The 72089-nt window shown below is 45.8% G+C and overlaps 2 long non-coding RNA genes and 1 pseudogene across 4 annotated transcripts; all 3 read left to right on the top strand.

Annotated features, from left to right (window-relative positions):
• The first annotated feature begins 37042 nt into the window (after positions 1–37042).
• On the top strand, positions 37043–43710 carry LOC119341867. Of its 3 annotated transcripts, XR_005165304.1 has the most exons (7): positions 37043–37245; positions 37341–37498; positions 37589–37832; positions 38925–38968; positions 39096–39234; positions 40914–41000; positions 43469–43710. It is a non-coding gene; the product is annotated as an uncharacterized LOC119341867 (long non-coding RNA). The 3 variants fall into 3 exon arrangements; XR_005165303.1 differs by having other exon boundaries at positions 37607–37832; positions 40914–43710; XR_005165302.1 differs by having other exon boundaries at positions 40914–43710.
• An 842-nt stretch (positions 43711–44552) lies between these two features.
• On the top strand, positions 44553–68952 carry LOC119341628. The gene is made up of 4 exons (XR_005165200.1): positions 44553–44993; positions 45153–45237; positions 67484–67572; positions 68905–68952. It is a non-coding gene; the product is annotated as an uncharacterized LOC119341628 (long non-coding RNA).
• A 1688-nt stretch (positions 68953–70640) lies between these two features.
• LOC119341951 overlaps positions 70641–72089 on the top strand; it is a 2471-nt pseudogene continuing 1022 nt past the window's right edge.

Here is a 72089-nt window from a genome sequence, read left to right as displayed (position 1 = left end):
AAATCCTCCTAGCATTTCCCATCTATGTAAGTTCGGATGTGCTGCATACATCCCGATCTCACCACCACAACAGACATCTATGGGCACATAGGAAACTGGGGATCTATGTGGGGTACAAATCACCATCGATTATCAAGTACCTACAACCCCTTACCGGGGATCTGTTCATAGCTCATCATGCTGATTGCATATTTTATGAGGAGCATTTTCTGACATTAGGGGGATATTTCAAGTACCGGAAAAAATGCCTGGAACTCGATATGCTCAAGCCATTTCATCCTCTGATCCACATACCCAAGAGACTGAACTCCAAGTTTGGAAAATCATAAATTTGCAACATCTTGCAAATAATCTACCAGATTCATTTACTATATTTGAAAGGTGTTACTAATTCCATAAATTTGGCCAGAAATGTGCCCTAAAGAATGGAGGTACCAATAAAAACAACTCAACTCCCTATTTGTAAAAGGACGGGGGGTAGTACGGCCTCTGATTTGGAGCAAGCTTCTAGCAAGTAGCAACGGAAATCAAGGAGAAACACCCCAGAGTCAGAAAATGCAAGTTAACTCAATGTTGACAAACACCTCATGGTTTGTATACACCTAGTGGAAGGGCAACCTCCACAACCCGTTTCAGTCTGCGCACACTGGCTGGGACATTGGAACACTCAGACTCAAATGTATTGGCAATCACGAAGAGTCACCAGGGGTGCAGGAAATCTCCATCAACTATGTTGATTCTGGAGAATCACTTGACCAAAAGACTACGATGTTGATATTTTTTTTGCTAAAAGATTGCAGATACCTTTCTCACTGATCATGATCCAAGGACTATTGTTGAGTGCCAAAAGCGCTCTGATTGGCCTAAATGGAAGGATGCAATCCAAGCAGAAATTGCCTCGCTTAAGGAAAGAAAGGTATTCATTGAAGCAATGCCGACACCTCCCAGTGTTTTCCATGTGGGATTCAAATGGGGTTTTCTCCGGAAATGGAATGAGAACAATGAGGTGGTGAGATATAAAGCGAGCCTTGTAGCACAAGGTTTCACGTAGAAACCCGACATTGATTTCAATGAGCCATATTCTCCAGTAATGAGTGGAACCACTTTCCAAAATCTTATATCTTTGGCAGTGCAAAATGGTCTATCTATGCAGTCGATGGACGTTGTGATCGCATATCTTTATGGGTCACTAGATTCGGACATATATATATGAAGGTTCCTGATGGAATCTTTGTCCTGAATAAACATGCAAAATGCAGCATGTATTGTGTAAAGATGAATAAGTCATTATATGGCTTAAGGTAGTCGGGACGGATGTGGTACAACCGACTCAATGAGTTCCTTCTTCAGAAAGGTTACTCCAACCGTAGTGATTGCCCATGTGTCTTCATCAAGAAGTCCTCTACATTATTTTGCATCATTTCTGTGTACGTTGATGATCTCAACATCATTGGCAACAAGATATTGATGAAGCACGCAATCACCTAAAGATGGAATTTGAGATGAAGGATTTGGGTAAAACCAAATTTTCTTTAGGTATTCGACTTGAGCACCTTCCCTCATGTATCATTGTACACCAAGCTGCCTATATCCAGAAAATATTGGAGAAATCCAATGTGGACAAATCCTACCCATCTAAACCTCTCATGGTGGTTCGTTCTCTAGACGTAGAGAAACATCCATTCAGGCCAAGGGATGATGGAGAAGAGGTGTTGGGACCCGAAGTTCCATACCTCAGTGCCATTGGAGCGCTTATGTATCTTGCAAATTGCGCGAGATCTGACCTCGCATTTGCAGTGAATCTACTTGCTAGACACAACACAGCTCCCACCAAACACCATTGGTCTAGACTGAAGAATATTTTTCAACATCTCCAAGACACAAAGGATCTTGACCTATTTTCCAGTGGAGAAATCAGGACTCTGATATGACTGGATACGCAGATGCTGGCTATTTATCTGATACCCATTATGCCAGATCGCAGACCGACTTTGTGTTCCTACATGGTGGTACTGCTATATCATGAAACTCTTCGAAATAGACTCGGGTGGCAACATCTATCGATCATTCTGAAATAATTGCATTATTTGAAGCATCACGTGAATGTGTATGGCTTCGCAGAATGCCAAACCACATACAACAGACATGTGAAATTGATCCAATAGAATCACCTACCATTATCGATGAAGATAATATGGCATGTGTTGCACAGACGCAAACAAGATATATCAAGCGTAATATCACTAAGCATATTTCTCCTAAGTGGGTTTTCCCCATAATCTTCAGAAAAACAGAGAAATAAGCATCTTGCAAGTTAAATCATGTGAAAATCTTGCTGATTTATTTACCAAGTCTCTACCAAATTTTACATTCCAGAAATATGTGCATGGAATTGGTATGCGGCGATTTCGGGACTTGCAGGTGTCACGGGGAGTCTCTTCTTGATATATCCTTGTTCAAGACATCACATTAAACTATTTCTCTTTGTGAGTTTATGTTTGAGATTCTCATAAAAAAAGATGGAAAACTTTTGGAGGAGAATCCTTTTGAGATGATAGTGTCGTGGTTCTAAGTCTGACAGTAGAATGGGGGGTAGGTATGGAGAGGCAAGATCCTAGCTATGGAGCAGTTGTGAATACAAAGGATGTACGAGTTCAGGCCCTTCTTGGAGCAAGTAACAGCCCTACGTCTCGGAGCCCGGAGGCGGTCAACTGGATTATGTGTGTATGGATTACTGGGGTGCGAACCCTTTACATTGAGGAGGGGGGTGGCTTATATAGTGTATGCCAGACCCCTCCGGCCCTCAGTTATGCAAGGTTTAAAGTACATTAAGGCTGGGCGTTACTGGTAACGCCTTACATAAAGTGTCCTAAATGCCATAAAGACTACTTAATTACAGACCGTTTGGATGCAGAGTGGCTCTTGATCTCCTGGTGGTCGAGTGAGTCTTCATGGTCGAGTCCGTCGAGTCCGTCGAGTGAAGTCTCTCTTGGTCGACTGGAAGGCAGTTTCTTCTGAGGATGTCCTTGGGAAGGGTACTTAAGACAGGTCTGTGACCCTACCCTAGGTACATGACTTCATCATTAGCCCCCGAATGGATCGAGGTTCGAGTGAGGAAGGAGTTGTTAATATTTCCGACCTGTTTTTGTGTTCTGAACATGCCTCAACTTGGAAAAATAATCTTTTTGTTGATGCAGCAACTTTTCTTTCAGTCGCCTTGATCCATTCCTTTCTTATGTCGAGTGAACTTTTGAACTTAGTAAACTTCCGAGCGACGGATCGCAGGAAATCTTCCGTCTGACAGGTTGATCTGTTGCTAGCAGATTTTGTGGGATCCGAATTTTGGGAAGCGCGCGAAGCGGGGCGGACCGCGGCGCTCGGATGGGATAGGGCATAGACGCCTCGATTTCCGTGCCGCCTTTTTCGCCACGTATCAAGCGTGCGCGACTGTTTCGGGATGTGATAGGATCGTCTGGGCCCACATGTCATCCACTCGGAAGCGTCCTTATAAAATGCGTCGGGCGAGGGTTTTCAGAACAGTACATCCCCATCCCTCCTTCTCTCCTCTCCATCTCTGCTCGCAGTGCTTGCTCTCGCTCTTGCCCATCCGCTCCTCGCGCGCTTCGTCGGCAACAATGGTGAAGGAGAAGACGGCGGCCTTGGAGCGTGCGAAGAAGGCGACGGCGACGGGGAAGGCGAAAGGGAGAGCGACCAGTCGGGGCGGATCCTCGTCAAGGTCCCGCCTGCCGCACGGCTGGGTTCAAGGGGATTGGATCAGGTCGACCATCACCGAGAAGGATCTCAACGAGATGGCCAACGAGGGTTTGATCCCTCACGGGGCAGCGAGGCTCCCGGGGAACGAGTGGCAACCGCAGCCGCAGGAGGGTGAGTGTGTTCTTCTAGCCACTCACGTAGACCGTGGGTTCTCCCTGCCTCCAAGTGTTTTCTTCTGTGGTTTCTTGAATTCCTTTAGGGCGCAACTCCACCATTTCAATCCAAATTCCATCGCCTACCTTGCTGCCTTCGTGTCCATGTGCGAGAACTTCCTGGGTTGTCGACCGCACTGGGGTCTCTTCAAGCACATATTCACTTGTCGCTCACAGACAGTGAAAAAGGCGAGTCCAGATGACGATAGGACTAAGGTTATTCAGATGTGCGGGGGTCTTGGGATTCAGATGAGGAGCAAGAGCACTTTTCCGGCCATGACCCTCCCTGAGTCGGTCAGAGGATGGCAGTCGACTTGGTTCTACTGCCAAGACGAGTCGACGCCGGGGCAGTCGAGTGGTCTCCCTCCGTTTTCCATGGACCGAGTGAACAAACCCTCTTCTCTGAAAGTGCTCCCTGAGGAGAAAGCCCAAGTAAAAATGCTGATGGAGCGTGTAGTCTAGCTAGTTCAGGAAGGAGTGACGGGCATGGACCTTCTGGAGGTCTTCCTTAGGCGGCACATCCAGCCACTTCAGTACCAAGGCCACCCAATGTGGCAGTACTGTGGAACCGAGGATGAAACTCGGGTCCATCCAGAAGCAGTCGACGATGCCACACTGGAGAGGTGGATGGCTGCGGTCACAGGGAATAAGAACAACCCTCGAGGAGCCAGGAGGATTCCACCACTCAACCATTCCTACACTTCCGACACGGTACGCCCACTTTACCTTCAATTGTAATCTTGCTGTACTCATTCTGCTTTTGCTGCAAATTGGTCGATTGATCTTTGTTTTGTTGTCTGTCAGGCCACCACTGAATTATACTTGATGCCCAATGGAGCACAGACGCCGACTGAGGAGGAGGAAGGAAGTGGGGGCGAAAGCCAAGAGGATTGGGATTCGGATGCTGCTGATGACGATGACGGTGATGACTCTGAGGAGGAGGAAGAAGAGGAGGAGGAGGAAGTGGCACCACCTCGCTCGGAAAGACGCTCGAAGCTCGTTCACGACCCTGCGACCGAGCGTGGTAAGGGGGTCGCAACTGTCGCTCAGTCGACCAAGCACCCTCAAGCCACTTCTCCGGTGCCGACCGAGAAAGCTTCGAAGCAATCCAGGATGGCACCGTCGAAGCCGGCCAAGGCCTTGCCGAAGATGAAGATGGTGATCCCCACTATCTCAGGGTAATGATGCTACTTGAGTTTTTCTATTCCCCATGAACTTATTCTTGGTCGGCTCATGAATCAACCGACTGACTTTTGGAATTGCAGCGCTGCTACTTCTGATACCTCGGCCAGGGCTGACGATCATGAGATGGAAGACGCCGCCACCTCAAAACCTGGTATGACTCTCATAGTTCCGTCTTTAGTCGATTGGCTCTTGGTCTCTTACTTTGATTCTTTTCTGTAGCTCCGTCTAATGTCGTTATCACCCTTCCTGACGACGATGATGAGGAACCGTTGAAGCAAAGGAGGAGCAGGAAAGCGTCTGCTGCCAAGGTGACTCAGGACGTGCCAGCACCCGAGACACTGGTCGCGGAGGGAGGAAACATCACTCGACCTACCATATCTTTTGCGGTGCCGTTGGCGAGTGCTCACCCCGCGTCGTCGAGTGCTGCACAGCCTTCACTTTTCTCGACCCACTACGTCCCAGTGGACCAAGCCAGCGCTGCTAAAGAGGCAATACGCTAGGCAGGAGTCATGATGGAGTAGGTGAAGGCCATCCGAGAAGCTAGCCAGGCAGCCTATGGCGCCAGTTCCGCTCTTCAGAGTAAAGTTCAGGTCAGTCGGTCACCGCCTGTTCTGTTAGGATATGATGTCTGAAGATTCTTCTTTCTGAAATTCCTAGTGATTGTCCTACACCCACTGGGTGTGTCGATTGAAATTCCGAGTTAGTGGGGGCACGCTGAGTGCACCCACTGGGTGTAGTCCCCAAGGCTATGGTGGACTGCTGGCAGTCGACCATAGTCTTTATGTCTTGAACTTTTTCCTTCATTCGATTAGGTCGAACGGATTTACAGACCGGTGGGGGCACGCTGAGTGCACCCACTGGGTGTAGTCCCCGAGACTATGGTCGACTACTGGCAGTTGACTACAGTCTGAAGAACACGTCTTGTTTATTTTTTTTCGTTTTTTTTGTTGGTCGACTAGTCGACTCTATCTTGATAGAACTAGTGGGGGCACGCTGAGTGCACCCACTGGGTGTAGTCCCCGAGACTACGGTCGAATGTTTGTATTCGGCTGTAGTCTTAGAAACGTATGATTTTTCCTTAGTCACTCGGAAGTGAATTATCTTTGACATTTTGTCGATTAGTTCTTTGTAGAAACCCTGCGACCTTGCTGCTCGTTACACCGAGCTGGAGAACAAACATATCCAGCTTGAGCTTGATCTGAAGTTGGTCCAGGAGAATTTGACGAAAGCGAAGGAGGAGACTAAAGGTATGTTTGGTGAGGCTTTCGACGACTGCCTTTGCTCCTCATTTGTTTCAAAGTCTGACCTTACCGTAACTTTGCAGGCAAAGTGAAGGATGCCCAGAAGAAGAAAGACCTTGAGTTGGCTGAAATGTAGAAAACAGCTTTAGAGAAGACCAAGCTCGCAAACGAGAAGTTGGCTTCCGTCACCAAGCTTGAAGAAGAAAACACCAATCTAAAAGCTGCTCTTGATGATGCCAACAAAGAGGTCAGTCGACTAAAAAGTGACAAGATTGCCCTGAGTGACAAGGCCAGTGAGTTGGTGGGGAAGAAGAACGATCTGGAGGCTTATCTGGGCGGACTCGCCAAGGAGTTATTCCTCATGCTCGAAGGTAATCTTTTGCACCAAACAGGTATTTTAACTGTGATCTTTCCATTCGACTGTTACCTTGACTCGGTGGTTGTGTTTGCAGAATTTTGCCAGAATTTTGAAGAGGAGACTGGTCGACTGGAGCCAAACCTGGACCCCATCAACTCTCCGGTGAATGAAGAAGTCGCCATGAACGTGCTCCGGCTCGAATCTCGTGTTGTTGCCGTCGTTGATTATCTCGCAAGGCTGAAGGTCGCCACTTCCCGCATCGACGCTACGCTCTGGCCTAGAGAGGCGCTCCAGAATGACCTCGAGTCCCTGATGACTCAACTGAACACAGTCCCAAGTCGAGTGCAGGAGTGGAAAAAGTCCTCTGCCAGGTGTGGCGCAGATGTTGCTCTATCTCTGGCCCGATTCCATTGCAAGGATGCACGAGAAGACAAGTTGGCGGCCCTTCGGGTGGCTAACACCAAGAAGCATGATTTCCGGTCTTTCATGGTGACCTTCATCGCCGCTGCCACTCGGATTGCTGATGGAATCGACCTTGACGAGTTTGTTGCACCTTCCAGCCCTCCACAGGAGGGGTAAAAAACTTCTTGAGCTCGACACTTTAAATTTGCCTCGGTATGCCGAGTGATTTTTGTAACCAATAAACCTTAACAGGCTTAGCGCCTGAGCACTTTCGGTTCCGTTAGGTGTTATCCAAATTTGGATTCGACATTTTAAATACTCTTGCATTTGGTTTGAGGTATCTTTTGCAGGTTAAAGCGAGGTGCTTATTGCAATCGACTTGTTCCCCAATTCACTAGGCAGGCACTGGGCTGCAGCTAAGCCTCGGAGTGGGAGGTCTGCTCTCCACTCGGTAGGATTTTCAAAACTTAGGCGAGCACTGGGCTACAGCTAAGCCCCCGAGTGGGAGGTTTGCTCTCCACTTGGTAGGATTCTCAAAACTTAGGCGAGCACTGGGCTGCAGCTAAGCCCCTGAGTGGGAGGTTTGCTCTCCACTCGGTAGGATTTTCAAAACTTAGGCGAGCACGAGGCTGCAGCTAAGCCCCCGAGTGGGAGGTTTGCTCTCCACTCGGTAGGATTTTCAAAACTTAGGCGAGCACGGGGCTGCAGCTAAGCTCCCGAGTGGGGAGGTTTGCTCTCCACTCGGTAGGATTTTTAAGACGTCTTTCTTATGGAAGACACATTGTTCTTGTGGCATAGCTCGGAGGAGAGGGTAGCAGTCGACCCGCACCTCGTCCTCCTTGCAGAGCGCACGTTGTACTTGTGGCGTAGCTCGGAGGAGAGAGTTGCAGTCGACCCGCACCTCGTCCTCCTTGCGAGCGCATGTTGTACTTGTGGCGTAGCTCGGAGGAGAGAGTAGCAGTCGATCTGCACCTCGTCCTCCTTGCAGAGCGCACGTTGTACTTGTGGCGTTGCTCGGAGGAAAGGGTAGCAGTCGACCTGCACCTTGTCCTCCTTGCAGAGCGCATGTTGTACTTGTGGCGTAGCTCGGAGGAGAGAGTAGCAGTCGACCTGCACCTCGTCCTCCTTGCAGAGCGCATGTTGTACTTGTACTTAGGCGAGTACTTTGACTGCAGCTAAGCCTCCGAGTGGGAGGCTGGCTCACCACTCGGTAGGATTTTATTGAAACTTAGGCGAGTACTTGGACTGCAGCTAAGCCCCCAAGTGGGAGACTAGCTCGCCACTCTGTAGGATTTTATAACAACTTAGGCGAGTACTTGGACTGCAGCTAAGCCTCCGAGTGGGAGACTGGCTCGCCACTCGGTAGGATTTTATAAAAACTTAGGCGAGTACTTGGACTGCAGCTAAGCCTCCGAGTGGGAGACTGGCTCGCCACTCGGTAGGATTTTATTGGAACTTAGGCGAAACGGATTCGCAGCTAAGCCCCCGAGTGGGAGGCCGGCTCACCACTCGGTAAGGATTTTTTTTACAAACTTAGGCGAAACGGATTCACAGCTAAGCCACCCACTGGGGGAATTTTACTGAACAAATAAAAGTGAAAAAATCATCGGGGAAATTATGACACTATTATCTTTCGAAATATGAACTACAGAAGTACTTTTATTACAACTCATCCGAGTGAATACTTAAGTGTAAAAGGGGCGGAGTAACTCCGCGTTCCAAGCTCGGGGCTCGTCGATGTTGTGCTCGACGTTGTAGAGATGGTACGCTCCATTGTGGAGAACCTTGGTGACGATGAAGGGTCCTTCCCAAGAAGGAGCAAGCTTGTGTGGTTTCTGCTAATCCACTCAGAGAACCAAATCCCCTTCCTCGAAGGCTCGACTCTTCATGTTTTTGGCGTGGAAGCGACGCAAGTCCTGTTGGTAGATGGTCGATCGGATCAGAGCCATCTCTCTTTCTTCCTCTAAAAGGTCGACTGCATCCTGCCGCGCTTGTTCCGCTTCAACTTCGTTGTAGAGCTCGACTCGAGGAGCATTGTGGAGCAGATCGCTCGGCAAGACCGCTTCAGCTCCATAGACCAAGAAGAATGGAGTTCTTCCAGTCGATCGATTAGGCGTGGTCCTTAGACCCCAAAGCACCGAGGGAAGTTCGTCGACCCATGCTCCAGCCGCATGCTTGAGGTCACGCATCAGTCGGGGTTTCAACCCTTTGAGGATCAAGCCATTGGCTCGCTCCGCTTGTGTCATATCCCTAGCTTCTGGTATTGCTCTAGGCTAGCTTCAGGTGTGCATCATGTCTATATTTTTGAAACTTGAATTGAGGAATATTGGAAGCCTCAAAACCCTAAATAAAAGAGGGGCAAAAACCCTAGAAATCTCATCCATTGCTCCAAAAGGCTCTTCTTAAATGTTTGATAATTTTTGGTAAGGGTTCTGGTCCCAACCAAAATATTGAACATTTTTAAGGATTTATTTTTGGGACTTTGAATTTAAATCATTAGCTATTTGAATTTGAATTATATTCATATAATTAGAATATAATTTCAAATACCCCCTGAAATATTTTATAAGCTTTTGGAAAAGTCCATCTAGCAATATAAAAATATTCAGAGGAGCTTTGGCATTGTTTGAATTATTATTTTTAATTCAAACAGTGGCAAAAGAATTAATTAAAAGAAAAACAGAACAGAAATAAAAAGAACAGAGCCTACCTGGCCTCACCCGTGCAGCCACCAGCTGGCCCAGCTCCCCCACCAGCGCGGCCCAGCCCACCTTCCCCCCCTTGTCCTCTTCTTCCTCTGCCAGAAGGCAGAGGCGAGGCGTGGCGCGCGCCCGAAGAGCGCCGGCCACCTCCTGCTTCGCGCTGGAGGCCTCCCCCTTCGAGCCTATCCATGCGTGGAGACGCCACGCAGCCGCCCGGAGCCGTCCAGCCCTTCCTCTCTTCCCCTGGACCCCGTTCCCTCCTCTGCTTCCCTCCCGCGCACACCACCGAGCGGAGCTCGCCGCCATCGTCGCCGTACCCATGGCCACCGGCCACCCCTAGCCTCACCGACGCCCCAGGAAGCTCCGCCGGTCCTCCCTCTACCTCCTCAACGAGCCACGAGGCCCCGGATGTGCCGCATCGCCGCCATCGACGTCGTCTTCTACCTCGGACCCGCCGGCCGTCTTCGTCAAATTCGTCGGCTCCGGTGCCTCCCCGAGCTCGCCGAGGCCACCACTGCACCCGCTGTGAGCTCATGTGCTGATTCCCCCTCTTCCCGTGCCCCACCTCCCTCTCTAGCTAGCCCCACCACTTTGCCCGAGAATCTCTCGCCGTCGGCCATGGCATGGCCGTGGCCACAGCCACCCCAGCTCGTATCCGAGGCCACTGTCGTGCTCACCGTGATCTCAGGAGTCCGTAGAGGCCCTCAGCTGACCTCGCCGTGCCGTGTAACGTCGAACCCGAGCACGCCCGAGCTCCGGCCGCTGCTGCCGAGCTCGGGGCCGTCGTCTCCGGCCGCCCTAGCTGCTGCTGCTTGCTGAAACGGGCGCGGGTGAGCTCCAGCTCTCCGTAGCCGCTCTCCTCCGTCCATTTGGACGCCGGAGGAGTGAGCCCGAGCCCTCCGCCGCGCCTGTTGCCACCGGCGACGAGCCGCCGGCGGGTTAGGCCCCGCTGACCAGGGGTTTGACCCCCCCTGGGTCGATGACAGGTGGGGCCAGCCCCCCTGCTAATTAGTTTAGTCTATTTTAACTAATTACCCCCTCTGCTGACACTGACATGCGGGCCCAAGCTCTAATTAAATTAGGTTAGTTAGTTAGTCACTGACGTGTGGACCCCACACGTCAGGTTTGACTCTGGGCGACCCAGTTGACCTGCTGACGTCATGATGATGTCAGGCTGACGCAATAAGTATTTCTGGATTTAAAAAATAATCAGGAAATTTCAGAAAATGCCTAAAACTTCAATAAATCATAGAAAATTAACCGTAACTCCAAATTAAATAATTTATATATGAAAAATTATCAGAAAAATTCAAGGAATCCATCTGTACCATTTCCATGCATGTTAGAACAACTTATAGCTGCTGTTTAGCACAAATCAATTAAATGGCATTTGAATAATCACATATGGGGTTTAAATTTGAATCTTATATTCAAACCAACTTCATTTAATCTGTTGCTAGTTGCATTAGCTCAAAACACATTCATATTGCCATGTCATGAGCATGCATCATATTGTGCATTGCATTGATTGTGTTCCTTTCTGTGTTGCCGGTATTTGTCCCCTCTCGATAGACGTGATACCGATGATGTGATCGTTGACACTGATGAAGACTCAATGTTATCTTCAGAAGTGCCAGGCAAGCAAAACCCCCTTGTTCATTCCGATACAATCCCACTCTCTCGCTCCTGCTCTCTTTTACTGCATTAGGACTACAATGATTCATCTGTTACTTGCTGCGGTAGCTGAACCCCTTTATCCTTTGCATGACCTGTCATTCCACAGTAAATAGATGAAACCCACTAGTATGAGTAGGAATTGTTTGAGCCCTGTTGTGCCTACTCATTCATGCTTGTTTGTCATGCCTGCTACTGCTTAGAGTTGAGTCAGGTCTGATTCATCGGGGATGAATCAGAGGCGTGTGAACATGTCCTACTGTGTGTGAGCTAAGTGTGTGAACACGATTTGGTAAAGGTAGCGGTGAGAGGCCATGTAGGAGTACATGGTGGGTTGTCTCATTGCAGCCGTCCTCAGGAACTGAGTTCTGTGTTTGTGATCCATGATTCAGCTACTACCATACATTGGGCCCTGAAATATGACCCCGCTCGACTTCTTATTCACCCTTGTCCTCTGTCCAGGAGTTGCAAGTAGTTTCTGGTGTTTGTAGTATGCTGGAGGCCGTGAACAGCGCTGACCGTAGGGGTGGGCTGTGATGCGGTAGGCACGTGGCCGGGTATACCGGGCGCCCGTTTGGTGTCACGGAACCCTGTTCACATCGTTTGGGGCTGTGAGCGAAACTCCGGCCGGATCTCCTCATGGATGGAACCCGAATAGGCGATAAACCTGGACTAGAGACTTGAGTGTTTAGGTAGGTCGTGGTCTACACCCACGTCGGCTTTCGCTTGAAGTCTGCCGAGCACATGTCGTGTGCAGACGCTAAGTGGTGGAAACATGTATGAAGAAGTACACCCCTACAGGGTTAACATCATCTATTCGAATAGCCGTGTCCGCGGAAAAGGACTTCTGGGTTGCTTATATCAGTTCATAGACAAGTGAAAGTGGATACTCTAAAATACGCAAGATAAGCGTGAGTGCTATGGATGGCGTTCTCGTAGGGAGACGGGAGCGGATCCATAGTGGTGTATTGATATGGTGAATATGTGGACTCGTGTGCGCCACCTCAAAAGAGTTACTTGCAGTCGTAGTTCAGGATAGCCACCGAGTCAAGCTGGCTTGCTGCAGTTAAACCCCACCATCCCCTTTGTTGATAATGATGCATATGTAGATAGTTCTGATGTAAGTCTTGCTGGGTACATTTGTACTCACGTTTGCCTATTTTATGTTTTTGCAGAGAGACTTCAGTCTCACTAGTATTTCCGCGTGGTCTTCGACGTTTAGCTTGATACCTCAGCTACGATCTTGTGCCCCGGCAGGATTTGGTAGATAGTCAGGCTTCTCAGCCTTTTTCATTTATAGATGTCTGTACTCAGACATGATAGCTTCCGTTTGTGCTTGATTTGTATGCTCTGAATGTTGGGTCATGAGACCCATGTTTGTAATATCTCGCTCCTCGGAGCCTATTGATAAATTACTTGAGTCGTAGAGTCATGTTGTGATGCCATGTTGTATTTGCACATATCAAGCATTGAAATGCTTGGTATGTGTGGGATCTGACCATCTAGTTGTTTATCTTTAGTAGCCTCTCTTACGGGGAAATGTCTCCTAGTGTTTCCACCGAGCCATGGTAGCTTGCTACTGCTCCGGAACACTTAGGCTGGCCGGCATGTGTCCTTCTTCGTTCCGGTGTCTGTCCCTTCAGGGAAATGTCACGCGATGAATACCGGAGTCCTGCTAGCCCAGTGCTACAGCCTGGATTCACTCGCTGATGACCGACACGTTCGATGCTGGGTCATGGATGCCTGTCTCTGTAAGTCTGTGCCGCTTTGGGTTTACGACTAGCCATGTCAGCCCGGGCTCCTTATCATATGGATGCTAGCGACACTGTCATATACGTGTGCCAAAAGGCGCAAACGGTCCCGGGCAAAGGTAAGGCGACACCCGTGGGAATACCGTGCGTGAGGCCGCAAAGTGATATGAGGTGTTACATGCTAGATCGATGTGGCATTGAGTCGGGGTCCTGACAGCGTTGGTATCAGAGCTTGACTGCCTGTAGGATTACCAAGCCAAACTGGTCGAAGTTGAGTCTAGAAAATTCTTTAGTTATATAAGGGAATTGATTGTGGGATGGAACGTAAGGCTCTTTTTACTCCTTATACCTCATGCCCTTCTGATCTGAGTTATCTTATCTTTCCTGCGGGGATTAAGAACTAGGCTATCTCTTCTTTCTATTAGGATCACGTGTTACTAATCAGTAGACTTATAAGATTGTTGGCTTTAAGTCTCAGTTCAGTTCCTACTACTTCCGTATGTTAATTGTTGATCTCGGAACCTTGATATTGTGCTTCTGAGTGGTTATGCCACCATTTTGTGAATGTCTCAAATCTTTTCTAAGCATTTACAGCCGTTATGCTATCCGAGTCATCCCAGGTTTCTAAATAGTTTGAAGCAATTTGCAAAATCCTTTCCCTCTGGTTTCGATGTTCCTTTATGCCAGCTCAATCACACTAATTGTTGATTTGAGGTAATTTATTGCCCTGACATATATGTTGGAGCTATTATTATGACCCTAGGTGTCTTAGGGGATCACCTAGTAATTTAGCCATGATTGGTGTCCCAGTGTGATGATTCTGGCCTTTATCCTCGAAAGCATTCCGTGATGCTACTTAGTAGTAGGTATTCTACTCCTGGGTTTTGAACCCGAGATTCACCCTACTTACTTCATGTCGATAGTGTTTGCTAGTTCCTTTAGGATATTAGTAACTTTGCGATAGTCCTCGATGTTCGTGGTATTTCCTTCTTCCAAATACTATGAACTATTTATGGCAAAAGTTCCTCGTTGAACTGAAATATCACAACAGGATTATTCTTGAGGAGTTCTCCATTCATAAATCGTGACTCTGCCAGTTCTACCTTTCTGCATGGGTTATCCGGAAGAAATATGTTGAACTTGGTTCGACATACTAATCTATGCATCCACAACTCAGAAAGTTATATGTTCCTTTGAGTTGTTCTCTTTAGTTGCATTCTGACCCTCGTCTATCAATTGATAGTCAAGAGTATGCGTGCGTTCGTTCATCGATGCCTATGACTCTTGTGGTCTGTCAAGCCATTCTATTCCGGAATGACTAGGAGAAACAAACTCCAGTACCTCCTCCATATCTAGGATTGGGTCAAAGTAGTTGTATTCCGCAGATCAAATGCCAATCCAGCTTTTGGTTCTGCTCTACCTTGGAGTATTACATATTTTATATCGAGATTGTTATAGGAATTGCACACCATCCTATGAACTCTTGGTACAACGATACGTCTTGCCATCATTGTTCATTCCTCGGTTCCGTGTTGTCGCAACCGGAATACCGACAAATGAATTGTGATGTGTGAAATCAATACTGCTAGCAACTCTGTTGCTTGGTAGTTAAAGGATAATAATTTCATTCTTAGTATGTTGGTTCTCGAATCATCCTTCTAAGACTGATCGTGCTACCTAGTCCTTATTTCGGTGCACCCTTCGATTGATGAGTTAGGATCTTGTCAAGTCCTCACTCATTTGATCATATCGTCTTGCCCTCAAAAGCAAGATTGTTCTCGAGCTTAGTAACATACCGGTGGTTCGTGACTTTCCAAATATCTTCTTGGAGGTGTTACCGGGTTGTCACCTGACCGCTATGTTGAGTTCGTGATCAAGTTGGTTTCTTGTGAACCACCTTCTCTCCAAGAATCGGTGTTAGATATCCCTGAGCTAGTTGGTTAAGCTAGACAACAACTTGGAGAGTTGGAAGATAAAAGCTTGCCTGACTTAGTTCGTTCCAAAGGGATATTCTTGTGTAGTGTGTGTTGAAGAAAGATGATATCTTCATCGATTGGTCCTTGTGATCAGTTGCTGGACCTATTGTCTTATCAATCCTTTGATTTGAGTGTGGGCTATCGTCAAATCAAGTCGGAACCAACGATGTTCGTAATGTTGTCTTACTCGAGGTTGATCCCTCGAGCATACACCATTATATCCTTTGGGTCTGACCAATGCTATCACCGTGTTCACTTAACTATGGAATTCCTTTTAAAAGGAAACCTAGATGAATTGTTGTTGAGCCCATTGGCAACATCCTTATCTCCTCCATGATGTTGTTGAACATTAAGCTAGTGCTGGAAACTTTTGAAAGCATTTCTTCATGCTAGCTCATGAAGTATTTGTTTGATGAAAGGAGTGACTTCCTCTTATACACGTGCATTTGGTGAAAGTTGCCGCCGTGAATTTGAGAAAGTTAGTTTTGCTTCCTCTGGAATCATCCCAAGTCAGTCATGCATATGTGCAAAGTATTCTATGGTTTGGAGACTTGCAACCTTCATTCCATATGTATCCCTAGCACACCAAGCCACTGATTGATTTGTTCAAGGAGAAGGAGTATCTTCATAAGAGCTAATCCGGACTTATGAAAGAACTTTGATATCCTCGCTGATGGTTCCCAACCAGAACTCGGTAGTGTTTTATTGTAAGACTACCATGTGGGCATGCTTGTCTGGGACAACGTGTTCACATGTTTGTAGAAGAACCAGCTCATGTTTTGGAGCTTGCTATCGTAGTTCATCTCCCGAGAATCCCGCAACGTCATCTCGTCGATTTGTGTTGCAAACTTTCATTTTTCTTCCTAAGACTCGATGAGCCTGGAATATCCTAACACCAACCAGAGCTGAATCTCAGGCAGATATGATGGTTGGAACATTTCCCAAGAACTATAATATCGGTCCCTCGGAAACCGGTAATGTGGATGTCGTGGTCAACACACCCAGCCGGAAGACCTGTTATTATAATATCTTGATTGGAGAAGTTGGCCACCTCCCCATAGGGATTTCGTAGGATTTACTCCCTAGTTGTTCCTTATGATTTTTTGTCTTTCCGAAGTCCGACCTTTAGTTGATGTTCTAGATACCAGACCATTTCTATGAATGGGTTACACTAGCACATCAAGGAGAACATTAGAAGCGGAGTGCTAAATGTCTCTCGGTCGATCATCCAGATTTTATTTGCTTGGCCTCGCTAAGGTGAAATATGCGAAAGTGTTATCCTCCTTCGCATCTGCATCGTCCATCGCTATTCATCATGGTAGTATGTTGTGTTGTCAGCACCCTTGACGCGGTTGTTGATAAAACCTTGATGATTGTGGAAATGCTCAAGTTCTTGAGAGCACGCACAAGCACTACGTGTTATCATCATCTCTAACTGGGATTCCTCTCAGTTTCCTCGGTAAATGCTATGACCTTTTCAAACAGTGAATTCGCTCTCTTTTGTTGGGTTCTTCCCCAGTTACCAGAATCATTCCCAGCATTTGCATTTTGTTCCTAGCTTGCACCGCCAATGTGCCATTCTACCATGGGTCTCTTCCATTTCCGGTGATAAGCAAATTCATCCATTACGTTGTCTTCAACAAGGTAATCCACATCATCCAAGTCCGAGTATGCCATTCTACCGACCCCCCTCCAAACGATCGGTCGAGAATTGCCTTAGGTTGGTTTAAAGAGTTTCAATGATCTCGGTATCAAAGGTAATTCTTTTTGCCACTTAAGATAATAATCTACGAATCACCCCCCTCCAGGATGTTTCATCGTGGTATCATGACAACTCACCCCGGTGTGGAATCGTTGTCTACCTAGTGAACCTTCGTCATCTGTTCCACTCCATTTCTCTAGAGGTGTGCTTCATCTGTCAGCTCGAGAGATGTTGCTATGTCTCATTCCGTGAGTTAATCCTGAGTTGTTCGATCTTCGAGAAGATCGACCCTTCTAGAGTCTCCTTCTTCCCTCCATGTCATGTTGACAGGATTTCTCAGAGCAAGACTTCAAGACAATAATGGTGTTCAAATCAACGTTCATTTGAAGTGCACCCTGGATCGTGAAGATTATACTAGTTTGCGTTTCCCTTCATCCTAACCTACGCTTGAATCTCGAGACGAGATTCTTGTTTAGTGGGGGTGAGTTGTCATATCCCTAGCTTCTGGTATTGCTCTAGGCTAGCTTCAGGTGTGCATCATGTCTATATTTTTGAAACTTGAATTGAGGAATATTGGAAGCCTCAAAACCCTAAATAAAAGAGGGGCAAAAACCCTAGAAATCTCATCCATTGCTCCAAAAGGCTCTTCTTAAATGTTTGATAATTTTTGGTAAGGGTTCTGGTCCCAACCAAAATATTGAACATTTTTAAGGATTTATTTTTGGGACTTTGAATTTAAATCATTAGCTATTTGAATTTGAATTATATTCATATAATTAGAATATAATTTCAAATACCCCCTGAAATATTTTATAAGCTTTTGGAAAAGTCCATCTAGCAATATAAAAATATTCAGAGGAGCTTTGGCATTGTTTGAATTATTATTTTTAATTCAAACAGTGGCAAAAGAATTAATTAAAAGAAAAACAGAACAGAAATAAAAAGAACAGAGCCTACCTGGCCTCACCCGTGCAGCCACCAGCCGGCCCAGCTCCCCCACCAGCGCGGCCCAGCCCACCTTCCCCCCCTTGTCCTCTTCTTCCTCTGCCAGAAGGCAGAGGCGAGGCGTGGCGCGCGCCCGAAGAGCGCCGGCCACCTCCTGCTTCGCGCTGGAGGCCTCCCCCTTCGAGCCTATCCATGCGTGGAGACGCCACGCAGCCGCCCGGAGCCGTCCAGCCCTTCCTCTCTTCCCCTGGACCCCGTTCCCTCCTCTGCTTCCCTCCCGCGCACACCACCGAGCGGAGCTCGCCGCCATCATCGCCGTACCCATGGCCACCGGCCACCCCTAGCCTCACCGACGCCCCAGGAAGCTCCGCCGGTCCTCCCTCTACCTCCTCAACGAGCCACGAGGCCCCGGACGTGCCGCATCGCCGCCATCGACGTCGTCTTCTACCTCGGACCCGCCGGCCGTCTTCGTCAAATTCGTCGGCTCCGGTGCCTCCCCGAGCTCGCCGAGGCCACCACTGCACCCGCTGTGAGCTCCTGTGCTGATTCCCCCTCTTCCCGTGCCCCACCTCCCTCTCTAGCTAGCCCCACCACTTTGCCCGAGAATCTCTCGCCGTCAGCCATGGCATGGCCGTGGCCACAGCCACCCCAGCTCGTATCCGAGGCCACTGTCGTGCTCACCGTGATCTCAGGAGTCCGTAGAGGCCCTCAGCTGACCTCGCCGTGCCGTGTAACATCGAACCCGAGCACGCCCGAGCTCCGGCCGCCGCTGCCGAGCTCGGGGCCGTCGTCTCCGGCCGCCCTAGCTGCTGCTGCTTGCTGAAACGGGCGCGGGTGAGCTCCAGCTCTCCGTAGCCGCTCTCCTCCGTCCATTTGGACGCCGGAGGAGTGAGCCCGAGCCCTCCGCCGCGCCTGTTGCCACCGGCGACGAGCCGCCGGCGGGTTAGGCCCCGCTGACCAGGGGTTTGACCCCCCCTGGGTCGATGACAGGTGGGGCCAGCCCCCCTGCTAATTAGTTTAGTCTATTTTAACTAATTACCCCCTCTGCTGACACTGACATGCGGGCCCAAGCTCTAATTAAATTAGGTTAGTTAGTTAGTCACTGACGTGTGGACCCCACACGTCAGGTTTGACTCTGGGCGACCCAGTTGACCTGCTGACGTCATGATGATGTCAGGCTGACGCAATAAGTATTTCTAGATTTAAAAAATAATCAGGAAATTTCAGAAAATGCCTAAAACTTCAATAAATCATAGAAAATTAACCGTAACTCCAAATTAAATAATTTATATATGAAAAATTATCAGAAAAATTCAAGGAATCCATCTGTACCATTTTCATGCATGTTAGAACAACTTATAGCTGCTGTTTAGCACAAATAAATTAAATGGCATTTGAATAATCACATATGGGGTTTAAATTTGAATCTTATATTCAAACCAACTTCATTTAATCTGTTGCTAGTTGCATTAGCTCAAAACACATTCATATTGCCATGTCATGAGCATGCATCATATTGTGCATTGCATTGATTGTGTTCCTTTCTGTGTTGCCGGTATTTGTCCCCTCTCGATAGACGTGATACCGATGATGTGATCGTTGACACTGATGAAGACTCAATGTTATCTTCAGAAGTGCCAGGCAAGCAAAACCCCCTTGTTCATTCCGATACAATCCCACTCTCTCGCTCCTGCTCTCTTTTACTGCATTAGGACTACAACGATTCATCTGTTACTTGCTGCGGTAGCTGAACCCCTTTATCCTTTGCATGACCTGTCATTCCACAGTAAATAGATGAAACCCACTAGTATGAGTAGGAATTGTTTGAGCCCTGTTGTGCCTACTCATTCATGCTTGTTTGTCATGCCTGCTACTGCTTAGAGTTGAGTCAGGTCTGATTCATCGGGGATGAATCAGAGGCGTGTGAACATGTCCTACTGTGTGTGAGCTAAGTGTGTGAACACGATTTGGTAAAGGTAGCGGTGAGAGGCCATGTAGGAGTACATGGTGGGTTGTCTCATTGCAGCCGTCCTCAGGAACTGAGTTCTGTGTTTGTGATCCATGATTCAGCTACTACCATACATTGGGCCCTGAAATATGACCCCGCTCGACTTCTTATTCACCCTTGTCCTCTGTCCAGGAGTTGCAAGTAGTTTCTGGTGTTTGTAGTATGCTGGAGGCTGTGGACAGCGCTGACCGTAGGGGTGGGCTGTGATGCGGTAGGCACGTGGCCGGGTATACCGGGCGCCCGTTTGGTGTCACGGAACCCTGTTCACATCGTTTGGGGCTGTGAGCGAAACTCCGGCCGGATCTCCTCATGGATGGAACCCGAATAGGCGATAAACCTGGACTAGAGACTTGAGTGTTTAGGTAGGTCGTGGTCTACACCCACGTCGGCTTTCGCTTGAAGTCTGTCGAGCACATGTCGTGTGCAGACGCTAAGTGGTGGAAACATGTATGAAGAAGTACACCCCTGCAGGGTTAATATCATCTATTCGAATAGCCGTGTCCGCGGTAAAGGACTTCTGGGTTGCTTATATCAGTTCATAGACAAGTGAAAGTGGATACTCTAAAATACGCAAGATAAGCGTGAGTGCTATGGATGGCGTTCTCGTAGGGAGACGGGAGCGGTTCCATAGTGGTGTATTGGTTGGTGAATATGTGGACTCGTGTGCGCCACCTCAAAAGAGTCGCTTGCAGTCGTAGTTTAGGATAGCCACCGAGTCAAAGCTGGCTTGCTGCAGTTAAACCCCACCATCCCCTTGTTGATAATGATGCATATGTAGTTAGTTCTGATGTAAGTCTTGCTGGGTACATTTGTACTCACGTTTGCCTATTTTATGTTTTTGCAGAGAGACTTCGGTCTCACTAGTAGTTCCACGTGGACTTCGACGTTTAGCTTGTTACCTCAGCTACGGTCTTGTGCCTCGGCAGGATTTGGTAGATAGTCAGGCTTCTCAGCCTTTTTCATTTATAGATGTCTGTACTCAGACATGATAGCTTCCGCTTGTGCTTGTGCTTTGATTTGTATGCTCTGAATGTTGGGTCATGAGACCCATGTTTGTAATATCTCGCTCCTCGGAGCCTATTGAATAAAATACTTGAGTTGTAGAGTCATGTTGTGATGTCATGTTGTATTTGCACATATCGAGCATATTGTGTGTATGTTATTGAAATGCTTGGTATGTGTGGGATCTGACTATCTAGTTGTTTATCCTTAGTAGCCTCTCTTACCGGGAAATGTCTCCTAGTGTTTCCACTGAGCCATGGTAGCTTGCTACTGCTCCGGAACACTTAGGCTGGCCGGCATGTGTCCTTCTTCGTTCCTGTGTCTGTCCCTTCGGGGAAATGTCACGCGACGAATACCGGAGTCCTGTTAGCCCGCTACAGCCCGGTTCACCGGAGTCCTGCTAGCCCAGTGCTACAGCCTGGATTCACTCGCTGATGACCGACACGTTCGATGCTGGGTCATGGATGCCTGTCCCTGTAAGTTTGTGCCACTTTGGGTTTACGACTAGCCATGTCAGCCCGGGCTCCTTATCATATGGATGCTAGCGACACTATCATATATGTGTGCCAAAAGGCGCAAACGGTCCCGGGCAAAGGTAAGGCGACACCCGTGGGAATACCGTGCGTGAGGCCGCAAAGTGATATGAGGTGTTACATGCTAGATCGATGTGGCATTGAGTCGGGGTCCTGACAGCGTTGGTATCAGAGCTTGACTGCCTGTAGGATTACCAAGCCAAACTGGTCGAAGTTGAGTCTAGAAAATTCTTTAGTTATATAAGGGAATTGATTGTGGGATGGAACGTAAGGCTCTTTTTACTCCTTATACCTCATGCCCTTCTGATCTGAGTTATCTTATCTTTCCTGCGGGGATTAAGAACTAGGCTATCTCTTCTTTCTATTAGGATCACGTGTTACTAATCAGTAGACTTATAAGATTGTTGGATTTAAGTCTCAGTTCAGTTCCTACTACTTCCGTATGTTAATTGTTGATCTCGGAACCTTGATATTGTGCTTCTGAGTGGTTATGCCACCATTTTGTGAATGTCTCAAATCTTTTCTAAGCATTTACAGCCGTTATGCTGTCTGAGTCATCCCAGGTTTCTAAATAGTTTGAAGCAATTTGCAAAATCCTTTCCCTCTGGTTTCGATGTTCCTTTATGCCAGCTCAATCACACTAATTGTTGAGTTGAGGTAATTTATTGCCCTGACATATATGTTGGAGCTATTATTATGACCCTAGGTGTCTTAGGGGATCACCTAGTAATTTAGCCATGATTGGTGTCCCAGTGTGATGATTCTGGCCTTTATCCTCGAAAGCATTCCGTGATGCTACTTAGTAGTAGGTATTCTACTCCTGGGTTTTGAACCCGAGATTCACCCTACTTACTTCATGTCGATAGTGTTTGCTAGTTCCTTTAGGATATTAGTAACTTTGCGATAGTCCTCGAAGTTCGTGGTATTTCCTTCTTCCAAATACTATGAACTATTTATGGCAGAAGTTCCTCGTTGAACTGAAATATCACAACAGGATTATTCTTGAGGAGTTCTCCATTCATAAATCGTGACTCTGCCAGTTCTACCTTTCTGCATGGGTTATCCGGAAGAAATATGTTGAACTTGGTTCGACATACTAATCTATGCATCCACAACTCAGAAAGTTATATGTTCCTTTGAGTTGTTCTCTTTAGTTGCATTCTGACCCTCGTCTATCAATTGATAGTCAAGAGTATGCGTGCGTTCGTTCATCGATGCCTATGACTCTTGTGGTCTGTCAAGCCATTCTATTCCGGAATGACTAGGAGAAACAAACTCCAGTACCTCCTCCATATCTAGGATTGGGTCAAAGTAGTTGTATTCCGCAGATCAAATGCCAATCCAGCTTTTGGTTCTGCTCTACCTTGGAGTATTACATATTTTATATCGAGATTGTTATAGGAATTGCACACCATCCTATGAACTCTTGGTACAATGATACGTCTTGCCATCATTGTTCATTCCTCGGTTCCGTGTTGTCGCAACCGGAATACCGACAAATGAATTGTGATGTGTGAAATCAATACTGCTAGCAACTCTGTTGCTTGGTAGTTAAAGGATAATAATTTCATTCTTAGTATGTTGGTTCTCGAATCATCCTTCTAAGACTGATCGTGCTACCTAGTCCTTATTTCGGTGCACCCTTCGATTGATGAGTTAGGATCTTGTCAAGTCCTCACTCATTTGATCATATCGTCTTGCCCTCAAAAGCAAGATTGTTCTCGAGCTTAGTAACATACCGGTGGTTCGTGACTTTCCAAATATCTTCTTGGAGGTGTTACCGGGTTGTCACCTGACCGCTATGTTGAGTTCATGATCAAGTTGGTTTCTTGTGAACCACCTTCTCTCCAAGAATCGGTGTTAGATATCCCTGAGCTAGTTGGTTAAGCTAGACAACAACTTGGAGAGTTGGAAGATAAAAGCTTGCCTGACTTAGTTCGTTCCAAAGGGATATTCTTGTGTAGTGTGTGTTGAAGAAAGATGATATCTTCATCGATTGGTCCTTGTGATCAGTTGCTGGACCTATTGTCTTATCAATCCTTTGATTTGAGTGTGGGCTATCGTCAAATCAAGTCGGAACCAACGATGTTCGTAATGTTGTCTTACTCGTGGTTGATCCCTCGAGCATACACCATTATATCCTTTGGGTCTGACCAATGCTATCACCGTGTTCACTTAACTATGGAATTCCTTTTAAAAGGAAACCTAGATGAATTGTTGTTGAGCCCATTGGCAACATCCTTATCTCCTCCATGATGTTGTTGAACATTAAGCTAGTGCTGGAAACTTTTGAAAGCATTTCTTCATGCTAGCTCATGAAGTATTTGTTTGATGAAAGGAGTGACTTCCTCTTATACACGTGCATTTGGTGAAAGTTGCCGCCGTGAATTTGAGAAAGTTAGTTTTGCTTCCTCTGGAATCATCCCAAGTCAGTCATGCATATGTGCAAAGTATTCTATGGTTTGGAGACTTGCAACCTTCATTCCATATGTATCCCTAGCACACCAAGCCACTGATTGATTTGTTCAAGGAGAAGGAGTATCTTCATAAGAGCTAATCCGGACTTATGAAAGAACTTTGATATCCTCGCTGATGGTTCCCAACCAGAACTCGGTAGTGTTTTATTGTAAGACTACCATGTGGGCATGCTTGTCTGGGACAACATGTTCACATGTTTGTAGCAGAACCAGCTCATGTTTTGGAGCTTGCTATCGTAGTTCATCTCCCGAGAATCCCGCAACGTCATCTCGTCGATTTGTGTTGCAAACTTTCATTTTTCTTCCTAAGACTCGATGAGCCTGGAATATCCTAACACCAACCAGAGCTGAATCTCAGGCAGATATGATGGTTGGAACATTTCCCAAGAACTATAATATCGGTCCCTCGGAAACCGGTAATGTGGATGTCGTGGTCAACACACCCAGCCGGAAGACCTGTTATTATAATATCTTGATTGGAGAAGTTGGCCACCTCCCCATAGGGATTTCGTAGGATTTACTCCCTAGTTGTGCCTTATGATTTTTTGTCTTTCCGAAGTCCGACCTTTACTTGATGTTCTAGATACCAGACCATTTCTATGAATGGGTTACACTAGCACATCAAGGAGAACATTAGAAGCGGAGTGCTAAATGTCTCTCGGTCGATCATCCAGATTTTATTTGCTTGGCCTCGCTAAGGTGAAATATGAGAAAGTGTTATCCTCCTTCGCATCTGCATCGTCCATCGCTATTCATCATGGTAGTATGTTGTGTTGTCAGCACCCTTGACGCGGTTGTTGATAAAACCTTGATGATTGTGGAAATGCTCAAGTTCTTGAGAGCATGCACAAGCACTACGTGTTATCATCATCTCTAACTGGGATTCCTCTCAGTTTCCTCGGTAAATGCTATGACCTTTTCAAACAGTGAATTCGCTCTCTTTTGTTGGGTTCTTTCCCAGTTACCAGAATCATTCCCAGCATTTGCATTTTGTTCCTAGCTTGCACCGCCAATGTGCCATTCTACCATGGGTCTCTTCCATTTCCGGTGATAAGCAAATTCATCCATTACGTTGTCTTCAACAAGGTAATCCACATCATCCAAGTCCGAGTATGCCATTCTACCGACCCCCCTCCAAACGATCGGTCGAGAATTGCCTTAGGTTGGTTTAAAGAGTTTCAATGATCTCGGTATCAAAGGTAATTCTTTTTGCCACTTAAGATAATAATCTACGAATCACCCCCCTCCAGGATGTTTCGTCGTGGTATCATGACAACTCACCCCGGTGTGGAATCGTTGTCTACCTAGTGAACCTTCGTCATCTGTTCCACTCCATTTCTCTAGAGGTGTGCTTCATCTCTCAGCTCGAGAGATGTTGCTATGTCTCATTCCGTGAGTTAATCCTGAGTTGTTCGATCTTCGAGAAGATCGACCCTTCTAGAGTCTCCTTCTTCCCTCCATGTCATGTTGACAGGATTTCTCAGAGCAAGACTTCAAGACAATAATGGTGTTCAAATCAACGTTCATTTGAAGTGCACCCTGGATCGTGAAGATTATACTAGTTTGCGTTTCCCTTCATCCTAACCTACGCTTGAATCTCGAGACGAGATTCTTGTTTAGTGGGGGTGAGTTGTCATATCCCTAGCTTCTGGTATTGCTCTAGGCTAGCTTCAGGTGTGCATCATGTCTATATTTTTGAAACTTGAATTGAGGAATATTGGAAGCCTCAAAACCCTAAATAAAAGAGGGGCAAAAACCCTAGAAATCTCATCCATTGCTCCAAAAGGCTCTTCTTAAATGTTTGATAATTTTTGGTAAGGGTTCTGGTCCCAACCAAAATATTGAACATTTTTAAGGATTTATTTTTGGGACTTTGAATTTAAATCATTAGCTATTTGAATTTGAATTATATTCATATAATTAGAATATAATTTCAAATACCCCCTGAAATATTTTATAAGCTTTTGGAAAAGTCCATCTAGCAATATAAAAATATTCAGAGGAGCTTTGGCATTGTTTGAATTATTATTTTTAATTCAAACAGTGGCAAAAGAATTAATTAAAAGAAAAACAGAACAGAAATAAAAAGAACAGAGCCTACCTGGCCTCACCCGTGCAGCCACCAGCCGGCCCAGCTCCCCCACCAGCGCGGCCCAGCCCACCTTCCCCCCCTTGTCCTCTTCTTCCTCTGCCAGAAGGCAGAGGCGAGGCGTGGCGCGCGCCCGAAGAGCGCCGGCCACCTCCTGCTTCGCGCTGGAGGCCTCCCCCTTCGAGCCTATCCATGCGTGGAGACGCCACGCAGCCGCCCGGAGCCGTCCAGCCCTTCCTCTCTTCCCCTGGACCCCGTTCCCTCCTCTGCTTCCCTCCCGCGCACACCACCGAGCGGAGCTCGCCGCCATCGTCGCCGTACCCATGGCCACCGGCCACCCCTAGCCTCACCAACGCCCCAGGAAGCTCCGCCGGTCCTCCCTCTACCTCCTCAACGAGCCACGAGGCCCCGGACGTGCCGCATCGCCGCCATCGACGTCGTCTTCTACCTCGGACCCGCCGGCCGTCTTCGTCAAATTCGTCGGCTCCAGTGCCTCCCCGAGCTCGCCGAGGCCACCACTGCACCCGCTGTGAGCTCCTGTGCTGATTCCCCCTCTTCCCGTGCCCCACCTCCCTCTCTAGCTAGCCCCACCACTTTGCCCGAGAATCTCTCGCCGCCGGCCATGGCATGGCCGTGGCCACAGCCACCCCAGCTCGTATCCGAGGCCACTGTCGTGCTCACCGTGATCTCAGGAGTCCGTAGAGGCCCTCAGCTGACCTCGCCGTGCCGTGTAACGTCGAACCCGAGCACGCCCGAGCTCCGGCCGCCGCTTCCGAGCTCGGGGCCGTCGTCTCCGGCCGCCCTAGCTGCTGCTGCTTGCTGAAACGGGCGCGGGTGAGCTCCAGCTCTCCGTAGCCGCTCTCCTCCGTCCATTTGGACGCCGGAGGAGTGAGCCCGAGCCCTCCGCCGCGCCTGTTGCCACCGGCGACGAGCCGCCGGCGGGTTAGGCCCCGCTGACCAGGGGTTTGACCCCCCCTGGGTTGATGACAGGTGGGGCCAGCCCCCCTGCTAATTAGTTTAGTCTATTTTAACTAATTACCCCCTCTGCTGACACTGACATGCGGGCCCAAGCTCTAATTAAATTAGGTTAGTTAGTTAGTCACTGACGTGTGGACCCCACACGTCAGGTTTGACTCTGGGCGACCCAGTTGACCTGCTGACGTCATGATGATGTCAGGCTGACGCAATAAGTATTTCTGGATTTAAAAAATAATCAGGAAATTTCAGAAAATGCCTAAAACTTCAATAAATCATAGAAAATTAACCGTAACTCCAAATTAAATAATTTATATATGAAAAATTATCAGAAAAATTCAAGGAATCCATCTGTACCATTTTCATGCATGTTAGAACAACTTATAGCTGCTGTTTAGCACAAATAAATTAAATGGCATTTGAATAATCACATATGGGGTTTAAATTTGAATCTTATATTCAAGCCAACTTCATTTAATCTCTTGCTAGTTGCATTAGCTCAAAACACATTCATATTGCCATGTCATGAGCATGCATCATATTGTGCATTGCATTGATTGTGTTCCTTTCTGTGTTGCCGGTATTTGTCCCCTCTCGATAGACGTGATACCGATGATGTGATCGTTGACACTGATGAAGACTCAATGTTATCTTCAGAAGTGCCAGGCAAGCAAAACCCCCTTGTTCATTCCGATACAATCCCACTCTCTCGCTCCTGCTCTCTTTTACTGCATTAGGACTACAACGATTCATCTGTTACTTGCTGCGGTAGCTGAACCCCTTTATCCTTTGCATGACCTGTCATTCCACAGTAAATAGATGAAACCCACTAGTATGAGTAGGAATTGTTTGAGCCCTGTTGTGCCTACTCATTCATGCTTGTTTGTCATGCCTGCTACTGCTTAGAGTTGAGTCAGGTCTGATTCATCGGGGATGAATCAGAGGCGTGTGAACATGTCCTACTGTGTGTGAGCTAAGTGTGTGAACACGATTTGGTAAAGGTAGCGGTGAGAGGCCATGTAGGAGTACATGGTGGGTTGTCTCATTGCAGCCGTCCTCAGGAACTGAGTTCTGTGTTTGTGATCCATGATTCAGCTACTACCATACATTGGGCCCTGAAATATGACCCCGCTCGACTTCTTATTCACCCTTGTCCTCTATCCAGGAGTTGCAAGTAGTTTCTGGTGTTTGTAGTATGCTGGAGGCCGTGGACAGCGCTGACCGTAGGGGTGGGCTGTGATGCGGTAGGCACGTGGCCGGGTAAACCGGGCACCCGTTTGGTGTCACGGAACCCTGTTCACATCGTTTGGGGCTGTGAGCGAAACTCCGGCCGGATCTCCTCATGGATGGAACCCGAATAGGCGATAAACCTGGACTAGAGACTTGAGTGTTTAGGTAGGTCGTGGTCTACACCCACGTCGGCTTTCGCTTGAAGTCTGCCGAGCACATGTCGTGTGCAGACGCTAAGTGGTGGAAACATGTATGAAGAAGTACACCCCTGCAGGGTTAACATCATCTATTCGAATAGCCGTGTCCGCGGTAAAGGACTTCTGGGTTGCTTATATCAGTTCATAGACAAGTGAAAGTGGATACTTTAAAATACGCAAGATAAGCGTGAGTGCTATGGATGGCGTTCTCGTAGGGAGACGGGAGCGGATCCATAGTGGTGTATTGATATGGTGAATATGTGGACTCGTGTGCGCCACCTCAAAAGAGTTGCTTGCAGTCGTAGTTTAGGATAGCCACCGAGTCAAAGCTGGCCTGCTGCAGTTAAACCCCACCATCCCCTTGTTGATAATGATGCATATGTAGTTAGTTCTGATGTAAGTCTTGCTGGGTACATTTGTACTCACGTTTGCCTATTTTATGTTTTTGCAGAGAGACTTCGGTCTCACTAGTAGTTCCACGTGGACTTCGACGTTTAGCTTGTTACCTCAGCTACGGTCTTGTGCCCCGGCAGGTTTTGGTAGATAGTCAGGCTTCTCAGCCTTTTTCAGTTATAGATGTCTGTACCCAGACATGATAGCTTCCGCTTGTGCTTTGATTTGTATGCTCTGATTGTTGGGTCATGAGACCCATGTTTGTAATATCTCGCTCCTCGGAGCCTATTGAATAAATTACTTGAGTCGTAGAGTCATGTTGTGATGCCATGTTGTATTTGCACATATCGAGCATATTGTGTGTATGTTATTGAAATGCTTGGTATGTGTGGGATCTGACCATCTAGTTGTTTATCTTTAGTAGCCTCTCTTACGGGGAAATGTCTCCTAGTGTTTCCACCGAGCCATGGTAGCTTGCTACTGCTCCGGAACACTTAGGCTGGCCGGCATGTGTCCTTCTTCTTTCCTGTGTCTGTCCCTTCGGGGAAATGTCACGCGGTGAATACCGGAGTCCTGTTAGCCCGCTACAGCCCGGTTCACCGGAGTCCTGCTAGCCCAGTGCTACAGCCTGGATTCACTCGCTGATGACCGACACGTTCGATGCTGGGTCATGGATGCCTGTCCCTGTAAGTCTGTGCCGCTTTGGGTTTACGACTAGCCATGTCAGCCCGGGCTCCTTATCATATGGATGCTAGCGACACTGTCATATACGTGTGCCAAAAGGCGCAAACGGTCCCGGGCAAAGGTAAGGCGACACCCGTGGGAATACCGTGCGTGAGGCCGCAAAGTGATATGAGGTGTTACATGCTAGATCAATGTGGCATTGAGTCGGGGTCCTGACAGCTTGTCCATTCGACTGGGGATGGGCGACTGAAGCGTAGTCGACTCGTGTGCCTTGACATGTGCAGAATGCTCTGAATTCCTCCGAATCGAAGTTTGATCCATTGTCAGTGATGATGTTGTGCGGGACTCCATATCTGAATATCAGTTCTCTGATGAAGCTAACAGCAGTACCGGCATCAAGTTTCTTGATGGGTTTAGCCTCAATCCACTTGGTGAACTTGTCGACTGCCACCAGTACATGCGTGAAACTGCTTCGACCTGTTCTCAAGGGACCCACCATATCCAACCCCCATACTACGAAGGGCCAGACGAGTGGTATGGTCTTCAGAGCTGACGTAGGCTTGTGTGACATGTTGGAGTAAAACTGACATCCCTCGCACTTGTCCACTATCTCCTTTGCCATCTCATTCGCCCTTGGCCAGTAAAATCCGGCTCGGTATGCTTTGGCCACAATGGTCCGAGAGGACGCATGATGGCCACAGGTCCCCGAGTGGATATCATCAAGGATTATTCGACCTTCTTCTGGCGTTATGCACTTCTGACCAACTCCAGTCGCGCTCTCTTTGTATAGCTGCCCCTTGATCACAGTAAAGGCTTTGGATCGGCGGACGATCTGTCGAGCCTCTTCTTCGTCCTCTGGGAGCTCTTTTCTTAGGATATACGCGATATATGGAACTGTCCAATCGGGAGTGATCACTAAAGCCTGCATGACCAAGTCGATCACTGCTGGAACTTCAACCTCAGTCGGATCTGTGGCACTCTTAGGCTGTGGAGCTTCTTCAGTAAAAGGATCTTCTTTGACTAATGGAGTATGGATATGCTCCAAGAACACACCACTGGGAATGGCTTCTCTCTTGGAACCTATCTTTGCCAAATCATCAGCCGCTTGATTTTTCAATCGGGGTATATGATGGAGCTCTAACCCCTCAAACTTCTTTTCAAGCTTCCTCACTGCATTACAGTATCCAGTCATGGCTGGGCTTCTAACGTCCCACTCCTTCATCACTTGGTTGACCACCAAATCTGAGTCGCCATAAACCATAAGGCGATGGACGCCGAGTGAAATGGCCATGTGCAACCCATACAAAAGGGCCTCGTATTCTGCCTCATTGTTGGAGGAATCAAAGTGAATCTGGAGCACATATCTGAGCTTATCTCCTCTGGGGGAAACCAAGACTACCCCAGCACCGGAACCATTTAACATCTTAGAGCCATCAAAAAACATGGTCCAATGCTCCGAGTGAACTTGAGTCGGCTGCTGCTGTTCGATCCACTCGGCAAGGAAATCTGCTATTGCTTGGGACTTAATGGCTTTCTTTGCCTCAAACTTGATATCAAGGGGAAGGAGTTCAATCGCCCATTTCGCCACTCAACGAGTTGCGTCTCTGTTGTGCAGAATCTTTGAAAGTGGAGCGTCGCTGACGACTGTAATGGAATGATCAGAGAAATAATGAGCAACCTTCTTCGTGGTCATGTAGATCCCATACACAAGCTTCTGATAATGAGGATATCTTTGCTTTGATGGAGTCAGAACTTCAGAGAGATAATACACTGGGCGCTGAACTTTGAAGGCTTTCCCTTCTTCTTCCCGCTCGACCGTAAGTACTGTACTGACGACTTGTCCTGTGGCTGCAATATAAAGCAACGGAGGCTCTTTGCTGATTGGAGCAGCAAGCACCGGCTGGGTGGAGAGCAGAGCTTTTAGCTCGGCAAACGCTGCATCAGCTTCTGGAGTCCACTCGAACTTGTCTGCCTTCTTCATCAGTCGGTAAAGAGGCAATGCCTTTTCACCGAGGCGAGAGATGAATCGACTTAACGCGACCAAGCATCCAGTAAGTTTCTGGACGTCATGCACTCGCACAGGGCCTTTCATTCCGAGTATAGTGCCAACCTTTTCTGGGTTAGCGTCGATTCCTCGTTCGTAAACGAGAAAACCGAGTAACTTTCCACCTGGAACTCCAAATGTGCACTTTGACGGATTGAGCTTGATATCATACCTCCTGAGATTGGCAAATGTTTCAGCGAGGTCAGTCAATAGGTCGGAACCCTTTCGTGACTTGACCACAATATCATCCATGTACGCTTCAACGTTCCGACTGATTTGAGTGAGTAAACACTTCTGAATCATCCTCATGAACGTGGCTCCGGCGTTCTTGAGGCCGAATGGCATGGTGATATAGCAGAAGCACCCGAATGGAGTGATGAAAGCTATTTTTATCTCATCGGGTCCGTACAGACGGATCTGATGGTACCCGGAATAGGCGTCTAGAAAAGACAATCTCTCGCATCCCACAGTCGAGTCGACAATTCAATCGATGCGAGGGAGAGGAAAATGATCTTTCGGGCAGGCCCGATTGATGTGTTTGAAATCAATGCACATGCGGAGTGACTTCTCCTTAGGAACCATGACGACATTGGCGAGCCACTCGGAGTGGTATATCTCTCGGATAAATCCTGCCGCCAATAGTCGAGCCACCTCCTCACCAATGGCTTTTCTCTTCTGGACGGCGGACCGCCGAAGATGTTCTTTGACTGGTTTTGTTGTCGAGTCGACTCTAAGGCGATGCTCAGCCAGTCCCCTGGGAACACCCGGCATGTCAGCAGGCTTCCATGCGAAGATGTCCCAGTTCTCACGGAGGAACTGGATGAGCGCTTCTTCCTATTTAGGGTCGAGTGTTGTGGAAATATGGGTCGGAGCTGCATTGGGGTCGGTCGGGTGAATATAAACGGGCTTTGTCTCACTGGACGACTGAAATGTTGATTCTGTGGCAGGCTTCTTAGCCCGCAACAAATCACTCGGATCTGCATTTTTCTTATATCCCTCTAGCTCGACCGTTGTCACCTGGGAATCGGCAATTTTTGAGCCTTTCTGGAAACACTCTTCTGCTTTTTTCCGATCACCGGTGATAGTGATCACGCCTTTGGGGCCAGGCATCTTCAGTTTGAGGTACACGTAACATGGTCGAGCCATGAACCGTGCGTAAGCTGGTCTCCCCAAAATAGCGTGGTAAGCGCTCTGAAAATCCACGACTTCAAACGTCAGCTTCTCTTTACGGATATGCTTCGAGTCACCGAACACCACGTCCAGAGCTATTTGGCCGAGTGACTCAGCTTTCTTTCCAGGTATAACTCCATGAAAACTCATGTTACTGGTGCTCAGTCGGGACATCGGAATGCCCATTCCTTTCAGCGTGTCCGCATATAATAAGTTCAGTCCACTACCACCATCCATTAGCACCTTCGTCAGTCGAGTGCCTTCAACGACCGGGTCAACCACCAAAGCTTGCCTCCCAGGGGTGGCTATATGAGTCGGGTGATCGGACTGGTCGAATGTAATGGGAGTTTGGGACCATCTCAGATAACTGGGCGTCGCCGGGGCGACCATGTTCACCTCACGGTTGATAACCTTCAGTCGGCTCTTGCTTTCCACATCCGCAAAGATCATCGGAGTGGAGTTAACATGAGGATATCCTCCCTCACTGTCCTCCTTGTCTTCGGCTTTGTCCGACTCCTTTTCCTTGTCCTTAGGCTGTTTACCTTGGAACTGTTGGATCAGGAGCCGGCACTGGCGAGTGGTATGCTTTGGGTAAATGAAATTACCCTCCTCGTCTTTCTTCGTGTGGATGTGACACGGCATATCCATCACGTAATTTCCTTCTTTATCTTTCACCTTCTTGGGGTTCCAGGAACCTTTGGGTTTTCCCTTGAACTTGCCCTAAGTCACGGCCAGAGCCTCCCCAGGAGCCGCTGGCTCGGCCTTCCGCTTCTGCTTCCGACTGGAGTTTCCTTTCTCCGACTGACTCGGCTTGTACTTGCCGCTTCGGAGTCGGTCCTCCTCTTCACCATTGGCGTACTTGGTGGCAATTTCCATCATTCGACTCAGGGTCATATCTCCGGTCCGCCCAAACTTCAAACTTAACTCTCTGTTCTTAACACCATCCTTGAAAGCACAGACTGCCTGATGATCAGACACGTTCTCCACGGTATGATGCAAAGTAATCCACCTCTGAATGTACTCTGTTAAGGTTTCATTCGACTTCTGCACGCAGACTTGCAGCTCTGTCAACCCAGCTGGTCGCTTGCAGGTTCCCTCAAATGTCCTGACGAACACTCGGGAAAGATCTTCCCAAGTGTAAATGCTGCTTGGAGTTAACTGATTCAACCACGCCCTGGCCGAACCTTCCGACATGAGTGGTAAATGCTTCATAGCCACCTCGTCATTTCCGCCGCCGATCTGTACCGCCACTCGGTAGTCCTCAAGCCAGGTTTCAGGCTTAGACTCACCAGTGAACTTGCTTACTCCAGTCGCCAACCTGAAGTTGGGGGGAATCACCGCGGCTCTGATAGCCCTGCTGAAACATTCCGGACCTGAAACATGCACTCGGCTGCTAGTGGGCGCATCTCTCTCGTGGCCACCTCGATGAGCCCTGTTCCGATCGACCAAGCCTTGCACGATGATGGATCGCGCGTCAAAGCCTGGTTCCCTGGGGTCGACCGGAGCTCTTCGCCCCACACTGAGTTGACGCCTGTCATCTTGCTGCCGATGAGCGTAAGACCCACCCCTCGGGGGAGGAGTGGGCACTCGACGCCTATCATCACGATCGTATCGGTCACCATATTGGTCTCGTCGATTCTCGCGTCCTTCACGCCGCAGAGGCTATCTAGGGCTGTGAGCCGACTGAACCGTATTCGCAGCGACGGATCGGCTGTGAATTCTGTTGCGTGACTGTGACACGGCTGAATTCTGATCTCCTGCTGCCCGGAGCAAATCCCTAATCTGCATCAAACCTCTGCCAGCCTCCGACTGAGAGGGCTGATTTGACTCTGCTATACGGGTTGCAGCTGCCAAATTCTGAATCAGGGTTCGATATACCTGAGTCGGCTGGAAGAGTTGACGTCGACTGGAGTCGGGTACTCGATGCCACGCGCGCTCGTTGAGTGCTCGCTGGAGGTTCTCCAGACGAGTGCATTCAGCCAAGTTGGCCAAATGTGCCTCCTCCAAGGTGCGAGCTTTGGGGGTTTCTCCTGTGATGGGAGTATGCAGGGCATCCATGTTCCTGCGGCGAAGTTCTTCCCTTTGCAGGGAATTAAGTGGCTCGGGTTGGTACTCCTCATGGACTTGAGCGGGGTCGCCTCCACCGTCCACCCCGTCGTCCCGGGGGAAGCCGGGAGGGCTACGAGGTCCGTTGACCATCAAGACCTCCGTCGCTGGATCACTGCTATCGCACTCGGATGCAGTCTCTACGGAGTCAGTCGACAGATCAAACAGGCCGTAGAGGGATTCGTCAGGCTCGATTGCCGCGACTTGGGTGGTGGCCGTCTGGCGAGCCACCGCGTGCCTCACCCACCGCTGAAGCCTCGACCGACCAGAGCACTTGCGCTGGCGGGAGACAGGGAGGGAGGACGACAGGGGAGTCGACCGATATGGAGTCGACGGTTGCCGCAGCAGAACGCCGCGGACACATGCGCGAAAATGCGTCGCACCGCGGACGGGGAGTGCGTCGATGTCGAGTGGAGCCTCCTGGAGCCAAGCGGAGTCGTCAGCGATGAAGGTGAGAGCGCCGAGACGGATCTCGCGGCCCTCGACCAAAACTCCACCAGAAACTATGATGAAAGTAATCGGAACAATTGCAACTTCTCCAAAAATCGCTAAGACACCGGCCCCACGGTGGGCGCCAACTGTCATGGTTCTAAGTCTGATAGTAGAATGGGGGGTAGGTATGGAGAGGCAAGATCCTAGCTATGGAGCAGTTGCGAAGACAAAGGATGTACGAGTTCAGGCCCTTCTCGGAGGAAGTAACAGCCCTACGTCTCGGAGCCCGGAGGCGGTCGACTGGATTATGTGTGTATGGATTACAGGGGTGCGAACCCTTTACACTGAGGAGGGGGGTGGCTTATATAGTGTCTGCCAGACCCCTCCGGCCCTCAGTTATGCAAGGTTTAAAGTACATTAAGGCTGGGCGTTACTGGTAACGTCTTACATAAAGTGTGCCATAAAGACTACTTAATTACAGACCGTTTGGATGCAGAGTGGCTCTTGATCTCCTGGTAGTCGAGTGAGTCTTCATGGTCGAGTCCTTCGAGTCCGTCGAGTGAAGTCTCTCTTGGTCGACTGGAAGGCAGTTTCTTCTGAGGATGTCCTTGGGAAGGGTACTTAAGACAGGTCTGTGACCCTACCCTAGGTACATGACTTCATCAGATAGCGCTACATGGACGATCATGAAACGATTCTATATGGTCAAACCTAAATTAGGGGGAGTGTTATGATTAGTTACAGGCATGTAGGGGAAAATCTCCTCTTTCTCAAACGGCGTCTGGTTAAACCCGCAACAGACGCCTCTCTATCGTCTCTCCGGAATCGACCCACCCTTTCTTAGCGTTGCATCTCTCCGGACGATATATATTGTAACTAGCGGGTGTACCCGCGCATTTGCGCGGCTAGATTAATTTTTTTGTTTATTTAACACTTGTTTTTAATAATTTGTCATGTTTTTATTTATTAATATATGTTGTTTCCCCATTTTTATTTAGTTTATTTATAAATTATTTTACATAACAGGATAACATATGGCAGTCTTGTGATTTTTTTAGGAAACTATACCGTCTCGTGCATTTTAAATAAATTCTATCATCTCTGAAAAAGATATATTTATTATGACATCCATGTTGCTTCCCTGGGATACGACATGTACACTTAATCAGGGCGATTTGAGCTTTATCACGGAAAATAACTAATTTGTCCGATTCAGTTTTATTTAATTGGCATAAGGTCATATGTGATGAGAGTCTTGTAGTTATAAACACACATTATTTTAAGTTGATGATACACATGGTAACTATTAATAATTAGATTGATGAAGAAATAGAATATTGTGAATGGTGTTGGCAATGTAATGTAGATTTGATCCATTTTATATTTGTGATAAATGATCTGCATTTAGTTTTTGTCAAACATTTTAAAATTTTCTGGTGACATTCACGCAATGTTTAAATTATTTTTTACCTTCTCATGTTTTTTTTTGCTTCATATATGTGTTTTTTAAAATTATGTATCTGTTAACTTATATGTTAATCTTTAGTGCATTTATTTTTTATTTCTTGTTGAACTATATGGTTATGATTGATTTATTGTTTATGAATTTATGAAGCAAATGGACCCAATTGTATAAAAAATGAAATATAAAGTTGCATGTTTTATTTTTTACCGGTCTCAATTTAGTCAAAACTATGTAAAACGTGTTTCATCATTTTAAAAGGAAATTGTGTAACGTGATTCCCATCCAATCATGTTTTTTTAGAAGAAATGTGCACGCATTTTTTTCTTTTCTTTTGACTGGATGTACGCCGCTCCTTTTAGTTGTGCTAGCGTAAAAACACATTTCCTTTCTTCTTTGCCTTTGAAGGGTAGTTGAAAGTAACTGAAGCGGCCCGTCCATGGGTGATTTTGCCCAAAATCTCAGTGCCCTACGCGTCCATGGGGCGATGCCGTACCAAATCGCAAGGGGAAAAAGAAATAGATGTTGGTGCCCCAAATCCGAGTGCCCTGCCCGTCCATGGGGAGATGCTCTACCAAATCGTAAGTGTATTTGCTCTAGCAGATTGATTTGTTTGCCCATCCATGGCCAAATCTTTGAGGAGGTGATCTTTGTGGTCATTTTTTGCCGAGGCCAGGACATGCGCTCCGGATCAGGCGTGGTTCACCAGCGATGCGGCATCTCACTTTTGGCTATGCAGTCCATTGGCGCTGGGACATTTAGATGTGGCGTTGGGTTCAGGGGCCATCTTCTGTGTGTGGTTCCTATCGTCTTAGGCTGCGGATGTGCTCACAGGTATGAATCCCTTTGTGCTCTCCCATTCGCCTCTTGCTTTGAATAATGTTCATCATAATTTCATTAACCAATTTTTTTTCTGAATGGAAGTACGCCTCTCCTTCTTAGTTTTTAGTACAGGGGGAAAACACAGTTCCTTCTTTCCTTCGTCCTTAAGGGAAAAAAGAAATGGAGGCCGTTGGCCCAAATTTGAGTGTCTTGCCCGTCCATTGGGAGATGATGTACCCAATCTGTAGTGAATATGGCGTATCAGATTAATTCGCTTGCCCATCCATGGCCAAAGCTTGGAGGATATCATGCTGGTGGCCATTTTTTGCCGAGACCTGGACATGTGGTGCGTATCAGGTGTCGCCCTCCTGCTGTCCGTACTTCTACCAAATATAAGTTATATTGCAACCATATAAGTTTTTGTGAAGTTGAATGATGTAGAAAACAGATAAGATTTTATCTTTCCATTGCGAAACAACTTTTTGTGTGAAATCAGAAATCATACCATAACTTTCTGTGCGGAGAAGTGCAATTATACTTGTTCTCTGAATTCTGCAGTAGAGAACATAGTAAAGCAAACATATGGATCTGCTTGAATAGAGTCTAACTAAACTTGGCAAGAGACCCTTGCATCTATTTATTGTTTGACAGTAAAAAAAGGAGGTTTACATGCACTTTCACTGAGCTATGTAGCAAAACATGAGCTTAATGTCAGACATGTATTCGTGTAGCTGCAGGTTAAGTTTTCAAGTTCAGTGATTTACGTTGTGTCTTAATTACCACGTAGAGGCAGTGCTATATGCTGAACACACACAATGTTATATGGTGCACACACAAATGCAATCTAATAAAATCTAATAAAATCTTGTCGTCTAATGAGATTTCTGAGAATCATGTTTATCAGAGTGGTTATTATTCTTAATTTGTAATAAGATTTTAAAACTTTTGGCCATGTGGAAAGTAGGCTACATGTACACACTCTCTATGCATGAAATAAGTGTATGGCAATAGTACTATGCATTGTCATGTTCTTATTTGTTGCTTACGAAATAATAAGAAATCCAATCTATAACATATTTTTGTATACAGTGTTTCCGACCATATATCAAACATATGGATGTCACGCTTTTGAACCATACATTGTATTGTTTATAATCATTATTATTTGGCCCTCGTATGCATTTGTTTGAATAACAAAGAATTAGAAGATCTCTTTGTATACTATATTCTTTGCGCTATCTTCGCTTGGGCACTCATTGTCGTCGATCAGCACCTTTAATCCTTCTCTGTTTGTGACTCTTGATAATGCCACATATAGTTGTCCATGGCAGAAGACTTGCTTAGGCAAATATAGGCCCACCTTGTTTAGGGATTGACCTTGACTTTTATTTATCATCATTGCAAAACAAACTGATAGAGGATATTGCCTTCTTTTTAGCACGAAGGGCCACTTCGAGTCGCTTGATGACATAATGATTTTAGGTATGTATACCTTGTCACCAACGTGTGTTCCTGTGATTATTTGTGCTTCAATGTACCTGTTTCCCAGCTGTGTGATAGTCATTCTTGTGCCATTGCATAAACCTGCCGCTTGATTGATGTTTCGTAGGAGCATCACCGGCAAACCTACCTTCAGTTTAAGCTCGTGGTTTGGAATTCCTGGGAAGGTCATCTTGTTAAGGAATTGGACACATATTCTCCATTGTGTTGTACTTCATTGTTGCCTTGCATATAGTGTCCAAGCTTAGGTATGTCACTTCTTCACCTTGTATTTGGCTCATTATGTAGTCATTTATCTTCTCAACTGTTTCATTCCTTGGGCATAGTATTGCTCTTTCTTCGAGAAATTCACGGTCACGATAGTTTTGTTGCAAGTTTGGGTACGTGCTTTTGACTATCTCTTCTTTGGGGTCTTCTCCTTTATGTAGAATTATGTCTTTAGGTATTCTTACCCAATCATCTCCATCATCGTTTGTTTTTTTTCATCGCCAATTTGTAATATCCATTCTGCAAATTCAGCCACATTTTGCCTTTGTATTGGATCTTCTGACAGGCACTTCAGCCGCATGTTTTCAGTTAGTCTAAATATTTCGAAGTGCTTCCATAGGTATGACCTTTTGATTGAGGCATTTACTATGTGCTCTCTCTTTCCCTTTGTTATCACTGGAATTATTTGTCTGAAGTCGCCTCCTAGCACAACTGTCATACCACCAAATGGCCTTTCGTCACTATTTTGGTTTGTGAACCTTAGAATATCCCTAAGGCTTTTCTCTAGTGCCTCAAAGCAGTGTTTGTTTGCCATAGGAGCCTCGTCCCACAGTATCAGTGAGGTCTTCTTTACCAGTTCAGCCAAATGTGAGCCTTGTTTTATTTCACATGTTGATTCTTCTGTGATATTTATTGGAATGTGGAATCTTGAGTGCGCTATTCTTCCACCTTGGAGCAGCAAAGCTGCAATGCCAGATGATGCTACCGCAAAAACTATCTTTCCCTCTGATCGTAGCTTCGTTGTAATTGCTTTCCATAGATAGGTTTTCCCTGTGCCACCATAGCCTTCTACAAATATCTGTTTTCCAAGTCCTCTCTCAGCTGATTCCATTATTGCATCAAAAGCCATTTTCTGGTCGTGGTTAAGATTGTTTATTATTATTTGGTGCTCACTCTTTAGTGCCTCCATGTCATAGCTAAGTTCTTCGTTTATCATCCTGTTTCCAAGTTGTTCAAGTTCTGTAGCATTTGGTAGTTCTATGTCTGGATAGTCCTTTAGTGTCTTTCCTGCTTGCCTCATTAGTTTCTCTATCTCAATCAAAGCATATGCTTTTTTCTGTGAATCAGTAAGCTGCAGCATAGGAAAGTTTAGGATAATTCTTCTTTTGTACTGGATATCTTCAGACAGTGCGTCCCATGTTGAATCCCACAACATCTTTGGGCTGGTCACCTCACAATGTCATAAAATTGTGGTGAATAGTTGTCGTAACTGTGTCCCTGATCCCCAGCTTGATGCTTCATTGATGCATTCAATCCACTCACCATCGTCATCAAGAAATCCAAGCGCTTGGCATGCTGATTTGTATGTTGGGTGAACAACTCCATTAACTGTTCTAATATCCACAAATGATGTGCATCCTTTCTTGGTGTTTAGAAGCATTCTCATATAATACCGGTCGCCACTTGCAGGGTGTGCATAGTAGATTCTTCCAATCGCAAAGCCCCTTTTCCGCTCCTCCCAAGTTTTGCTTTCACTTTTCCATACAAATTTTGATGGGAATTCTGCATAGGTTAATTCTTTTCCCACCTCGTGTATTTTGTTTACCTCCATCCACTCAGTGAACTTTGTACTTGTGGATCCTGGTCTTCTTACTATCTTCTCGATGTCAGTCGAGTCCAGAAAAATGACTTGTTGCTCATTTTCAATGTGGAATGGCAGTCTCTCGACGGGTGGATCACGATGGTGAAGATCAAACTGGAATATCCGCCAGCATGCTTCGGTTGTTGATATGTATCTCATCTCTAGGTATTTCCTGATTTCATCATAATCGTTTGCCGCATCCCTTTCCTTTAGTAAGGCTGTTACTTGGTCGTCGTCTTTGTGGATGTACTTAAATAGGTACTTGATGGACCTGGACCTGTTGCACCACTCGACATTTATGTGAGCTTGGAATTTGACCAAAAGGTTTCTGTTGTATGGCACGACAAATCTGTTGTCGAGCATTGCTCCTCCCTTTTTAATCTTCCTTCCATTGTCTCGCCTTCTATATACTGGAAAGCCATCCTCATCGATTGTGCTATCGACATTGTATCCTTTTGGGAAGTGTTTACTACATCTGTTCTCCATCATGCATGGCGATTTTGTATTTGCCTCTCCGCAAGGCCCGTGCATCATGAAATTCTCAACAGCTGCATATCCGTCCGGATCGACATCTTTGTCTGGGATCTCCGCACTGATTATTTGGTCAATTTCTGATGGTCCTTTGCACTTGTAATTCTCTTTGAGGAATACCAGTATGTGCGCATGCGGGAGTCCCCTCTTCTGGAACTCTATCGCGTAGATAACTGCATTGATTGAATACATAGTTTGGTTTTGTTACATTTCAGAAGCATTTTATTAAATAGACAAAGGCTATACTGTGCTAAAACTATTAAAAATTTAGATGCTATTAGTTGCGATGAGTAGTCGACTGATCTTACTTGCTATTGTTTCTCCAAAGTGTTTCTTCACAATGATGTCTCTCATCAACTCCTTCAGTTTTATCATGAATACTCGATCAACAATATCTGGCCGGTCGGCTGGATTTAGGCCTCCTCCTGCTTCATCTAGCATGTATTGGATCTCGGGCCACTTTGCATTGCATGTGAATGTTATAAACAGGTCTGGATATCCAGCCCAACGGCATATTGCAAAAGCGTCTTGCAAGTTCTGTGCCTTGTATCTTCTGCCTCCTGTAAAAGATGAAGGTACAATTATCCTCTTTCCAACCTGCTCTGTTCTGGTGTCCCCTCGCTCAATCGCGTCTTGCAGTCCACTATAAAGTTCAGTTCGTAACTTCCCTTGATTATTCCTGATCCAGTTTAGTCTATTTTGCTCAATGCATGTGTAAACATCTACCCAAAATTGCAGCGATAGATGTCTAGACGTTAGCAGTGACATTCCTTGGTCAGGTCTTTGCTGTAGGTAGTATGCGTAGTAGTCCAGCATAGTTACATATTTCCTGCTTTTGTCACCTTCTTTTCTTCGCTTGTAAGGTATTTCAAGCTTGAAGCCGTCTTCTCCGTATGGAAACAACATCGGGTATTGCATCGACATGAACTTTGGATGGATTTCTAATATTCTGTGAGGTTCCATATTTTTGTACTCGACAACAATGTCCCGTCCTTCACTTTCTCCAGTTGGATCTCTTACAACCAATGCTGCAACTTCCGATGCAGATGGAAGGTTGTGTGTTCCGTTCCTTTTCCCAAGTATCCGAAGTGTGTAATCGTGGTAGTCTTCTTCTTTGAATCTATCTCTTGCCATTCTGAAAGATTTCGCGAGGATGTTGTTCTCGTCAAGCATATTTTGTAGTTTTTCGACAATGGCAGTGTTCACCGTTGATTTTTTATCATTGCATCTTGAAGCATCTATCCTGTTTTGAACCTCATTTTCTGTCTGATAGATGTATAGCTGGGCGAATCGAGGTTTGTTACCTTCTTCAGGTAGTAGACTTCCGATATGGTGGTAGTTCTGGCCATGCAGTCTAAAAACATATGGTCCTTTGCCTTTGTTTATTTCTTTGTCAACAGCTCCTCCCATTGATGTGAATGAGAACATTGAGTTGTATGACCTGATGTTTTCTTTGAAGTTTGTTGCATCACTTCCTTCACCTGTTAATAGTCCTGCGAGATAAGGTGGAGGATATGCTATCTTTGGTAGGTCAATCTTACCTTGTTTACAGCAAATTCCGAAAGAAGGTTTTTTGGTTCCTTTATGAGAATTTAATCTTTCCTCACACCATAGTATTGCATTGCAATGTTCGCATCTATATGTTGGCTTTCCAAAGTTCCATATCGTGCTATCATAACTTCTGGACGTAGTGCTGCTGCTTGTTTCTATGATGTTGCTTTGAAGGTCATTGTCCCTCCCATTTCTCCTTGAACGCTTGACATCTCTTATTTCATTGATTTGTTCCTTTCTCTTTCGTGAAGCATCTTCTTCTATTTTATTGGTTGTTTCCTGTGTATTCCTGCATCTCTTACTCCTTTTTTCTTGTAGTTGTTGTTTCCTCCTGATAATAGCTTCTTTAGCTTCTTTTGCAAGTGGGCCTGCTGATTTTGACGTATACTGTCCCTTCATTTCTGCATTTGATATTCTTTTAGCAATATAGTATCAAATATTTGAAAGGTACTTTATGCACAATGTCGTAAACAAAACAATGTATGCACTAAATAAGAGATGCTGGCTGCATGTAGAAACAACCTATAATTCTTATCAATCATGCTTTTCAGGATTGTTGTGTTGCATGGTTCGAGCTGCAGCGTATGGCATTATTGGTGTGACAGTGTGGTTGTTTCTCGACAATTGCTCCATGGGAATTACTACGGCGAAGTATTCTCAAAGTCATTTTTAGCACTACACGTAAAATTATTTGGTTTTGTAATATTTACAAAGGGCAATCTTTCAAATGTATATTTTAGAGAAGTACAAAAAATTAGTCATTACATGAAGATATAAAAAGGTGAATGATATACCTGATAGTGTCTTCTTGCCTTGGTTTTTAAAATTTGTAAAGCTTCACACGCTTCTGCTAATAAATTATTGTCACAATTGTATCTTTGCTGCAAAGCAAATCCTGTACTGATCCTGGAAAGTATTTCGTATGATGTACAAAATTATTAGAGCATATCTTTCTATTGCTGCCATGATTTTATCAGTCTGTATGTCACTTTTAGTTCATCACAGAAGCTGGTACTGTTTTCTAAAAGAAAATAGAGCTTATGTGAAGAGCCAAGGCATGACGTGTGAGAATAGCTTAGTTGAGTCAGTATTATATGCCTAAGTGTAAAACAATGTAATAATGAATAAAAAATTCATGAGGTTGCTTTGAATTGCTGATAGTAGTAGTTTTGCACGTACCGTCTGATCTGAAGTCTGGCAAGTCTGATTCGCGTGCAAGTTCTTCCAGCGATTCAATCTAGGTCGATTCTAAATAATCTTGTTTAGTTTTGGACGGATTGATGATCCAAAAGTCTAGATGATAGGATCCCTTGGTTAATCGAAGTGTATGTTCAGCTATATAAGGGTAGCACACCAACGTGTGCTCGGATCAGCCTATTCAACACGGAGTAGGAACCGAGTTCATAACGATTACGGTATACTATAGTTTTTTTTGGGAAATGTATACTGTAGATAGATAAATTCCAAGCCCAACTTTACATGCCCCACGTATGAAGCCTATTCAGGCCCAGCAGTTTTGACAACACCACGTATAAACAACCCGTACAGGTTATCATCATCTACTTACAACTCCCCTCCTTTATATATATAAATAAAAAAACTCTCAACTCAATCGTTCCCCTCCAGCATCCTTATCCATCCGCACGCACCACTTCTTCCATTAGCCGGCTGATTAAGATCTCGCTGCTTGCCATCACCAAATTGATTCTCAAACCATCACGGCTGATTCATTCCTTCCCATTTCTCTTCGTGTAGGTACTGGCACAGTTTGCCGTTGAGCAGAGTGCGCGGACGCGTCCGTCGCATTCTCAAGGATGTGGATTCTCGACGACCTCGTGGAGTCCGGCGGAGCGTTCTCAAGGGTTTCGGCCAAGATGATGACCTCTTCTTGGCGTACGGCTAGAGGTCCATGGCAGAGGTGTTGTAGTTTGGCCCAGTGGAGGAGGCTGCGAGGGAAATCACCGAGTCATGTACTGAGTGAGTTATTAGATCTGACATCTAGAGAATACAAATAGCAGCCGACGACCATGAGATGCTGGCCTTCTCATTGTTCTTGCTGTCAGGCTACCACTAACTGTAAGTGCCAACCGAGGATTATTTCTTATACTTTATCCATAATAGTATTGTACTCCATAGTATTTTTAATTTGTTATTTGCAAGAAATGATGCCTTTTCCCTTAAAAAGGGCCTTATGAAGAGAAAGTTTGTTCACCTTGGATATTAATTTTGTTATAGGTTTGTTGAGCAGCTCACTTGTGCTAGCAAGACGCCATGGATTTGCTTATATCAAATCCTGCTATTAAGTTACAGATGAAGCAAGGTATGTTCCTCTCTATTGTTCTGGCGAAGTATAGTTTCTTCAAATTGTGAAGTAAATCCTAATGTGTGAAACTCTAGTCTTGTAGTATGTTCTTGTCTATTATGCTGACCTCGTAAAGATTTGCCTAAAATAGCATGTGCATAAGGAAACTACATGAAGAAAGTTATCGATCTGTTATAGACTAAGAACATTGGTAACATTCACACCCTTAATCTAATAAGTATCCTTATCATAGTCGATGTCAATCAAATACTCTACTTATCTTGGTCGATACAAATAGACAGTCTCACTATTTATTTGATAAGCTACTGATCCACTAATTATCTTGATAACATCCTTTTTCTCCTGGTGTCGGTGTCAAAACCGGCGGATCTCGGGTAGGGGGTCCCGAACTGTGCGTCTAGGCGGATGGTAACATGAGACAAGGGACACGATGTTTTTACCCAGGTTCGGGCCCTCTCGATGGAGGTAAAACCCTACTCCTGCTTGATTGATATTGATGATATGGGTAGTACAAGAGTGGATCTACCACGAGATCAAGGAGGCTAAACCCTAGAAGCTAGCCTATGGTATGATTGTTGTAATGGTTGTTGTCCTACGGACTAAAACTCTCCGGTTTATATAGACACCGGGGAGGGCTAGGGTTACACAGAGTCGGTTACAATGGTAGGAGATCTACATATCCGTATCGCCAAGCTTGCCTTCCACGCCAAGGAAAGTCTCATCCGGACACGGGACGAAGTCTTCAATCTTGTATCTTCATAGTCTTGGAGTCCGGCCGATGATGATAGTCCGGCTATCCGGACACCCCCTAGTTCAGGACTCCCTCAGTAGCCCCCAAACCAGGCTTCAATGGCGATAAGTCCAGCGCGTATATAGTCTTCGGCGTTGCAAGGCGGGTTCTCCTTTAAGTTCCATGTACCTGCCGAACAGTGTCCGGCTTTCTTATCAATGTCGCGCTTCTTGGCTTCCACGCCCAATAATGGCCTTCTTCCATGCGTCGCACGAATGCGAAAAGCCAGGGTATCTTTTATGTTTTACCCCCTAGCTGCGCAAATAACCTGCCTATAAGAGAGGCAAGAATCCAGATCCAAATCACACCATCTTCCTTCTGCGAGTACTCATAGGAGCGCTTCTGACCAAAAATCCATTTCATCATGGACCGTCGACGCGGATCCTCTTCTCGCGCTCCCAGCCCTCTGCCAGGAGATTGGAGGAGATGTTCTGTCCCGCACAACGAGCTGGTGACGCTCCAAGCGGAGGGATATCTCCCTCCGGGCTTCATGGTTCCGGTTCGAGCCGGGCTGGCCACTTACAAAGGTGGGAAGCAAGCGGAGGCTACCCCAAGTCCCAACAAAGGGGAGCGGGTATGCTTCGTCCCCTATCTGATAAGGGGGCTCGGATTCCCTATACATCCGTTCCTCCGTGGGCTCCTGGAGTTCTACAGACTCCAGCTCCATCACCTCACACCCACCTCTATCCTGCATATCACGGGTTACGTAGCTCTTTGCGAGCTATTTCTGGGCGTCGAGCCCCATTTCGTGCTGTGGAAGAGGTTGTTCTGCCTTGTACCCCGCTCTCACGAGGGGTCCATATATCAAGTGGGCGGTGCTGAAATATGGCGCATCGCCTGGACCGGATATCCATCCGGAACCCCTAAGAAGGCGTCCGAAGACTGGCCTTCAGAATGGTTTTAAGTAGAAGACGCTCCGCTGCCGGACCCTGTTCGGATCGGTCTCCCAGAGTTTAGTAATGCTCCTCTGAAGAAACGCCTTAGCTGGCGCCCACGAAGCCCCCAACTGGAGGAAGACAAGAGCGTCCATTATTTGATGGGCCGGAAAAGGTTATTGGCCCATTCCGGGTTGACCATGATTGGAGTCATGGCAACGTGCATTATGCGAGGGGTGCAGCCGCTGCAATACAGGGGCCACCCTATGTGGGATTTCAATGGGGAGGACGATGCCACCCGTCATGGCCGCAAAGGGCCGGGATCGGCCGAAGACCTGGCGAAGATCTTGTCCGGCCTGTACAAGGGGGAGAAGGAGGATTTCCTCCAGACGAGCCCGTTGAATGGGTTCTCCATGAATAACCCTCGGCGTTGGGTAAGCGAACACCTTGAGTGCCCGACCCATGCTTTCAAAGTTTAAGTTTCTTATATTATGCTTTCGACGCAGGAGCTGCGTCGGGTTGTGGAGGGCATGCTTAGTCCAGCTCCGCAACCCGAGGATCCAGAGAGATCCCAGGATCCGGCCTCCGAAGAGGACCCGGACATAAAGGTGGAGCTAATTGACGGGGTGTTCCACCAACTCAGCATGGACAATGCTTTAGTCGCCATTACGGCTGACTACCCCGGCCTATATCCGGCTTCTCAGGTGATTGTGACCGAAGTCCTGACACCATTATTTCTTCCTTGCTCATCTCTGACCACCGTAATGGTGTTTTATAGGAGGCGCCTTCAAGGCGGGAAGCCGAGCCCGCGGTGGCTGACCAACAAGGGTCAGTCCGGCCCAGTAGGCGGAAGAGGAGCGCGGCTGAAAGAACATGCGGTGCCCCCATGTTTGGTTTTGGTAATTGGTGACAATCTCTATGGACTAATGGTTGTCTTGAGTTATATTTGAAGGATTTGTCCATAGGTTTTTCTTGAAGTCCATGTGTTGGTTTCAAGGAGTTTATGAGTTAACCAAGGTGCTATTAAGGAATTATCCAAAGATTGGTCATGCGGGTGTTGAGCTTATTGCAAGCATGTCTTGAAGAAGAAGGTTGTGTGATCATTCATGTTTACCTTCAATACATCATCCAAATGAAGAGAGTTGCAAAGATTCAAGGTTGATCAAGACTAAGTCAATAGTGAATCAAGTTGATTAACTCACAAAGCGTAGAAGATGTACCGAGAGGGATCAAGTGATCCCATGGTATGGTAAGCATTGTCCATTGCACTTTGTGTACTAACCCATGGTCTATGTGAGATTTCTATGTGGGGTTAGGTACGTATCCATGGGCTTGCATCAAGAGGAAGATATCATACAACCCATGGAAAGGATGACATCAAGTGGTGATCGTCATCAAGATTGCCGTGTGCAAGTTCAAGTGGAGCATCACGAAGAGATCAAGTGCTTGAATCTTGCCATCCATTGTGGTGTCAATAGACTTGTGAAGATGAGCCGAAGAGTGGCTCACCCATAGTGGACTATGGGGGAGCAATCATCTAGTCTTCATCGAGCCAACGCAATCAAGAAAGGTGGTCCAACTTGAGGGAGTGAAGATCGTCATCATCTAGCTCAAGTGGACCATGTGCAAGGCAAAGGTTTGCCCTTGATAGGTTTTCTATTTTACCGGTCTCATGGTAGTTGTGGGAGACCGGGTTATAGGATCGATTGCCGTACTATCAAGGGGGGCTATCAATGAGTTGCTTGATAGTATCGTTCATAGAGAGCTCAAACCATTGCATCCTTGCATCATATTTCTTGGTTCTTGTTTGATTCTCTTTGTGAGTCTTAGAGCTTATGGTCATCTTGATGACAAGCTTGAGTTCATCGAAAACGGAGTTTGCATGCGTCTTCTATGATGTTTTCGGTGTTGGAGGTTTTTACCGGTCTTCTCTGAGGAAGGGTTCTCACCAATTTCTTTTGGGCCTTTTCTCATTTGCTTATTATTTGTATTTCTTTCAAGATTGTGTTAGCCCTTTTCTCTAGCTTTCCAACAAACTTGGTTTCATCGAATTCGGAGTCCGTTTGCAAAAGTTGTGGCAGTTTTGGTGTTCTGAAAAGGCTGCAGCGGTACTACCGCGAATTGGAGCGGATGTAATTTTTTACTACCGCTCCAGAGCGGTACTACCGCGGCTCCTAGAGCAGTAGTACCGCTCCAGACCAAAAAACTCGTCCCAAGTCCTGCGGAGGTAGGTACGGAAGTATATTTTTTGTACAGCAAGCAGTAGTACCGCGATCCCTAGCGGTAGTACCGTGAGTACGAGCGATAGTACCGCTCTGTGCGGGTTGTGAGCATAACGGTTGGATTTTTTCCCACCTATAAAAGGGGGTCTTCTTCCCCAATGAACCTTATCCTTTGAGCTTGTGTTCTTCCCCCATTGTTGACCTTCTTTGAGCTTGCTAACTCTCAATCCCTCCATGGATTCTTGCTAGTTTTTGAGGGAAAAGAGAGAGGAGATCTAGATCCACGTTTCCACCAATCACTTTCTCCTCTAAGTGAGGGGAACCCCTTGGATCTAGATCTTGGAGTTCTTCATGTTCTTCTTTCGTTCTTCCTCTCATTTTCCTCCCTAGCATTAGTTGCTTCGGTGGGATTTGGGAGAGAAGGACTTGGGCACTCCGTGTGCCCTTGCCATTGCATTTGGTGCACTCCACGTGATACGTGGAAGTTACAAGTTGAGAAGCTTATTACTCTTGGATGCTTGGTGCCCTTGAGCTTGTTCCTCTTGGGTGCTTGGGCGCCCTAGACGGTTGGTGGTGTTCGGAGCTCAATCATTGTGGTGTAAAGCTCCGGGCAAGCGTCGGGGTCTCCAATTAGGTTGTGGAGATCACCCCGAGCAATTTGACGGGTTCCGGTGACCGCCCCCAAGGGTTGCCAAAGTGTACGGGTTCAGTGACCGCCCCCAAGGGTCGCCATTTGTACGGGTTCGGTGACCGCCCTCAAGGGTCCCTTAGTGGAATCACGGCATCTTGCATTGTGCGAGGGCGTGAGGAGATTACGGTGGCCCTAGTGGCTTCTTGGGGAGCATTATGCCTCCACACCGCTCCAAACGGAGATTAGCATCCGCAAGGGTGTGAACTTCGGGATACATCATCGTCTCCGCGTGCCTCGGTTATCTCTTACCCGAGCCCTTTACTTATGCACTTTACTTTGTGATAGCCATATTGTTCTTTGTCATATATCTTGCTATCACATAGTTGCTTATCTTGCTTAGCATAAGTTGTTGGTGCACATAGGTGAGCCTAGTTGTTTAGGTTTTGTGCTTGACAAATTAACCGTTAGGTTTATTCCGCATTTTTTCAAGCCACAACCGTAATTATTTTAAAGCGCCTATTCACCCCCCCTCTAGGCGACATCCACGATCTTTCAATTGGTATCAGAGCCTCGTCTCTCTTTGTTGGGCTTAACCGCCTAGAGAGTAAAGATGTCGACTAGAGGATTAGGATTCTCTGACACTCTTAGTTTCGATGGCACAAATTTTGATGTTTGGGTAATTCACATGCTTAATCTCTTTAGGGTCATAGACCCAAATTTAGAGCAAATTGTAGATATGGGTTTTTCTCCTCCAAAGGATCCCCAAAGATTATCTTTAGAGGATGAGAAAAACTCTTATCTCAATGCTCAAGCTTCTAATGTGCTTTTCGATGCTTTGAGCAATGTATTTCAACTCATGCCGTTCCGGGATGCTCATGAGTTGTGGACAAAGCTTCAAGATAAATATGGTGTGTCCAATTTTTGTAAGGATGATTGTTCTCCCTCCACCTCCGGCCGCGTTGTCTTCTCAACTTCTTCTACTTCACCTACAAGTGGTTTGCCACATGGTAATGACATGGTGAGTAGTGGTGTCCATTGCAATGATGATAGTGGGCTTATTGTTGATACTCCTTCATCACTTTCTTATTGCAATGCTTCATCTTTGGACTTTAACACTTCTAGCACTCCAAATGTTTCACATGCTTGTGTTGATAGTCCTTGCATATCATGTAGAAATTGCTTGACTAAATCTCATGATGATATGCTTGCTATGTCTTGTTGCCATGATAAAAATGCATCTATTTCCTCGAATTGTTGTGCTAACAATGTAGAGGAAACCGAACACTCCATGGAACAAGATGTGGTGTTTAATGGTGCCTCAAGGGATCCTACATCATCATCTATTGCTTTTTGCCTTATGGCTAAGGCGTCAAAGGTATCTCCTACTTTGTACCCCAATATGTATCTTGATGATGATGTTGATGCTAATGATGATGAGGATAATGATGAAGAGAATGATAATGTTGCCTCCTTAAAAACTAAGGGGGAAATGATTTTTAAAGCTCTTCATAAAAATAAAATTGCTCGTTCGAACTTCATGGAAATAATGTCCATTGCCATTGATGGCAAGAAATACATTGAGGAGTTGGAATCTCATCTAGAGGAGCATGAGGCCACCATTGAGAAAATGGAAGCTCATGGGCGTGATTACGCAAATGAGATCGCGGAGCTATCTCAAGCTCTTGAACATGAACAAACCACCTCCGAATCTCTTGAGGAGACTTTTTCTCTAGAATTATCTAGAGTGAGGGAATCTCATGATAGAGCTCTTGAGGTGGCCAATGATTTCAAAACTAAAAATGCTAAGCTTGAGGTTTCTCATGCTAGACTCCTTGAGGATTTTGAGCACCTCGAAAATGGCTCAAGGGTCATCAAGGGTGAGCTCATCAAACTCACCGAGTCTCATGCCCAACTTGAAGCTTCTTATTTAAAAGAGCTTGCCAAGTTGTCCTCTCCTATTGTTGTAAATGATGATGCTTGTTCTACTAACTCTATTACTTGTGAAGCATCCATTTTGAAGGAGAATGTTGAGCTACGGGCTCAACTTGAGGTGCTATCTAGCAATTATGGGAAATTGGAAGAAAGTCATGAAAAGCTCTCAAGCTCTCATGATGATCTTCTAGTATCCCATAGTGTGCTAAAGATAGCTCATGAGGCCATGATTGCTAAGGTAACATCTAGTGAGCCTCATGTGGATACTAGCACTACTTCTAATCAAAATAGTATATTGCCATGTGCTAGTCCTTGTAATTCATCTATTCACAATGTTGGTACATCTTGTGATGAATTGCTTTCCTTGCCTTGTTGCTCTAACGATGAAGCTTATACTTCCTCTAGTACTTGTGTTGAGACTAACCATGTAGAGGAAATCAAAAAGCTCAAGGCCCAAGTCACTTCTTTGAAGAAAGACTTGGAAAAGAGTCATCAAGGAAAATTCACACTCAACAATATCTTGAGTGTGCAAAAATCCCCCAATGACAAAGGTGGACTTGGATTCAACTCCAACAAGAAGAAGAAGTCCAAGATCAACAAGAAGAAGGGCAAAAAAACAAGTCAAGAATTCGGCAAAGATTATTTGCTTCAAGTGCAAAATTGAAGGGCATCATGTTAGATCTTGCCCATTGAAGAAGAAGGCCATTAGTGTCAAGCAACAAGGGAAGCGGCTACAAGTGCATTCTCATGCTCAACCTCAAGTTGAAGAAAGGCCTCTTCCCAAGAAGACTCAAGCTAATGCTTCTCAAGTTGAGAAATCAAGTGAGAAGAAAGTGAAGAGTATACGTTGCTATCTATGTCGTGAGAAAGGTCACCTTGCTTCTTCATGCACTAGTGGTAACTTATCCAACCCAATTGTTATTGATGATGTCTATTCTCTTGGGAAGGATAAGGTTGGCAATGTGTTTGCCAAGTTTGTTGGTACTCAAAGTGGTTTGAAGCAAAGAACCATTTGGGTAGCCAAGCCTATTGTGACTAACCTCTTAGGACCCAACTTGGTTGGGGACCAACTAGCTCAAACTTGATCAATAGGTGTTGTTGGAGGGCATTGGATACTTGGCTACATTATGAAGAATTAAGGGGACTTCATCACTCTTATTGTCTCAAGCCAAGTCTATTGAATCGTCAAGTTTATAACTTATATCCAATGTGCCTCCGTGCGGTAACTTGTACTTAAATTGTTTACATTGAAAGTTACTTGCCCCTTTGCATGTTTTGGTTTTGTTCCTTGCATGTGTTTGTATATGATGTGTCTCCAAATTGCCTTTGTGTATGTTGGTTTGCACATCATGTACTTGTGTGTCGTTCGTTGAGCCTTAGTGCATCTTGTTTATTTCTCAGTCGGCTCTTGTGAGAATTAATGGAATATCCATTATGGGGGAGTGGTGTGCACATGAGTAATACCATCTAGTATTGATATTTCAAGATTATCTAGTCGCTAGGTGGTATATCTCTCATGAGAAATTCAAATTCTAAAAATTCCATTGATTATCTTGTGTTGGATCCTCTTATTGCCTCTTGTTAAGTTTTCTTCATTGGTATCACATTATGGGGGAGTAATATGCTATGTATATTACTAGCCTAGAAAATGTGTACATTTGAGATGTTGTCACCTAGTGTTGATATTGTAGATTATCTTGTTCCTAGGTGGCATGTTAGCTCTACAAGTTGCAATTTGCTTGTGTGTGGTGTGAAGATGATGTTGGATATCCTTGCTATCTACCACCGGGAATTCTTTCCATCTACTTCTTGTCTTTTGACAATTGGTAGTCATTTGTGTGTGGTAGAATTTAATTGATCATATTTACATTGGCTTTTGTTTTTATTTGCCTTTTCTCTAGCCAAGGTTTGTGTCAACTCCCGTTGTCTTCCATACCACTTGTGGATCTTGTTAATTTCTTGTTCTTGTCTAGTGTTTTCTAAATATAGTGATAGTGGTGATCCCACCTTGTGCATTTGGTATTCAAAGCAAATTCTCTATAGTGCACAAATCATGGGGGAGCTATCCTATTTTCTTTAGAACACTTTTCTTGTGATCCTTATCAAGTGTGTGTTGGTGGAAGGAAAGCCGTTTTCTTTTGGTACCTTGTGCCATCATGAAACTTTGTTGAGAGCTTGGTTTGTTTGGAACCATCCTCTCATTGGGAGTTTGACATCTTTATTTTAGTGTGTATCGATGGATATCTCATTCCTTGATGTATCTTTAATGATATCTTCCAAGTGATGATTTCTCCATTTGGTATCCTTTTCGCTTGGCATTTCTTTGTCTTTTCGTTTCGGTTCTTGAAAGTTTTGAGCATGCATGTTTACTTCATGTATTTTATTTGGCATGCTTTCTTTCTTTGACCCAATATATAAGGGAAACTCAACCAAGTCTCAAATTGGATGAGATGTGCATGATATTTATTTTCATATCTATATGCACATATTTATGTGTAGTTTGTCCTATGTATTGGTGTTTCTAATTATGTGGTCCCAATGAGTTTGGGTACAGTTTAGTTTGTGTTGTTCTTCTAGGAACATTTGGAGATACATTGGATGCTCGGCTCACTCACAAGGAACGTGTTGTCACCATGTGCATATTGGAGTCAAGCTAGGATGATCAATGAACTACTATCTACCTTCAATTGGTATCTACTACATCCTTCCAATGATATCTCGGTAACAAGTATCTATTCATGCTTTCCTCTCTTGCTTTCAACCTTGTGTAGGTTGCATCTTGGCATAATATTCATTTCATATCTTGTGATACTTGTTTCCTTTCTCAAAGCATCCCAACGATGATCTCTTGTTGCTAGTTGTGATGTCTTTGATGGATGTGTGATTGGAATTCATTTATATACAATAAGACCATATCTAGCAAGTGCTATGCTTTCAAGCAAATATCTTATTGGTATATTTATGACTTCCTTGTGGATATCTTGTTCCTTCGTGTTGTAACTATTTCGGGTGTACATCCTTCTTTGTAGATATATATATATATATATATATCATCATGATTTCGTCTACATAGAACCTTATACACTTGAGAGAAATTACATCTCTAGTTGATATCTTTTCTTTCACGCCCACCTTGTCTTTCTTATCTTATTTCTTTGGTGGCTCCGTGAAAGTTTTTGCCTTGAGTGTGTGTCCTCTATCGTTGCATCTTGACGCACTCTTGTGTGGTGAAGATTATTTTCCTCATCCTTATCTTTACAAGGCTTTTGCCATCTTAATTGGCATCCCTCGTCTTGATGAGGCTTTCATCTTCTATCTTCACCACAGGTCGTCACAAGCATAAGTTCTTTATATGCTTATTAGTAAGCTTGTGAACCCATTTGCTAGTTGTGTGTGGGAATGATAGGCCTTGCACCGTGTGCCTCATTCTTTCAAGACTATGTTGATGCTTAATGCTCATCCTAATTTTAGTCTTCTCAAGTGCTTCGTCATGACTCACACACATCATTTTGGTTGAGCCTATTCTTAAGTTGCCTCTTTTACATGGTGCTCAACCATGTGCTTGTTGCAAGCGCTAGGCTTTGTTTCCTATATGCTCTCTTGCACTGAATGTGAGTTTCTATTGATTTTGGGGGAGCTATGATCCTATTTTGTGCACTTTGTATTCAAATACAAAAATTCTTATGTGTGCACAAATCATGGGGAGCTTCTCTAGTTTCTTTAGAACACTCCTTTGCGGTTATCATAATATCTTTATTCTTGTGGCACGTAGGATCATTGGTCTAGTTGGTTCAATTGATATCCGTTGATTGCTTGCTTCAATTGGTATCTTCTGATTGCTTGTGTCTCTCTTTGTTATGTCTTTGTGTCATATCTTTTTGTTGCAATCTTTGGGCCTTAGTATAGTTTGTCTTCCTCCAAGTATTGGCAGTTGGATATGTGTATTGCATTCCACTCTTTTGTTGAGAAATACACAATTTATGGAGGAACACCTTTTATTTTGGCCTTCTTAGCTTTTCACCCATTTTAGCAATCGATGCCAATGGGGGAGGAGTTTCAGAGAGTATTGTGGGAGTTTTGTGGAGAAGTCTTCTGAGTTTTCTCCTTGCTTTGGTTTTGGTTCCTAAGCATTTGCATCTCATTCTCATGCATCATTGGTTGTTGCATTGCATGGTGATGCATAATTCCTTGTATAAACTCTCTTGAAAGTGATTGTCATCAATTACCAGAATGGGGGAGATTGAAAGAACATGCGGTGCCCCCATGTTTGGTTTTGGTAATTGATGACAATCTCTATGGACTAATGGTTGTCTTGAGTTATATTTGAAGGATTTGTCCATAGGTTTTTCTTGAAGTCCATGTGTTGGTTTCAAGGAGTTTATGAGTTGACCAAGGTGCTATTAAGGAATTATCCAAAGATTGGTCATGCGGGTGTTGAGCTTATTGCAAGCATGTCTTGAAGAAGAAGGTTGTGTGATCATTCATGTTTACCTTCAATACATCATCCAAATGAAGAGAGTTGCAAAGATTCAAGGTTGATCAAGACTAAGTCAATAGTGAATCAAGTTGATTAACTCACAAAGCGTAGAAGATGTACCGAGAGGGATCAAGTGATCCCATGGTATGGTAAGCATTGTCCATTGCACTTTGTGTACTAACCCATGGTCTATGTAAGAGTTCTATGTGGGGTTAGGTACGTATCCATGGGCTTGCATCAAGAGGAAGATATCATACAACCCATGGAAAGGATGACATCAAGTGGTGATCGTCATCAAGATTGCCGTGTGCAAGTTCAAGTGGAGCATCACGAAGAGATCAAGTGCTTGAATCTTGCCATCCATTGTGGTGTCAATAGACTTGTGAAGATGAGCCGAAGAGTGGCTCACCCATAGTGGACTATGGGGGAGCAATCATCTAGTCTTCATCGAGCCAACGCAATCAAGAAAGGTGGTCCAACTTGAGGGAGTGAAGATCGTCATCATCTAGCTCAAGTGGACCATGTGCAAGGCAAAGGTTTGCCCTTGATAGGTTTTCTATTTTACCGGTCTCATGGTAGTTGTGGGAGACCGGGTTATAGGATCGATTGCCGTACTATCAAGGGGGGCTCTTGATGAGTTGCTTGATCGTATCGTTCGTAGAGAGCTCAAACCATTGCATCCTTGCATCATATTTCTTGGTTCTTGTTTGACTCTCTTTGTGAGTCTTAGAGCTTATGGTCATCTTGATGACAAGCTTGAGTTCATCGAAAACGGAGTTTGCATGCATCTTCTATGATGTTTTCGGTGTTGGAGGTTTTTACCGGTCTTCTCCGAGGAAGGGTTCTCACCATTTTCTTTTGGGCCTTTTCTCATTTGCTTATTATTGGTATTTCTTTCAAGATTGTGTTAGCCCTTGTCTCTAGCTTTCCAACAAACTTGGTTTCATCGAATTCGGAGTCCGTTTGCAAAAGTTGTGGCAGTTTTGGTGTTCTGAAAAGGCTGCAGCGGTACTACCGCGAATTGGAGTGGATGTAATTTTTTACTACCGCTCCAGAGCGGTACTACCGCGGCTCCTAGAGCGGTAGTACTGCTCCGGACAAAAAAACTCATCCCAAGTCCTGCGGAGGTAGGTACGGAAGTATATTTTTTGTACCGCAAGCAGTAGTACCGCGATCCCTAGCGGTAGTACCGTAAGGACGAGCGATAGTACCGCTCTGTGCGGGTTGTGAGCATAACGGTTGGATTTTTTCCCACCTATAAAAGGGGGTATTCTTCCCCAATGAACCTTATTCTTTGAGCTTGTGTTCTTCCCCCATTGTTGACCTTCTTTGAGCTTGCTAACTCTCAATCCCTCCATGGATTCTTGCTAGTTTTTGAGGGAAAAGAGAGAGGAGATCTAGATCCACATTTCCACCAATCACTTTATCCTCTAAGTGAGGGGAACCCCTTGGATCTAGATCTTGGAGTTCTTCGTGTTCTTCTTTCGTTCTTCCTCTCATTTTCCTCCCTAGCATTAGTTGCTTCGGTGGGATTTGGGAGAGAAGGACTTGGGCACTTCGTGTGCCCTTGCCCTTGCATTTGGTGCATCGGTTTGAGTTCTCCACGTGATACGTGGAATTTACAAGTTGAGAAGCTTATTACTCTTGGGTGCTTGGTGCCCTTGAGCTTGTTCCTCTTGGGTGCTTGGGCGCCCTAGACGGTTGGTGGTGTTCGATGCTCAATCATTGTGGTGTAAAGCTCCGGGCAAGCGTCGGGATCTCCAATTAGGTTATGGAGATCGCCCCGAGCAATTTGACGGGTTCCGGTGACCTTCCCCAAGGGTTGCCAAAGTGTACGGGTTCGGTGACCGCCCCCAAGGGTCGCCATTTGTACGGGTTCGGTGACCGCCCTCAAGGGTCCCTTAGTGGAATCACGGCATCTTGCATTGTGCGAGGGCGTGAGGAGATTACGGTGGCCCTAGTGGCTTCTTGGGGAGCATTGTGCCTCCACACCGCTCCAAACGGAGATTAGCATCCGCAAGGGTGTGAACTTCGGGATACATCGTCGTCTCCGCGTGCCTCGGTTATCTCTTACCCGAGCCCTTTTCTTATGCACTTTACTTTGTGATAGCCATATTGTTCTTTGTCATATATCTTGCTATCACATAGTTGCTTATCTTGCTTAGCATAAGTTGTTGGTGCACATAGGTGAGCCTAGTTGTTTTAGGTTTTCTGCTTGACAAATTAACCGTTAGGTTTATTCCGCATTTGTTCAAGCCACAACCGTAATTATTTTGAAGCGCCTATTCACCCCCCCCTCTAGGCGACATCCACGATCTTTCAGCGGCGCGGATTGAAACGTCGCCGCAAAGGTATAGCTCACGGTTCATTATTTAGAGCAACGTTCCTAGGAATCGTTTGAGTGCTCATGACTTATGTAGGAGAAAAAGTGCCCGCCAGACTGCGGGCGTAGAGGTTGCCAACCCAGCCTCTACCAGCCAAGCTCCAGCACCTGGTCTGGAGGGGGAGGCCAGCGCAAGGCGCGAGCCGGATACTCCTCCAACGGAGGATGCCGACAGACTGTCCGCCACCAAGTCTGAGGTGGAGAGCGCCATGAACCACAGGCGCCGCCGGACAGTTTTTTGTGACGCGTGCTTCTCCCCTGAGGCGTTGAATGCCTTTAACGCGGGGGACGCGCACCTCCGTCCTGCTCAAGATGGTTTGACCAGAGCCACGGAGCAGTATGTAAAATACATACGAGTAAGAGATTTTAATAGTTGTATATGCCAGTAGCCCCCGAGACTTAAAGTAGTTATATTAACTGATTTAAGGATCATTTGAAATGCAGGATCTTACAAAGAAGAATACCCAACTGTCTCAGGAGCTGCAAGAGTGTAAGGCCCAACTTGAGGCCGCACTGGCTGCCGCAGGAGGAAACACAGGGATCCCTCCTGGTAACACATTATTTTTTAAAAGATAAGTGGTGTGTGGCAAGTCTAATAATGACATTGCAGGTGCTGCCGGACAAGATCCGGACAGGCAGGAACTACTGCGCCAGCTGAAGGCCTGCGAGAGGGTGCTGACGAGGGTGCAGCAGGAAAGGAATAAGCTCTAGGATGCCCACGCCCAGCTTGGAGAAGAGCTGAAAGGTGTTCGGGCCGAGCTGTCTGGCTCCGTTAAGGAGAATCAGCGGCTTCGTCGCGGCATCTATAGTAAGTGCTTGAGCGAACTCCTTTGAAAAGAAGAGTTCGGCGAGGAAGTCAATTGACAAAATATGTCTGTAGGTGTACTCACAGGTTGCCCTGCGGAGGAGATGCCCGTATCAACGGGTGATCAACTTCCCGAGCTGTTGCAACTGCTCGAACGAGTTCGGCAGGCAATGAGCGGCGTCGTCCAGGCTTTATGGCCAGCCCTCTCCCTACCCGAGGGCCTTGGGGAGCTTGCGGAGAAGCTTCAGGGAGTGCGGCAGCGCTTCCATTTATGGAAGATTTCGGCCTGTCACCGAGGTGCCAGGGAGGCCTGGGCCATGGTGAAGACGTGGTACAAGAAGGCGGATCCCAACCACATGGCCGAGGTCGGACCTGTGGGGCCCGATGGGAAGGAGATCCCTGTGAGTTTAGTATACGGCCAAGTAGAGTTGGCCGCTAAATTTTCCCAACGGGACTGTAAATTAGACAGCCTATTAGACGGGATTGAGGAGGAATACAGTCAGTCGATTTGACAATGTATTTTAAAATGACATGTAAAATGCCTTCTAGCTGGATTGTAGATCGTTTGTCTTTGCCGACCTTTTCGCTTCAACCTCGGGACCCTAGAGTCCGGAGTGTGTCCGAATACCTTCTCGGTTAAGAAACAACCGGGGCATGCATGGAGACCAGGCGTAGGGGTCATTAGTGCTTTATCAGACAAGTGCCCAACTAGTTATGTTATATTACATGGTTAGTAAGAAACATCTTCCAGGAAGAATAGTTCCGTTAAGGGTTCCTTTCCCTGGGAGGCATGCCCTAAAGTGCATGTCCGGACTGCGAAAAGAGCAGGATAACATCTGGGGGCAGATAAATAAATTGGTAAAAAATCATCTTTCAAGTCACCGACTAAATATTCCCTTAAGAACGCTAGCTTTCGGCTTCACCCAGTCTGAGGTACACATCCGGCTGACCCGGCAGTAACAATCGCAGAGGTGCTCCCTTTACCTCCTAGCCGAACAATCGGGAACGTAGGGGTAAGCACAGGAGCCAGGCAACCCAGCTTGGCCAAAACTTAAGTCATATCGATGCATATACTGGTGAATAAAAGGTACACGTGGAAGTTTGACACGCGTGCTGGGCATGAAGCCCTTATAATTAAGCTTCTGGTAAGGAAGCCCCCAGGTATAATGAGTGCGGATAGCACATCAATTGCGTGCGAACGATGCGCAAGTAAGCCTTTTAAGGCTTTGATGAATAGGGGTGAGAGAAAAAAGAGAAACAAAAGACAGCTGAAGTGTAAAAATTTGGACGGGGGAAGGGGACGAACTCTTAGTCCGGCGCTAGGCATAGAATCTTCGGAGGCGGCCTGCGTTCCATGGGTTCGGCTCGAGTCGGTTGTCCAACGCATTTCGTAGACGGTACGCTCCGCCGGTCAAGACTTGATCGGTAATGAAGGGGCCTTCCCATTTGGGCTTGAGCTTGTCCTTTTTCTTGTCCGGCAGGCGTAGAACTAGTTCACCAACGTTGTAAGTCTTGGCCCGTACTTCTCTGCTTTGATATCTTTGAGCCTGCTGCTGATAGAATGCGGAACGAGCCTTGGCGACGTCGCGTTCTTCCTCCAATGCGTCCAAGCTGTCCCGCCGATCCAGTTCGGCTTCTCTTTCTTCGTACATGCGCACTCGAGGTGAGTCATGAATGATGTCGCTAGGCAGAACTGCCTCTGCGCCGTATACCATAAAAATGGTGTGAATCCGGTAGTACGGTTGGGCGTTGTCCGCAGCCCCCAGAGTACGGAGTCGAGCTCCTCTACCTAGTGCGTGTTAGATTTCGTAAGGGACCGCACTAGTCTGGGTTTGATGCCGCTCATTATTAGACCATTTGCTCGTTCCACTTGACCGTTGGTTTGAGGATGATAGACTGAAGCGTAATCGAGCTTAATGCCCATATTTTTGCACCATGATTTAACCTCGTCGGCCGTGAAGTTCGTGCCGTTATCGGTGATGATGCTGTGGGGGACACCATAATGGTGTACTACCCCGGATATGAAGTCTATCACTAGTCCGGACTCTGCCATTTAAACTGGCTTGGCCTCTATCCATTTGGTGAATTTATCCACCATGACCAATAGGTACCTTTGCTTGTGGGTTCCCCCTTTAAGGGGTCCAACCATGTCAAGCCCCCAGACCGCGAACAGCCAGGTAATGGGTATAGTTTTAAGGGCGGTGGGTGGCATATGGCTCTGATTAGCAAAGAGCTGACAACCGACGCATCTTTGGACTAAGTCCTGAGCATCTGCCAGGGCCGTCGGCCAATAAAATCCTGTACGGAATGCCTTCCCTACAAGGGCCCGGGCTGCGGCGTGGTGTCCGCCTAGTTCGGCATGAATTTCAGCCAGAAGGTTTCGCCCTTCCTCTTCGGAGATACACCTTTGAAGGACTCCGGTTGTGCTTTTCTTATAGAGTTCTTTCTCGTGGACCTTGTAGGCTTTGGATCGCTGAACTATGCAGCGGGCCTCATTTTGGTCTTCGGGAAGTTCCTGCCTAAGCAAGTAGGCTAGGAATGGCTCTGTCCACGGGGCGATTACTGCCATTATGTCGTGGGCTGAAGGTGTTATTTCATCGGCTGAATCGCCAATTATGTCAGATTGCTCTGTGTCGGTTGGTGCGGCTGCTTCCGGTTTGTTGTTTCCGGACTCCTCTTCCCATAGTACGGATGGCTTAAACAGCCGTTCCAGGAAGATGTTTGGAGGGACAGCGTCACGTTTTGCGCCGATGCGTGCCAATACGTCGGCCACTTGGTTATTATCCCTGGCTACATGGTGGAATTCAAGTCCTTCGAACCGAGCTGACATTCTAAGGACAGCGTTACGATAGGCTGCCATTTTCGGATCCTTGGCGTCAAAGTCTCCATTTACTTGGGATATTGCGAGGTTTGAGTCCCGGCGCACCTCTAGGCGTTGAATGCCCATGGAGATTGCCGTCCGGAAGCCATGTAAGAGGGCCTCGTACTCGGCTGCGTTGTTTGAGTCCGTGTACATGATCTGAAGTACGTATTGGACCGTGTCCCCGGTTGGGGACGTCAATACGACGCCAGCCCCCAATCCGGCCAACATTTTGGAGCCGTCGAAGTGCATAATCCAATTGGAGTATGCGCCGTACTCTTTAGGGAGTTCGGCTTCAGTCCACTCAGCGACAAAGTCAGCCAAAACTTGCGACTTTATAGCTCGCCGAGGTTTGTAAGTTATATCGAATGGTAAGAGCTCAATGGCCCATTTTGCAATCCTGCCCATTGCGTCGCGGTTGTTTATAATGTCATTTAGGGGTACTTCGGAGGCCACTGTTATCGAACACTCTTGAAAGTAGTGTCGGAGCTTCCGGGATGCCATGAACACCGCATACACTATCTTTTGATAGTGCGGGTAACGGGACTTGCAAGGAGCTAAAACAGTGGATACGTAGTACACTGGTTTTTGAAGAGGGAATTTATGCCCTTCTGTCTCTCGTTCTACGACGAGTACCGCACTTACAACTTGATGTGTTGCCGCGATGTATAACAACATTGGTTCGCCCAGGTTTGGCGCAGCCAGGACCGGATTTGTTGCCAATATGGCTTTTATTTCTTCAAGTCCGGCAGTGGCAGCATCCGTCCACTCGAAGTGTTCGGTGCGTCTAAGGAGGCGATAGAGGGGCAATGCCTTTTCTCCCAAACGGGAGATAAAGCGGCTTAGAGCCGCCACGCATCCAGTCAATTTTTGGATCTGTTTGAGGTCTTTTGGAATATCCAGCTGTGACAGATCTCGGATCTTGGCCGGGTTTGCTTCAATTCCTCTACCGGATACAATGAAGCCCAGGAGCTTTCCGGCTGGTACGCCGAAAACGCATTTTTCCGGATTCATCTTGATGTCATATGCTCGGAGGTTGTCGAATGTGATCCTCAAATCGTCTACTAGAGTTTCGACGTGTTTGGTTTTGACGACTACGTCGTCTACGTATGCCTCTACTGTTTTGCCGATCTGGGTAGCCAGACATGTCTGAATCATGCGCTGATATGTTGCGCCGGCGTTTTTAAGTCTGAAGGGCATCGTGTTGAAGCAGAATGGTCCATATGGAGTAATGAACGCCGTTGCGGCTTGGTCCGCTTCCGCCATCTTGATTTGATGGTAGCCGGAGTATGCGTCCAGGAAGCACAATAAATCGTGCCCTGCGGTAGCATCGATTATTTGGTTGATGCAGGGGAGGGGGAAGGGATCCTTTGGGCAGGCCTTGTTGAGGTCTTTAAAATTGACACATAGGCGCCAGGATTTGTCCTTCTTTGGTACCATTACCAGGTTTGCTAGCCAATCCGGATGTTTGATGTCTCTGATGAATCCGGCTTCCAATAGTTTGGCTAGTTCTTATCCCATTGCCTGTCTTTTGGGTTCGGAAAATCGTCGAAGAGCCTGTTTGACTGGCTTGAACCCTTTTAGTATATTTAGGCTATGCTCTGCCAATCTGCGTGGGATTCCCGGCATATCTGAAGGGTGCCAGGCCAAAATGTCCCAATTTTCCCGAAGGAATTCTCGCAGTGCGCGTCTACATCAGGGTTCAACTGTGCCCCGATGGAGGCCGTCTTTGTCGGGTCCGTTGGATGGACCTAGAATTTTACTATTTCGTCCGCTGGTTTAAAGGAGGTGGACTTGGATCTCTTATCGAGTATCACATTGTCCCTATTCACCATAGAGCGCAGCGCGGTGAGTTCTTCTGCCGCTAGGGTTTCGGATAGTGCCTCCAGGGCTAATGCGGCTGTCTTGTTTTCGGCGCGGAGTGCAATGTCTGGATCACTAACGAGAGTGATTATTCCGCCGGGCCCAGGCATTTTGAGCTTCATGTACCCGTAATGGGGTATGACCTGAAAAATTGTGAATGCCTCTCGTCCTAATATAGCCTGATATCCGCTGCTGAACGAGGCCACTTGGAACGTGACTTCTTCGGACCTGTAATTATCCGGCGAGCCGAACACCACATCAAGTGTGATTTTTTTGGTGCAGCGCGCTTCCTGGCTAGGGATTATTCCTCTGAAGGTTGTGCTGCTTCGCTCAATGTGGCTCCAGTCTATTTCCATTTTTTGAAGAGTTTCCTCGTAGATGAGGTTTAATCCGCTGTCGCCATCCATGAGTACCTTGGTAAGTTGAAAGCCGTCCACTATTGGACTAAGGACCAATGCGGCTGGTGCTCGGGCTGTTCGGAATTTAGGTTCGTCGCTAGCGTTGAAGGTGATGGTCGTGTCGCTCCAAGGATTTGTTGTTGCTACTTGGTAGACTTCGGCAAGACTGCGGATTGTTCGTTTCTGCATATTGTTTGATGCGAAAGTTTCGAAGACTGTTGATACCGTACCGGTATTGTTGGAGTGGTTTTCCGGGGCTAGAAGCTCCTCGCCACTTTTGGCCACCTGCCGTAATATCCAACATGCTCGAAGGCTATGTGTTGGGGTGGCGCCCTCTGTACTATGAATTTTACAGGGTCCGCTAAGCCATCCCTCCAGTATGGTTCCGTGCCCTTTATGGGTTTTTTGCTTTTTGGTTTTTGTACCTGGTGCCTGAGTATAATGCACCCTTTTGTTGCAGACTAGGGTTGTATTCGGGGCCGGATTGTCCCAAAACTTATTTTCGGTTTTCCGGAAACTCTCCATCGCACAGTACTTTCGTACTATGGATGCCAGGTCGGCGAAGCGTGTGATTTCACGACGGCTGACGGCGTTCAAGATTCCCTCGTCCATGCAATTATTGCAAAAAATTGAGATTGCGTTATCTTCTCGGCAGTCCTTTATCCTGTCCATAACCAGGAGGAATCTGGCCCAGTAATGATGTACTGTTTCAGCAGGCTCTTGCCGGATTAGAGATAGATCGCATATATCTGGGTGGGTGGGTGGAATTGAGTCCGGAACCCTACCCATCTCAAGGCTCAAGGGCCAAAAAGTTTCCGAATTTGGAAGCTTGGAAAGTGGAACGTTGTCCAACGAGTCCGGTCCGATGTCTGACTTTAGGTTCAGCGTTTGATCGAAGTCCGTCCCTCCGCGGGAATCTGGCATGGAGGGTTCGGAAGCCCGGACATGACTAGTTTTCAATATAGGAGAAGAGTCGCCGCGATGTTCCTCTACCACCGCGATGTGGTGGGTAACCTGGGGAGAGTTAATCTCTCTCAGATCGGTTTTAAGCCCAATCTTATTGTAGTTTGTAGCGATTCCCAGGGCGGCGATGCGATCCAAGAGTTCGTTTACGGACGAGAGCTCTGTTGGATCCAGCTGCTCGGCGAATTCTGAGTTGATGTGAAGATTGCTTTTGATGACCCGAGAGGTCATCGTCGAAGCGGTGGCCGAACAGGCGGTCATGAGAAAACCACCTAGCCGGATAGTTTGGCCGGCGGCCAAGGCTCCTTTGGCGAAGATATCATCCTTGAAGACGGGAAGAGGCATCCTTCCTATCGGCGACGTCACAGAGGATCTCTCAATGAAAGCACCAATGTCGGTGTCAAAACCGGCGGATCTCGGGTAGGGGGTCCCGAACTATGCGTCTAGGCGGATGGTAACAGGAGACAAGGGACACGATGTTTTTACCCAGGTTCGGGCCCTCTCGATGGAGGTAAAACCCTACTCCTGCTTGATTGATATTGATGATATGGGTAGTACAAGAGTGGATCTACCACGAGATCAAGGAGGCTAAACCCTAGAAGCTAGCCTATGGTATGATTGTTGTAATGGTTGTTGTCCTACGGACTAAAACCCTCCGGTTGATATAGACACTGGGGAGGGCTAGGGTTACACAGAGTCGGTTACAATGGTAGGAGATCTACATATCCGTATCGCCAAGCTTGCCTTCCATGCCAAGGAAAGTCCCATCCGGATACGGGACGAAGTCTTCAATCTTGTATCTTCATAGTCTTGGAGTCCGGCCGATGATGATAGTCCGGCTATCCGGACACCCCCTAGTCCAGGACTCCCTCACCTGGCCTTCGATTTCGGTACTTCATCTTCATTTTCAACCATTTTTATTTTTGGCTTCTGCTCTAACATGTTCCTTGTTCCCGCAAACACCTTTTCCCTTTTGTTGAGGCATATTGGTCTCAATGCATTCATCCTCTGACTCGTCTGATATTACAACAGATCTCAGTCTCCTTTTAGTGCCACTGCAGAGCTCACGTGATGACGATGATATTTTGTCTTGACGCTTATCTTTGTTTAATGTAGTCCCAGTGCTGTCATGTGGCTCCTCTTTCACAGGCACCTGTTCACATGAAAGTTTGCCAGATGAAACTTTATTATTCTGTGACTGCAAACATATACATTTTGAAAATTAGACACACCTCTAAAATCTGAAGTGCGTATATAGTTAAAAAAATCAATCACCTTTGTATCTGGCATGTTTTGCTTCTTCATTAACACGGTGTCCACCTCATCATCCATCAATTCCTGCGAAACATATATAAGATGGGTTAGTTAAGGAAGTTTGAAGATGGTAAAAAGTTAATGTAGCTTTACCTCCTCGGCTTTATTGTCCAAATAGAGCATCTCAAGCCTATCATCGGGCACAAATGTTCTATTTACTGCATAGTTTTGTGTGCCAAATGTGAGATTATTATCATTGAGCTTGAATCTAAATATAAGTCTTCTTCCACATAATTGTTGAATAATCTTTGGCACTTCTTCTGATTTCCCATCTTGTGTGTCCATCAACTTAGATGCAGATGTATTAAGCAATCTTGCAGCCTCCTCGTCAAATAAAGTGCAACTTGTAGTAGATGTATGGTCACTAATTTGGAGTCGAACACGATACCTAACATATGATTCGTGTTAGTAGGGAGTAAATATAATATAACAGTTCTTGTTCATATTTTAGTAATATAATATGCTTACCGAGGTGTGACCTTTTCTGGATATATACCACAACTCTTGCAATAATTATTTTCGGTTTCCTTGGTAGCCAATTTGTGGCACTTGTCACATGACATGTACTACCATTGAATATTTTCTTGCAAACGATCTACTGTAGCTATTGCTGTGAATACAAAATCCTGAAAAAATAGTGTTAGCATTTGAGTGGTGTGTGGGATTAAGAGGCATAAATAAGCACAGTGTGGTTTCATTGTAACTAATATTAAATGAATTGTCCATGCAGGTCTTATCTCGTATCACAGAGATTGATAGTATCATTTATTGGAATTCTGATGCATTACCTGGTCTGACTGGTTTCCGTGCCTCATTGTAGTAAGTTCTTGTAATGTTATCCTCTTATAAAACACCTGTTCTTCTAGTGTTCCTTGATTACTTCTATCTATACTGATCATCTTTGGTAAGGTTTTTTCTGTTGAGTCCCTGCACATGTATGAAGTAGATAAGAATATAAAATCTTGAATCAACCTGACTCACTAATTATGAGTGAAAAAATAAACTGGAGGTGTTTCATACCTATCAAGAAGTTCTTGTGTTTTTGGTATATCCAGATCAATATATATTCTTGTGGGACTCGTTGACTTTAGGCACAAACCTATTTAATCAATCAATTAGAATTTGTAAATGATAAGAATAGCATGTAAGATCTATGCACTTACCATTGAATCTCTGCACCATCGTTGATGTGATAATAAGGACAGTTTGGCTGCCGATTACATCCTCGGTCAGAAAATAAGCAAATTTTCCCCATAGCGTGATTCTGATTTTATCACCCCTAAAGAATTTAATCTGAGAAGTTAGTGCTAACCACATGGGCGAAGTTTAGTTAAATTTGAGACATGCATATGCATATACACTTACTCTGGCATTAGGATTTCAATCTCACGGATATATGAAGGTTGTGGGTTCCTTTTTGTTATTCTTGTCTCCACTGGCTTCATTTGAGTTAGTAGTCCAATGACATCTGCATATTTGGAGATTAGTGATATAAAAATTAGAAATATCAATTATTTGGAGGTCATAATTACAACTACAAACATACCTGAGCATTGTTCTTTTTCGGCCCTTTCTTCTAGTGTGTCCATGGTAGCAAACTCGAAGCAATAATCTGGGAGAACTTTCGAAGATCCTTTTATTTCCTTTACCTTTGTATTGTATGCAAAAAATATTTTAATTTCATTGCTCACTGGCCTATATTTTGTGGATTCCACGACCTTAAAATTGCTGAATGCATAAATAAATTTTTCATTGATCTTTGATCTAAATGTGTCTATAAGATTCTTCCAGATAGTAGCATGGATTGTTTCACCCTGTTAAAAGAATCAAATATGGTTAGTAATTTGCTTCATATGACAGAAAAAATCTAATTTAATATATTAGAAAACAAACCTGCTCATCCATCAGTATCATATCTATGCTAATAAGCTCATCGGTCGTAGGATTCACTGAATCCCAAATTCTCATTACTTTCACTTGAATATTCCAATTCTGTCCTCTTGTAGTTAAGTCGCTCAACTTCTTGTATGCCATATTCTTATGTCTTCAAAATTAACAGGGAACAGCTTATCAATTGATATAGTATTTATGAAGATTCCACACATAAAAAGTAAGCTTGTGAAATAACAATTACCAAATCTGATGAATCAGGTCAGAAGTGATTTTGCGCCAATTCTTCCAACGTCGCTTCGTCGGGCGTCGGGCGTGCTTACGCGTGACTTTATGGGGCGTCGAGTGAAGCGGCTGGATGTGGCTTTTCGTCTGGACGTTGAGTTGCGTGTGGCGTGTTCAAGTCGCCGTGGTCGTTGGCTTGTAATTGTTTGATGGGTACTTTTGCAGCCGTGTGTACTTATTTATATATGGGTTTAGGCGTCTTGGTTTGTGGTGGCCGGGACCGGCTGAAAATCAGATGCCCACACCGTGTGCTAATCAAACTTGTTTTGTTTGTTTGTATTCGTTCCTGGAACTTTCCTCACGTGAGGGAGTTGTCCTTATACGTTTAATATTAGGTTTCTTATATTTTTTAGGTTTGACTAATATTTTTTTCCTTACCATTGACCCGTCGATAGGAAGTTTTTTTTGTACGGGCTAGTTGTAGACGCGTGTTTTGGAACCTATGTAGACTACTTCTATGTGACATGTTCTGCTATTTTGTACATGTATTATATTCTTACGTAACGCTTGCATCTTTCAATCTCAGCCGTTAATACATAAAATTAAGGATCAAGATAATTTAATCTATGTGGATACACGTGATGGCTTGTTTGCCTATCGTTTTAATTAAATAATAGATAATAGATAGATAGATAATAGATTTGCAACTCCCAATTAAGAGAAGTTTCCCTTCCATTCAAAAAAGTATCCATACAAAGTGCTCCATACAAGGGATGGCGATCGTAGATACCAGATTTTATACTCTTTTTAAGTAAAAGAAGATTTCATACTCTTTTTAAGTAAAAGAAAGGACAACGCTAACGCCCACACGTGTGGTTGGAGTGAAACCTGCCCACATGCCCTATAACACACAGACTGCATCATGTCACCGCATGCATGCATGTAGGAATCTTTTTGGATTTTCAATTTTAAAATGTTTTATCTCTTAAAGGAAAAATCCGATTGAACATCCGTTTTCACTATTAAATCCCTCGCGACGAGATCTTCGAAACTAGATCCCATGTTGAAATGTTTCGATGAAAAAAAATTGGGTTAAAAGTTGCCATGTCTATTGCACATAAATTGCCATGGTGTTTACACTGAAGTTGCCGTGATATGTTTCAGCTATTTTCTTCTACATTTAAAAGTAATTTTTGACATTTATAAAACGGGAAATTAAGAAATTAGACTTGCCATGAACCATAAATTAAAATTGCCATGCTACATGCACTTAAAATTGCCATGGTTTCTACAAAAAATAATTTTCATGGTCAAAATACTGGAGTTGCCATCATCAAAATACTAAAATTGCCATGCTCTACAACTGAAATTGCCACATGGCAACTTTAGTCTAAGACCTATGGCAACTGCAGTGTAAACATAATGGCAACTTTTGGGCAAAATTTATTTTTGTCGAAACATATCAACATGGGGTCTAGTTTTGAAGATCTCGTCGAGACGGATTTAATGGTGAAAACGAATTTTTAATTTGATTTTTTAATTAGGAGATAAAATATTTTAAGCCGAAAACCAAAAAGATTTCTGCTGATATCGTCTGTTCATATGTGGCAAAATGAATGGTAAAAAAGGCGTGTGAACGATGTGCAACATGTCACACGTGTGGGCGTTAGTTTTTTCGAAAAGAAATTGATCAATCGGATCTGGGGTGATGGACGGAACGCTCGACGGCTGCAATCTCTAGCTCTTCCTCGCTGCGGCACCGAGCTCACTCTACTGTCAACGAAGAGAAAAGGGTCACGCCTCAGTGCCTCACTGTCTCACGCGTCACGCTGCCCCGCCTCTGCTCGGCCGTGCCGCCGCGCCGCCCTAGCATCTTGCTGCGTCGCGCCGTCGCCCCCCGCCTCCGCGACGGCCCTGCTGGTCCAGCTCGTCGCTCGCCGACGCGTTCCCCACCGGCTTGTCGCGCGGGTCCGCGCGGCTGCGCAGCTGCTGCTCGCAGTTCCGGCTGCTCCAGACAGCGTCAGGAGCAAGGTGATTTCCTATGCTTGAATAGCAGATCAAGAGATTTCATCTCCATTCCCCATCGAGACGAAGAGTTCAAATTCAATCTACCTTATAATTCTGCAATTGAGCCAGATTCTATTTTATAATTTGTCACGGGTACATTTTGCTTGCTCCAATCCTGGCTCCGCCGCTGTCCACACGATCTGCTGTGACGATGGCGAGCAGATTGTTTTCTCTCTGTTTGTTGGTAAAGAACCCTGGCTTGTTTGGGGATTATTTCTGTGCTGTGGCTGAGGAAATCAGCTCACAAAGACTACGAACTAGAGCAAGCAAAACACCAGTTAAATAAAAGACATGAAGTTCATCTAGGCGATCGTTGACCAAGAGGAAATGAATGCACACGAGTTTGATTTGAGTTGCCCCCCATAGGATTTTTTGCCCGGGTGGTATTAGAGATTATTTTTTGAAAAATATGTGTGGCTTTAACTGAATTCCCCGTCCCATCATTTAGTCGGTGCCTGTCGATGTTCCTGATCTTGTGGGTGTTAGTGATTCATTGATTCCCCTTCATAATACTGCTACATGATACTACCAGTTGCTAATTGCTCCAATTTGACATTGGCTGGTTGCCTTCTGAACTACTGAATTATAGTTCGGCCACAATTGGACACTTCCGTTGATCTTTTGTTGTAAGAAATGCAGACCCTTGCCTGGGGGAGGATAATTTTTTTTTTTTTTGCAAAATCAAGTACTCCATCGGTCCCAAAATAAGTGTCGCCGATTTAGTACAACTTTACTTGACTAATATATTTTGGTACCTCTTTTAAGCTGCAGAAACTGATTGGGTATTTTGTTTTTGTGATGGATACCCTCTCCCTCTTATTTTGTAACCTGGATGAAATTGTAGGTGACTCATTCCTGGGCAGGTGCTGCTTGTTGCATAATATGATACACTCTTTATTTTTTGACCTCATAATATGTTACACTCTTGCTTTCACTACGTTCTTCTCTCTCTATCATATACAGTATGCTGTTTCGTAAGGTAATATGTTGCATATATTATTATACCAAAGTCTTGATATACACATTTTGTAATTGCATGTATTTCACATTTTTCGCGAGATGTATTTTACATTTCAACACTGTACAATATATGGAAATATAAATGCTCAATTGCTGTTTCTTTTGCCTTATTGCAGTAAATGAGATTATGAGTT

Source organism: Triticum dicoccoides, chromosome 7B (genome assembly GCF_002162155.2).
Source record: "Triticum dicoccoides isolate Atlit2015 ecotype Zavitan chromosome 7B, WEW_v2.0, whole genome shotgun sequence".
Lineage (NCBI taxonomy): Eukaryota > Viridiplantae > Streptophyta > Magnoliopsida > Poales > Poaceae > Triticum > Triticum dicoccoides.
The sequence above is the reverse complement of the archived record's forward strand: the minus strand, read 5'-3'. Positions and strand labels throughout refer to the sequence as shown.